The sequence below is a fragment of the Zootoca vivipara genome, chromosome 17 (assembly GCF_963506605.1).
Source record: "Zootoca vivipara chromosome 17, rZooViv1.1, whole genome shotgun sequence".
NCBI classification, from domain to species: Eukaryota; Metazoa; Chordata; class Lepidosauria; order Squamata; family Lacertidae; genus Zootoca; species Zootoca vivipara.
Genome location: NC_083292.1, coordinates 38,268,152 through 38,325,656, shown reverse-complemented (window position 1 = coordinate 38,325,656; position 57,505 = coordinate 38,268,152). Strand labels below are relative to the sequence as shown.

General features: G+C 49.0%; 2 protein-coding genes across 3 annotated transcripts in view; one reads left to right on the top strand and one right to left on the bottom strand.

The window, feature by feature from the left end:
* Positions 1 to 2,343: 2,343 nt before the first annotated feature.
* Positions 2,344 to 32,447, top strand: ZNF687 (zinc finger protein 687). 2 transcript variants are annotated; one of them, XM_035098942.2, is made up of 9 exons: positions 2,344 to 2,529; positions 18,767 to 20,973; positions 21,934 to 22,112; positions 23,906 to 24,082; positions 25,472 to 25,634; positions 27,328 to 27,648; positions 28,182 to 28,294; positions 29,044 to 29,185; positions 29,717 to 32,447. In XM_035098942.2, exons 1-9 carry the CDS (start codon positions 2,355 to 2,357, stop codon positions 30,182 to 30,184), a joined length of 3,945 nt encoding a protein of 1,314 aa, XP_034954833.2. In that variant the 5' UTR covers positions 2,344 to 2,354; the 3' UTR covers positions 30,185 to 32,447. The 2 variants fall into 2 exon arrangements, with proteins under 2 accessions (XP_034954833.2, XP_034954834.1); XM_035098943.2 differs by lacking the exon at positions 2,344 to 2,529 and adding an exon at positions 9,305 to 12,258.
* Positions 32,448 to 33,906: 1,459 nt separating this feature from the next.
* The window catches only part of LOC118076294 (unconventional myosin-Ie), a 44,606-nt gene continuing 21,007 nt past the window's right edge, over positions 33,907 to 57,505 (bottom strand). The window contains exons 9-28 of the mRNA XM_035098944.2: positions 57,107 to 57,239; positions 55,969 to 56,165; positions 54,831 to 54,911; positions 54,352 to 54,438; positions 53,729 to 53,815; positions 52,473 to 52,640; positions 51,345 to 51,430; positions 49,811 to 49,892; positions 49,376 to 49,482; positions 48,180 to 48,278; positions 47,744 to 47,888; positions 47,015 to 47,129; positions 46,650 to 46,819; positions 43,764 to 43,909; positions 42,649 to 42,795; positions 41,277 to 41,434; positions 40,690 to 40,770; positions 38,807 to 38,999; positions 37,848 to 38,029; positions 33,907 to 36,615 (exon numbers count right to left, since the gene is read on the bottom strand). Coding sequence (XP_034954835.2) covers positions 36,539 to 36,615; positions 37,848 to 38,029; positions 38,807 to 38,999; positions 40,690 to 40,770; positions 41,277 to 41,434; positions 42,649 to 42,795; positions 43,764 to 43,909; positions 46,650 to 46,819; positions 47,015 to 47,129; positions 47,744 to 47,888; positions 48,180 to 48,278; positions 49,376 to 49,482; positions 49,811 to 49,892; positions 51,345 to 51,430; positions 52,473 to 52,640; positions 53,729 to 53,815; positions 54,352 to 54,438; positions 54,831 to 54,911; positions 55,969 to 56,165; positions 57,107 to 57,239 — 2,541 coding nt within the window. The 3' untranslated portion in view covers positions 33,907 to 36,538. The remainder of the gene's footprint in view (positions 36,616 to 37,847; positions 38,030 to 38,806; positions 39,000 to 40,689; positions 40,771 to 41,276; positions 41,435 to 42,648; positions 42,796 to 43,763; positions 43,910 to 46,649; positions 46,820 to 47,014; positions 47,130 to 47,743; positions 47,889 to 48,179; positions 48,279 to 49,375; positions 49,483 to 49,810; positions 49,893 to 51,344; positions 51,431 to 52,472; positions 52,641 to 53,728; positions 53,816 to 54,351; positions 54,439 to 54,830; positions 54,912 to 55,968; positions 56,166 to 57,106; positions 57,240 to 57,505) is intronic.

Genomic DNA, 57,505 nt, shown 5'->3' with positions numbered 1-57,505 from the left:
GAATTACAACTACAGCAGTTTCCTCTCCAGCGTGGCTGCCGTGTAATAGGCAGATATTCGTCTGGTGAAGCCTGCCTCCTCCCCCGCTAATCCTTACATTCAGCAGGATTTGACCTGCTGCTGAATTTCCCTTTGTCTCTCCCCCACTGTCGTTCAAAAGCATGCAATAAAATATGGCAACCTCGTGTTTTGCGGATGTTCTGATCTACACTTAAAGGATAGTCAACCCTTTATTCCAGGAGCCCTCTGAGGAGCGGCAGAAGTCGGGGGGGGGGGGGGGCGAGGAAAGGAGACTTCATTCCTCCAGCCAAAAGCTTTCTGGCTTGCGGCCGACTCTCTCAGGTTCCACCACCTGACATGCTGGGAAGAAAAGGCCCTTTTGAAAGAGAGGCCGAGGCTCTCCCCCGATAACCTCGCTGTTGAAAACGGAGCGGACCGAGGCACAGACGAGGCCCTGTTTTCGGGAGAAACTGCCGCATCACTCGATCGGCTCGGAAAACTTCCAAGCGAAAGGCCTTGGCTCTCAGGGAGGGTGGCGGGGTGGAAAGAGCCTGATTTCGGAGGCACATAAAAGCAAGATTGTTTACAAGCTGATGCACCCCAATCACAGCGATAGGGCAGCGAAGGAGAAGTGGACGGCGGGAGATGAAAATCATTTGGCTCCCCTTGGCAAGGTGGGAGGACAAAGGACAATGCCTCCCAGGCTCAGAGAAAAGGGGACGGGGAGGCCTTGAGGGCACTGCATGCTTTAACTTGTTGGTCGCCGTCTTGAGCCGCATCGAGGTACACAGACCACCAGTGGTCTGACTCGGAAGTTTCCTGTTTTATATCAGAACCATGAGGACTAGAATTTTCCTGAGTATTGTAGCTCTGTAAACTACAGTTCCCAGGATTTTTGGGGAGGGTGCTTTAAATGTACAGAGCATACACAGTTGGGAGGCTCTTCCTGTTGTATTCCTCTTTGGAAAGTTCCCTAGGCAAGAACCCTAGGCACTTCCATTGTTGCTGCGCTACAACTCCCGCCAAGGACTGGCCATGCTGACCACTTATAGCTCAGCAGCACATTGCATGCTGCAGGTGTCCCGCAACCTTGGTAGAAACATTATTTATAACAATAAAAAAATTAAGTTGTAATACCATTAATTAATATTAAATAACATGTCCTAAATGGAGCTTGCAGTTGTGAAGGTGCAAGAAGGTGCAGTTGTGTAAGGTTTGATCCAGATGTAAAAGAATCAATTTGTTAGGTCAAGGGTGTCATTACCCAGAATCCCGTGCGCTACTCCCCCATAATGCCTCACGCTCAGACCTCCTTTGCGCGTCTTCATTTAAAGGCCACTATCCCAGAATCCCTTGCGGCACTGCTGCTTTCCATTCATTCTGCCTCCTGCGAGGAGTGTTTGGACGGACGTTTGCTTTGGCCAATCGCCACCCAGATCTTCGGCGTTCCTTCACGCGTGCAGCTATTAGAGGGCTCAGTCATTATTTTGAATGGCAAGAATACGGCCCGCCTTCCAATAGTAAAGTGACGTGAGACGCCTCAGGCGGGGGCAACTCATTTGAGTGACACGGATTTCCCCCAATAAGCCTAAGTGCTGGATCTGACGAAGTGTGCATGCACACGAAAGCTCATACCAAAATAAAAAACTTAGTTGGTCTTTAAGGCGCTACTGAAGGAATTTTTTTTATTTCGCTGGTGGTTTGTTCGTTTTAAAAAGCACGAAGTACAGCCAATTAGAAGGTAGAGAGTGGGACGCTATTTCCCGCCCCCTGCAAGCCCCGCCCATCTCCCCTGCCGAATACTAATAGGCGGTTCTTGTCTGAGACGGGAAGCCTCAGCCAATGGGCACCTGCTGCCGTTTCTGTATTCCCTCAGGTGGCCAGCGAATGAAATTAAAGCCCGGCCGCCTTGAGGCTCGCAGCCAATAGAAAGGCTGTTTGGCACCGAGCTGAGTGGCAAGCAGCCCTAGCCAATAGTTAGTTGGATATCTTGGAGAATGATAGGTATACCTTAGCCAATAGACGCTGGCCGGTGGGAGGCTCACCCAGCTGACTACATCTCTCCTCCTGGCTCTGCTTGGCAAAGCACCAAATAGACAGCGGATGAGGAGGGCGCGAGCCATTTGAGCGGCAGGCCTCCCAGCCAGTAGGGCTGCCCAGCGAGCGGAACGATTGTGCCCCGCCCCCGACGAGGACCGAGTTTGGGGAGGGCGGAACGTACTCTTTGACTGATAGCCGCTTTTGCCCAATGGCGGGCGGGGAGACCGGGAGCCTCTCTTGACCGACGTCCCGTTCGCCCAATGGAGCGCCAGGCAACCGGGAGGTCACCCTCAGAGCGGCAACCAGCCTCGCCAATGAGGGGACCCGGGGCCGGGCCGGAGCGGAGAAGCAGGAAGCGGTCGAGGAGGCGGAGGCCGCCCCGCAGTCGGGAGAGGGACCTGGCGGGGAGCCTGCGGAGCCGCTGGGCGAGCTGCCCCTCTCCGAGGCGGACACGACACCGGGGCGCTCCAGGGAGCCGGAGCCGAGCAGGTAGGCCCGAAAGCCCTTCCCCTTTAAGGGGGTGGGGCCTCGCCAGGCCCCGCCCACGAGGCCTCGATTAAAGGGGTGGGGGCGCGGAGGGAGATTTATTAGGGGGGGCGACCTCAAAATGGGGTGGGCTTCTGCATTGATGGGGTTGTGGAGGAGTAATGGGGAGGAGGGTCTGGCGCTACAGGGATGGGAGGGGAAGGAGGAATATTTCACCATAAATGGATGGGGGGTTCTCAAAATCAGGGATTGGGGGACAAGGCCCCCCCCACCAAGGGGGTTACAAGTGGGGGAGGTACAGAATAGGCTGGCGGTTTTCATCCCTCAGTGGATATTAGCTTAAATAAACTGGGGAGGTTCTGGTATTGGGGGGGGCATTTCAGTCCTGCTTTGAGGGGGTAGGAAATTGTGTGTGGAGGGGGTGCAGGCTGACGGTTCCTCCTCCCTCCTGCAAAAATAGAGAAAAAGAGCAACACCCCAACATGGGATGGATTGGGGGGGGTGTTGAAGACTTAAAATGTGGGAAGGGATGACCCCCAACAAAGCCCTCTGGGGAGCCCAAAGAGGGAAGTCAGAATAACATGGGGCTTCGCCTCTTTTCAGTGCATCTCGGTGTAAATAGATCCTGGGAGGGGGCACCTCAAAATGGTGTGGGACTGGTCCACTTCAGTCCTGTTTTGAAAGAGGAGGAAGTGAGGAGGAGGATGGTGGTTTCTTCTGTTTCCTACTCACAAAAACAAACTTGGGATGGAATGGCGCTCACGATGGTTGGAAGGGTCCGTTTCAATGTTGCTTTGAGAGGTCAAGCAGATTTTTTGGCGGGGGGGTGAAAGGAAGGGAGATGGGTGCTGTCCTCCCCCCCCAACTCCAAAAATCCATGTATCTCAACAGAAACCTGGAACTGCGAGGAGTGGGGAGGGTCTCAGACTGGAGGAGATGGGGGCATCTGAGTTCTGCTTTGAGAGGAAAGGAAGATGGGTGCTCCCTCCTGAAAAACCTGGGATGGTGGGGTTGTGCATGAAAATAATATTGAGAGCATGGGGAGATTGGTGCTCCCCTTCACACTGGCGAGGTGAGATCTAAAAAATGCAGGGAGAGAAAGGAGTCCATCTCAAAACTCCTTTGAGAAGGCAGGGACAATATGAGGTTGCATATAGAACACGCATGTCCAAAGTTGGTTTCGGGGGCCTAATCCGGCCTGCCGGTTGGTTTATTTCCTAAAATCCTAAAAAAAACCTCAACAACCTCAACCCTAAAAAAGCTCAACAACTTTGGTTGGCCCTCATGGCCCTTCACTTCATCAAATATGGCCCTTTTTCACCACTGATATAGAGTATCTCAACATTAAAATAGAATGGGGTTGCGGGGGGGGGGGAATAGGGAGAAGGATGCAGCTCAGTCCTGATTTGAAGGCATAGTGAAGGAATATGGGGGGGGAACCTGGGATTTCTCTCTCCCTATATGTATTAAAGAAATTGAGGGGGGTGCATAAGTTAGTGATAGAGCACACGCTTTGCATGCAGAAGGTCCCAGGATAAATAAACATTTTAGGGGAGCAAAGTAGACTTGAGAAAGCAATGCCAGATTTCAACCCTTTTAAATAAGTTAAACATTTTCAGGGGTTTGACCTGTTTCCCCCCCTTCTCTTCAACCCTCCCCCCCCAGCAAAAGTAGAAAAAAACAATCCTGGGAGAGTAAAAGGGGATGGACAGCAATTTCCAGATCCCTTCTTTTCTCTGCTCCCCCCCCCAAAAAAAAAATCTGAGGAAAATTTTAATATTGCCACACACAAATATATATAAAGCATATAGTTTATTGAGAGGGGTGAACAATTTTATTCTCAGATTGGGGGTTGGGTGAAAGAAAATTTGTCCTCCCAAGATACACAACATTTGTGATGGGGTGTTTTGTTTTGTTTTTTTGAGGAGGTGAGACTTCCTTCTCCTAGGATTTCGTGGAGGTGGAAGAGTAGAAATCTTTAGAGGTTTGCCATCACCCCTTATTGAATTGTATACAGTGGTACCTCGGTTTATGAACACAATTGGTTCCGGAAGTCTGTTCATAAACTGAAGCGTTCATAAACTGAAGCAAACTTTCCCATTGAAAGTAATGGAAAGTGGATTAATCTGTTCCAGACAGTCCGCAGAGTACTTAAACTGAAGCGTTCATAAACTGAAGCGAACTTTCCCATTGAAAGTAATGGAAAGTGGATTAATCCGTTCCAGACGGGTCCGCAGAGTACTCAACCTGAAGTGTACTTAACCCGAAGCATGGGTGTAATTGGTTCCAGAAGTCTGTTCATGAACTGAAGTGTTCATAAACTGAAGCGAACTTTCCCATTGAAAGTAATGGAAAGTGAATTAATCCGTTCCAGATGGGTCTGCAGTGTTCGTAAACCGAAAATTCGTAAACCGAGGTGTTCATAAACCGAGGTTCCACTGTATCTCACTACCAGCCAATTGATACCTAAAACCTGAAAAATCAATCAATTCACTGTGTAAATAAATATCGGGTTGTTGCTGTTTGCCTGTTTGTGGACAGTTTGTGTTTACAGACTGTTGAGTAGGCAGAACCTTCCCCCTCCCTCCAAACTGAAAATAAATCCTGGAAAAAAGCAGGAAAATATTTCCTTAATTGTGGTTTTGCGTTTGTTTTTTTGTTTGCCTTTTGAACGGAGTTATGCTGAGCCCTGGTGGCATTTGGAGAAGTGTTCTGATTTTGGAGCTTCTCCCCACCCCTACCCCCAGTCTCCAAATATTCATGGATAGAGGCATACAGTAGTAGGTGTGAGGGGGTTAATCAAATATTAGTTTGCTGTTATGCATTTAAAACCTTTTGATTCCATTTTCCCAGGGCTCAGAGCAGGAGTATGAAGGGGATATTTTTCTGCAAAAGAGAGGCAGCTCCCCAATGGGCTTTGAGGGGGGTTCGGCCCAAGAGTCTGCTGTAGCTTTGCTTGGCGTTTTACCCATCCCATCCCCTCCAGTGCCTAAGAGATTATAGGACTTTTCCCAAGTCCTGCATGGCAGTGATGATGGGAAGTGCTACGTCAGGGTCTGGGGGACCCGTGGTGCTCCAGGTGTTGTCAGTCTCCCCCAAATCCCAATAGCTAGTAGTGTGGCTATTTCAGCAACATCTGGAGGGCTGGAGATCTTCTAAAACTTCCCACTAGGTCTTGGAGGGTGGACAGCCTTGAGTTAAAATGCCAATTTGGCCATCAATGTTTTTGAGTTGCGTTGGACACCATTAATTCTGTTTCCCAAATTCCCAGCGGGGTCGTGTATGCTTTTAAATGGGTGCCAGTAATTTCTGTGAACCGGCATTCCTGACCAGAGCATGGGTGCTGACATTCAGGAATTGAAATCATGCTAATGGAAGAGCAATGAAAATGGCAGGGTGGAGGGGGCTGAGAACCAAGAACCCAAAAGATAGTTACATGTCAGGAAGAAAGTAAGGCTCCTCCTTGAGATGCTAGCTTTCTTCTTTCAGGGATTTTTGTTATGTCACTTTCCATCAGCATCTTGAAATCATACAGTCCAGGACAGGTGTTGTCACTTGGTTCTCCCTGTTTCGTATCCTGGCCTTGTTTGTTTCGTTTACCCTGAGAGTAGATGCTAGCCAGATAACGTAGATTTTTAATGCTTCGCAGGTTCCCTGTCTGTCTGCCCACTATGCTAATGTGGAGACCCTTGAAACGCAACACCAAGCCTGCCAAATATATATATTTTTAATTTTCTGTTTTCTCCCTTTACAAAATTGCACTTTTCCTGGCCTTCCTTTCCTTCCCCACTTGGGTGTCTCTGTGGAAGTTAGCAGATGGTCAAGGCTTAAGTCTCTTAAAGACAACTGGAATTTAATCGCGTGCCGTGCCAGACTTCAGCTGAAGGCCCCAGCAGACGGGTTTTTAATCCGAAATATTAAAATGGTTCAGGTTGGGGGTGCAGGGGCATAGGACGGAATGGAAAAGGGGGGGTTCTAGATTGAACCTCCAGGATACAGATTTTGAGACCTGGGCAGCAGAGTGCAAGACTGGGTTGTGTTAAGTTAGGAGCTGTCTGATCTCAGCTGCCTCTTCCGTCTCCCTTAGAGGTGTGGGGTTTGGTGGTTGGGGATGGGGATGGGGCGGGCGGGGGTCTGCTTGCCCCAACAGCATCATATTAGGACCACCTGATCCCTTTGATCAGTCTCTGAGGGAGAGTCACTGTTTGTGGTTCTCATTACTTGGGTGCCTCTCAGGAGCCATGCATTCAGCGCAGTGGGCTTGATTGTGTGGAAGTCGCTTTAGACAGGCCGTCTTCTACCCATTGAACCACTGGCACTAACATAAGACTTTAAAAAATTGCAGCAGGCTTTTTAATGGAACTCTGACTTTTTATAGTTTTAACTTGTTTTGGCTTCATTGCCTGGAGACGACTGTATTCAAGCGGGATATAAATTGTCGAAATGAATAATAAATAATCATCTAAATCAGTGTCCATCTACCTTGTCAGACTACAACTCCCATCATGTCTGGCCCGCATAGTTAGGGATGATGGAAATTGTAGTCCCAACAACATCTGGGGACCACGGTTGAAGATCACTGATCTGAATAATCTTCAAGTGTGCCTTTCTGCACACTGTGGTTGCCTTCTATACCAGGGTGGGAAACTGCTTTTGTGCCCCTCCACTGAATGTTGTTGGGACTCCCAAATCCCATCAGCCCCAGAAAGCAACATCTCCAGAGGTGAAGGATGTCCTGCCTAGAGATGCCACTGGGATCGATCTCATAGACATCTACATGCAAGGTGGTCGCTCTCCCACAGGGCTTCTCCTGAAGATGAAGTAAGATTCTAGTCCTCAGGGTTGTGAATGAATGGCTGGCTTTAAATTGTACTTTAGGAAGTTGCCTTACTGCAGAAGGAGACCTTTAGTCCTTCTAGCTCATGCTGCCTACACGGGCTGGCAGTGCCCCTCCAGGTTTTCTGGCATGGATCTTGCCCACCAATGCCAGGGATTGAACACGGGGCATTTTACCTGAGCTGAGACCTTCCCCTCAGGAGCTCTGCCGCAAATGCCCAGGAGCAGAAATGGGCACCCCAGGTTGTCTCCTGATACACTGCATGTGATCTTTAAAACAGCCTCCTCCCTCCTGAAAACTCCTCTCCACTCCCAAAATGCCGAGGGAGAGACTTAATATGACAGGATGAATTCCTAACAGGTTTTGTAGCTCTTTCCAGCCGATCCTGTGCGCTGCAAAGCTCTTGCAGAACGACTTTCCCTGCCTCTGACTCTGCCCCTTTTTGCAGCCAGGGCTGAGGCAGGCATGGCGGCCTCCTTGCCAGGCCTCCGTCCCAGGCCTTGTTTGTTGTTTTTTGTCCATTCCCCAAGCCTCGCCTGGCGTGTTGCATCTTGCTTCATGAGCTGAGGAGATGAAAAAGCTGGGCTTGTCCATCTGTCACTGCCTCCCGGGCCAGGCGATCAGTGTTGGTTGTGTGTTTAAATCCTTTAAAGGGTGGGGGGGAGAGAAATCTAAATCTATTTCCATCGTTGGCATGTTTTCTCTGGAGTAAGCTTGGTGGTAGTGTACCTGCTTGGGATGCAGAAGGACTCGGGCTCAATCCCCAAAGGCGTCTCCAGGCTGGGCTGGAAGAGACTCCCTGTCTGAAATCCTGGGGAGCCACTGCCAGTCAGTGTAGACTATACTGGGCCAGGTCTGACTCAGTAAAAGGCAGCTTCATGTGTCCCTGTTTAAACCAGTCCTTTGTTCAGAACCATGAGGACTGGAAGCTTACTGGAATCTTTTGGGGAAGGACAGTAGCACAGTGATGGAGCATTGGCCTTTGCTTGCAGAAGTTTCAGTCCAAGGAGGGCTGGGGAGAAACTTCCTGCCTGAAACTCTCAAGAGCTGCTGCCAGTCAGTGTAGACACCACTAAGCTAGGTGGGCCAACGGTCTGACGTGGTCTAAGGCAACTGCCTGTGTGGGTTTTTTTGCACACGTGTAGCCTGAGTGCAAACAACTGCAGCAACAGCAACAACAAAATGGCATTAGGTCTCTGCCCATAAGGAGCTTACAGTCAGAATGAGCAAGGGGGAGGATTTTTATTGGCTTCATATGGGGGGGGTAGGAGGGAGAAAATTGGAGTCTCTGGGGAACCACTGTGGTCTCCCGTTCTCCTGTGCTTTGGGCCAGCTGCTACATATCCTCCATGCTCAGCACCAGAGCCCCACTGCGCACATGCGCCCCATGAGAGTTGAGGCCCATGCTGTGCAGCTGTTCCTAGCAGGTGGGGTGGGAAGCAACAGGCAGTGGAGGGTAGGCCACACAAAGCCTTCCCTTTCCCCAACAAACTCAAAAGGCCGAAAGGAAGCCTTATTAGAAGCTGCCTTCTGGATATATATTGCATTCTCTGCATTAGAGTAAGCCCCCCCCCTTTCATTCAGGAAAAGAATGGCAGCTAATTTGCGATGACAATGCTTCCTTTTGGGTGGGTGGGTGTCCCGCATTTAACCCAACAATGCCTCCATTTAAATCTTAAATCTTTAAGAGGAGGTCCGGCTATTGGAGGCGATGGCTTGGAAGAAGACCCCTTTCCTTTCACAGCCCCTGATTTTTTAAATGCTGATTTTCCTCTATAGGTCTTTAGATATCCTGCTGGAATCTCAAATGGCTGGACCCGGTGGGTTCTTTTCTGCATTAACACCCCCCCCCCCCCCGGTAGCTTCTGAAAAGGGAAGTGGCAAGGTTTATTTCTCTGAGTGATTTCTCTCTCTCTCTCTCTCTCTCTCTCTCTCTCTCTCACACACACACACACCCCCCACACCACACCACATGTGTGCACACACTTTTAACATTACTTTGATTTCCTTGGTTTATTGTTGTGGGAACAGAGGTGTTGCCCCTGTGTCAGTTGCTTGCTATAATTCTGAACTTGTTCTGATTTTGCAGTGTGCTCAGAACATCCAAAAAGCGCATGTGCCTGTGTGTGCATTAAAAGGTCACTGTGGAGGATTGCAGGATTGCTCAACTGGAAGAATTAGCTAGCCAGTGGCTCCCTCCAGATGTCTTGGACTACAACTCCCATCAGCCTCTGCTGCTAATGGGAGTTTTAACCCCTAACATAGAGGCCCAGTGTGTGGCGTAGTGGTTAGAGACTAGGAAACTGGGAGAGACCAGGGTTCGAATCCCCACTCATTGTCGGTAGCCTTGGACCAGTCACTCTCGGCCCAGCCTACCTCACAGGGTAGTTGTGGCGATCACTTGTGACCGAGTCAGATTGTCTTCCATGAACACAGTTTTAGCAGTGTGTCCGTAAGTGACTGTGGAGGCTAATTCTGGATCCACACGTCCTTCCACAGTGAGAGCATAGGTTTCTGGGCAGGAGTTGATCACGGTGAGGGTTTGCCAAGTGTGCCTTTGTCTCAGCTCGTTTCTCCCTTTTGTCCTGAGTTCGTGCTTCTTCAAAGTCCATGACACCTAGGATCGATCACAGCTGTGTGATCTTATACTAATTGCAGGATAAACATGTTTTTAAAAAATAGATTTACGTAAGTTCTGCAAAGTGGGAATCAAGCCCCCCCGGCTGTTTAATGATGAGTTAGCCTGGCTTTTTAATTTGCTGAATGATAACAGTGAGGTTTGAAGAGACATTAGTCTGCTTCCAGTGCCTGTACTAGAGGTGCCTTCTGGAGATACTGAAGGAACTGTAAAGGGGTTTTGAAACTGGGATAAAAGCCACCAGCCCTTGTTAAAAGAGAAGATGGCTGCTTTCATTCCCTTTTGCAGTAATGCGCCAGATAGTTTGGAACAGGTGCTCTGAGCTCAGGCTTCCAAGGAAGGTTAAAAATAATAAGAAAAAAAGGTTTCTTTGGCTATGTTAGAAGCAAGAGGAACAAGCAAGTGGTAGGTCCTCTACATGGAAAAGACAGAAAAATGCTACTGGGTGACAGAGAGAAGGCAGAAGTGCTCAATGCCTACTTTGCCTTTGTCTTCACCCAAAAAGAAAGCAATGCCCAACCTGGTAAAAATAAAATAATCAATGGAAGATAGGAGGAGCAGTCCAAACTCATCTCTTTCTTTTTTTTGATAGAATTACAAGCTTGGTGGATCAGGGGGATGCTGTGAACGTAGTATATCTTGATTTCAGTAAGGCTTTTTATGAAGTCTGCCATAATATTCTTGCGGAGAAGCTGGTAAAATGTGGGCTGCATGAGACAAACTTAGTTGGTCTCTAAGGTGCTACTGGAAGGATTTTTTTTATTTTGTTTCGACTATGGGAGACCAAACATGGCTACCTACCTGTAACAAATACAAAAGTTACCTTTGTGTGTGCACAGACTCACACACTACCATCCAGGAATTATCAGAATCTTAAGGATCCAGTCCAGCTATGAATATTATTTTCACAACAACCCTGTCGGTAGGTTAAGCTGAAGGAGAGTGACTGGCCTGAATTTCTTGGCCCTTGCCTGGGGCAGGTTACTAATTTACTATAGTGAATTCACCGTAAGGTGAATTTGGGTGGGGGGCAGAGTCGGACTTTCTGTACAAGTGTCCTAGTTTTGTACAACTGTGTTCAAAACACTTAACATTACACCAGCCTTGAAAGGTAGGGCAGCCCTGTTTCTTCTTTCCCACCCCCCATTCCTCACAAGGGGGCTCACTGAATTATTTTTTTGGGGGGGGGGCGAGGTGATGTAATCTAAGAAGTGTGCATGCACACGAAAGCTCATACCAATAACAAACTTAGTTGGTCTCTAAGGTGCTACTGGAAGGATTTTTTGGTTTTGTTTCGACTACGGCAGACCAACACGGCTACCTCCCTGTAACTATGCAAATGCTAGATTGGAAAGCATGTATTTCACCTAGGCCTAAAACCCTTTGTTTTCTTGGAGGCCCAGTCCTGGTGGACCCATTGCTCTGACAAAACCACCAAATGCTTCTGAATGCCTCTTGCTGAAAATCACAGGAGGGGAGAGTTGTGCTCGGGTCTTCACAGGCTTCCTGCTGTGGCATCCAGTTGACCACTGCACGAACAGGATGCTGGACTAGGCGGGCCCCCTCTGGCCCGATCCAACAAGACTATTTGTGTAGAATCTCCAGGTCCAGAAGCGGTCTATCTAGATTCCTAGGTTCATCGGGGCATTTGGCTGCTGTGAAAACAGGGTGCTGAGCTAGAAAGGGCCCCCTTTGGCCTGATCCAGCAGCCAGGCCCTTCTGTTAATGCTAGTTGCCAACCAGGGTCTTGAGGGTGGCGGCTGTGATTGCTGCCCCCCTCCTCAGTGAATTGTGCAGACCTGCAAGGCCTTTTCCTCCCTCCCCCGCAAAGGTGTCTAAATCTATGCCAAATTCCTCGGGCTTCTGGCCTGGCCGCATGGCGGGAGCCCTACCTGCTAGTTATGGAGCGCGGCTGGTGGAGGAGGAGAATGTGCCGTAGCAAAGGTAGGCCTGGCGCCTGCTCCCTTGCTCAGCTCCCATGGGAATTTGGTGCTTGTTTTGCTCGATTCCCCCCGCCCCCCCGCCGGCATCCCTCCCATCGCAGCTGTCCCTGTCGACCCTGACCTCATGAGCTCACGCTGGGAAGCCGAACTCAGCGGCCTGCCCCCTTGCGCTTGAGAAGCAGCCGCTGGCTCCCCTGCCTGTCGCCAGAAACCGGAGGCCCACTTCCACCGCCCTCCCCCACCTCTCTGTTCCTGCTTGGTTCCTTTTCTCCCTCGGCTCCTCCGTCCCACTGCTCCAGGAAAACCTCCGTAAGGTTAGTGCTGCCTTTTTAACAGGTTCCTCCTGCTCTGTCACTTGACCAGGGAGGAACCACCAAACACGCCCTTTCTCTCTCCCCCTCCCCACCGCCAATTTCCAGGTGCTCCTTGGGAGCTTCGCAGGGTGGGGGGCATGCCAAGCAGATCTTCCCATTACTCTCCCCCACCAACCTCCTGTGGGGCGGAGTAGTATCTGCCCCGCATACTCCTTAGGGCCCTTCTTGCTTTCCCCCTATTGCAGCGAGAAGTTTTTAGTGTTTAACGTTGCCTGGCTCAATGTTGTGTCTGTGTGCTTCTGAAACCTGAGTGTGCGTTGGAAACTAGACCTAAATAGAGACCTGCTTCCAGCCAGCATCCTGTTTGAAACAGCGACTGCAATACATTCAAAGCACATGGAATGCGCATCTCTCCCCCCCCCCCAAGCTGCCCACCCTCCAGTTCTGGAAGTGGAAGTTAACTGATAACCCACAAGGTAGATGTTTGGAGATGGATATTTAGGGGGCAATGATAAGGTCCAGGCCTCTCCCCAGGACCATATCATGGGAGAACTAGGGTGGTAGAGAACAAATGCTCGCCCAAGGTTAAATTTCTCTTTTTAGACCCACACCTGCTCACTGTTCACCATTGGTTTGCAAAGAACCATTGGCTCATGAACAACCCCTCTTTTACCTGGCGTCCTCAACATGGCGCAGTCTCTAGGGACCTGTACCACATTACTTTTATTTAATTTGTTAATCAGTTTCTATACTGCCCTTCATCCTAGGATCACAGGGCAGTTTACAATAGAAAAACACAAAAAATACAAAACGCAGTAACAAACAAAAACAATACACCCCCTCCCTAGTTAAAAAGGCCATAGATTTTTTTAAATTAAATTTCTATACCATACTTTCCTCACGGTGCAGAATGCATGGCCTTTAGCTGTACTGAGTTGTGTGTTGTTGGTGGGGACACAATTTATGTTTTTCCTTTGCGAGTGCTGGCTGGCAATTCCATGTTGGGGGATGTCAGAAATGGATCTTGGAGGGGGGAGATTTGTGATGTGTTGCTCTTTATAACTCATCTCCCTCTCACTTCTCTCAAGGACCCCACCAAATCATATCCTGCGACGCTGGATATTAACACATTAACTTTATCCCTGCGTCGTAGAATTGTAGGGTTGGGAGAGGGATCCCAAGGGTCATCTATTCCAACACCCTGCAACACAGAGGGCGTTGTTATCATCAAGCAGTCTTCGTGTTTGTGTGAATCTTGAACCTTGTTGCATTTTTTTTTTAATGACAGCATCGGGGTCAGCTAGGATTGCCTCCTTTTATTTTCCCCTTCCTGGCAGAATTCCTGAGCCTTTCAACAGCTATGTAACAGCTTTTCCCAATGCAGAAGAGTTGCAAAGAGGAGTGAACTCCACCTGTTGGATTGTCTCTCTGGGGATGTTCACATTCAGTGAGTGTGCCTGCGTACCAAGGAGTCAACCGGCACACTTGTACAGTTACTCGCATGTAACGCTCTGTGAGTTGAAATAATTTTTTTTTAATGTCCAGTAGCACCTTAGAGACCAACTAAGTTTGTTCTGGGTATAGGCTTTTGTGTGCATGTGTAGCTGTGCACGCAGTAAGCACATGTGAAGACTTGTGCCTGTGTTCAGTGTCATGTGTGAACAAACCTGTGTCACGGGGGGGGGGGAGGGAGACTACCCTCATGCTCAATGAAACAGGTCGCCTGGAAGTGCCCCCAAATCATACCTGGTCTATTCCTCAGGCAGCAAAGCTTTTTGTTTAAAAGGGCTTGCTTTAAAACAGTTTAGTCAGGCTGAAATAGCGGAGGGCGGCCAGGGAGCGGGAGGGCGGCCAGGGAGCGGGAGGGCGGCCATCTTTTCCGCCTCAGCCTTCTTCCCCTTGACACCTTTAACAGCAGCCTGGTTTGCTGCAACATAACCAGGCAAAGAAGCCTTTCCTCCTCCATTTCTACCCAGAGGAAGCATCCCCTGCCAGGCCAGCGGCAAGCCAGCACGAGGGGAGAAGCTTCCTACTCTGGGGCCTGGTCTGGGCCTTGTCCTAGGCCTCCCGTTCCCTTTCACCGCAAGCCACGCTCGCCTGGCCTAGGACAACAGGAGAGGCAGCCGTCCGCCTCTTGTGAAAGCGTTTCCCTCCCCTTCCTTCTCCCCCTCAGAAGCCGATCCCTCGTGTCACGTAGTTATTGGCAAAGCAGCCGTTTCAGTTGGCCTCCGTGACAGACGGGTCTGGGGCCCCCGGGGGGGGGGCATTTCCCCAGTTCATGCCAAGGGAAAGCTTTGTCTGACAGAAAAATGAAACCTATATAACTAGTATGTTCTCTCTCTCATATATATATATATATATACACATACATATACATACATACATACTTGGGTTCCCTCCTCTCCCTTCAGAACTAAATCATATGTGCAGGAACATATCTCTTGTCAGTCAGGAAAGGGAAAGGGAAAGCTGTCTCTCCACCACAACCACCCTCTCTCTGTCTTCAAAATAGCTGTTTCTTGAAATAAACCCCTCAAATTGGAGAAAACCAGAAACTAACTAAAAGAAAATAATAATAAAAAGGCTTCAGCAAAAATGCCACCTCCCTCCTCCACCTCTCTGGCCTCCTGGCTCGAGAAAGATTTCCTCAGTGTCTTGGTCGCTGAAGCATGAAACAGAAGATTTTTTTATAAAAAAAAAATATTTATTGGCTTGTTTATTCGCCGAAGCAATATCTCTGTCCCCACCAAAGCGTGAAGCAAAATAGGCTTTTGTGATTCATTTCTTTGTTGTCTTGCTTTTTTGCCGAGGTGCTGTCAGGTTGAGCAAACCCGTCTCCATCTTGAATTCCTGGCTTTTTTCTCTGAGGCCCATTTATGGTTTCTGTCAGCAACCGTACCATGCTTCAATAACACATCTTCAGGTGTGGTGGTGCCAAGGACTTGGGAGACGGGGATTCAAATCCACATTTGGCCATGGCCAAGTCGCCATCTCTACCTCCCAGGGTTGTACGATTTTAAAAAATGGAGGAAAGGTGCGATAGAAAAGTACATTAAATGCAAGAAGTAATCAAGTCCTTGTTCACTCCATAACAGACTTTACCAGCCCCTCAGGGCCTGCCCCATTCATTCCCTTTGAAAGCAAAATACTCTCCCCCTTGAAAGCTGAACAGTTGTCACGTCACCAGTTAATGGTTTACCGTGAGCGCTGAGATCACTGCCTATACAAGTTTTAATCGGCCATCATGCCTTGTTTTTCTCCAAATAAGCCACATTTGGTAAGCCGTAATAAGCAAACTGCCGCTTCGCACCACAGTTTGTTTTGAATGGCACGCATTACGTGTGAATTCTGCCTCTGAAACTTGCCCGCTTGTCATTTTTTAAAATGTGCGCGTCTTTCCACACACCGAAAGGGTAACGTCCAAGCGCGCAGCTTTTCCCTTTAATTAATTTTAGTTTCTTCAGTGCCGCACTCAAGGGTGTCCCTGCGCAAGGGTGACTTCTGCCAAACTGATAACAGCCACACATGACAGGACAGGCAGCACTGTGATTTGGCTCAACGAAACATGCGCAGATATTAAGAAAGCAGAATTCACATTTCTTTGTGTAGGAAGTTTGAAAGCTGGGAGTACCTGAAGCTCAGTGCTTTTTGCTTATCTGCCTATTAATATATCCTGCATAGTTATTGAAAAGAGGCAGCTCAGAACCATTTATGTGTGTAGAATAGTGGGTAAGAAGGATGAAGACACAGCTCTCAAAACAACCAGCTCTTTATTCCAGCTCTCAGTCCAGACTGAACAGTATCTTAGCCAACTGGCTTATATACTGTAGTACTCAGTAACGTTGCAACAGTAACAAACTTCCCCTAGCTACCCAATCTGTGAACAGCACTCTCAATCCTTCATTTGCATGTTGTGGACCTGAGTGAGAACTGCAGCCACAGTGGGCAGGGTAAGAACTGCAGCCACGGTGGCCAGAAGGAGTACTGCAGTTAACTTAATACATAACAATGTGGTTCTTCCAGCGGTGTCCCATCCAGGCCTAAACTGATGAATACGTACGGTAGCTATTTCTTATTATATCTACTACTGTTATTATTTATTACATTTATCAGTTGATTTATGCAAGGAAAAATTCTCAAAACGATTTGACCAAGATAAAATGCAATAAAAGCATTTTAAAACCAGACAATTTAAAATCAATGGGCAAAATACATAAAATGCTCAAACAGTGGCATATTAATGACAAGTTCTACCCAACCCTACTATAGGAAGCAATTTAATTACAGCTTAGAGAAGGTTTTGGAGCATTCACTGGGTTACCCCAAAACTTCTTAATTGTGTGTTTTTTTAAAAGGCTCTTCAACCAAAAAAGCTTACTACAGCATAGTAGTTTACAAATCACTTAAAAACAAACCCCACACAACAATGTGAAGACAGTCCCTCCCTCAGGCTCACAATCTGGAAAAAGTCACAGCACAAAAGGAAAAGTGGATTGGGAAGGAGGAGAAAATAAGCTCAGGTGCAAGTTTAGTTTACCTGTAGTTACAAGTCTTTATAGTGACCAACTGGGATGGAAAAAGTTCAAGGGAAAGAGGCGCCAAGTGTTGCTGTGCCAATGGAGTGACTCAGTGTCCCCATCTAGCTAGCATGGTGTTTCCTAGGACCATACTTGCCTGGGAACTGGGCATGTCATGTGTCCGGGCGGGTTACAAAGTAGTGGGGAATGTTAAAATTGTCCCATTTTGTGTGTGGGGAGCCTTGTCATAGGTAGAGACGTAAAGAACTTGCTGGCAGGGGTGGGGTGGGGTACACATTTGAATGGAGGATTTTCTCCCAAGCCTTTTTCCTTTTGGAGAAATGGAAATTATTTCGGCTTATGGAATATTTTCTTTTAGAACGGCATTTCCCAAAAATGGGTCTCCAGCTGTTTTGGAGCTACAGCTCCCATCATCCCTAGCTAGCAGGACCAGTGGTCAGGGATTATAGGAATGGTAGGCCATAATATTGAAATGGCCGCATGGGAGAAGTTGTAGGACAGGCATCCCCAAACTTCGGCCCTCCAGATGTTTTGGACTACAATTCCCATCTTCCCCAACCACTGGTCCTGTTAGCTAGAGATCATGGGAGTTGTAGGACAAAACATCTGGAGGGCCGCAGTTTGGGGATGCCTGTTGTAGGATGTAGACCTAAAGTTTACAGCATGCTATATGCTGAAAGAAAACTACTGTATATTCCTGCGTATAAGACTACTTTTTAACCCAGGAAAATCGTCTCAAAAGTCAGGGGTCGTCTTATACAACGGGTCGTATTTCTTATACGACGAGTATATCCCAAACTCTATATTTTAACTGGAAAAGTTGGGGGTCGTCTTATACGCCCAGTTGTCTTATACGCCGGAATAGGTACATGAAAATGATGTACGGATGGTATTTAACTCCAAGTAGATTGGCAAAAATGGGTAAATCAAAATCAAACACATGCTGGAAATGTAAAGAAAAAGAAGGTACTTCCTACCATATGTGGTGTTCCTGTAAGAAAGGAAAAGCTTTATGGGAAATTATTTATAAGGAATTGGAGAAAATGTTTAAAGATCTTTAAGAAAACAAAAAAATTAACCCAGAAGCTTTTCGCCTAGGGATTCTAAATACTGAGATCCCAAAAGACCAAAAAAACAATTGTTTATGTATGCTGCAACTGCAGGTAGAGTGGCTTTTGCCCAGAGATGAAAATAAGATGTAGTAGGAACCAAGGAAGAGTTGCTAATTAAATTAATGGATTATGCCGAAATGGCAAGGTTAATGGGTGTAATAAGAAACCAAGAAGAAGAAGAAGAAAATTTTAAAGATTGGAGGAAATTTGTGGAATATTTGAAAAACATGCAAAGAAGTTCATTGGCAGGGTTAACGTAAAACAAGCAGTTAAACATACTATTAAAAGGAACTAAATAATAACTTAAAAATGGAGTCATGTGGAAAATGCAGTATGAAAATTGAAACTAAAAAGAAACCACAAGGGGGGGGGGAGAGGGAAGTAAAATATATGTGTACTAGAAATGTATGTGATTTGTGTTTTTGTAATTTGTATGTCTATAAATCTTAGGGGGGGATTATTTATTTATTTATTGAAAAGGAATTGTAGTTCAAAAAACAGCTGGAGACCCAAGTTTGGGAAATAATGTTTTTAGACAATACTACTGAGCTAGATGGACCCAAGTCTCTGAACATGAGAGCTACCCTGTTTCTCATATTTTAAGACATACCCATAAAATAAGCCATAGCATTCAAGGAATATAAACCATACCCCGAAAATAAGACATAGTGATAGGCGCAGCAGCAATGCCGGCCGCGGCAGGAGGAGGAGGAAAAAAATAAGACATCCCTTGAAAATAAGCCATAGTGGGGTTTTTTTGAGGAAAAAATAAATATAAGACGTGTATGATATGAGAAACACGGGTACCTGTCTTTCTACGAAAGAGCAACTGTTTTCCTTTCCCTCCTTGCCTTCCAGAGCTTTCTGAATCCTTCGCCATGGGGGACATGAAAACCCCAGATTTTGACGACCTCCTGGCGGCTTTTGACATTCCCGACATCGACACCAACGAGGCCATCCACGAGGAGGCAGAGGCACACATCAAGCCCATCCCTGTGGAGGCGGTGGTCCCTGAGCACGTCCTCCCTCACGCTGACATCACCACAGTCAGCGTCATAGTGAAGAATACCGTCTGCCCCGAGCAGCTGGAGGCTGTGGACGGACGCGTCAAAGACAGCCACGTTGTCGGGCCACGCCTGCTGCAGAACGGCTTCTCTGCCCCTGAGGCGCTCCATTCCTCCCCCACTCGCCCCACAGAAGGGGTGGCCACCGCCAACGGAGAGTGTTGGACCCCGAAAGAAAAGGGGGCCAAAAGCCTCGACATCTTTTCCCATTTCAGCCCCGACCCTCCTGAGGACGGTGAGGCCAACCTCATCGACCAGCCGCGAGAATGCAAGCCCAAGGAGAAGGGTCCCCTCTCCCCGCCCCACGTGCTTTCTTCGGTCCCCCCGCTGGAGTGCCACGAGCCGTCGGCAGGGGAGGCCTCAGGGCCCCTCCCTCCAACATTCCCACAGTCCTTTGAAGGATGCCCAGCCGGTGGAGGTGTGGGCCTCCCTCCAACCCCTGCTGTTCCCCAGGTGCCCCCAGTCATCAAGCAGGAGTCCGATTGCGAGACGCCCTGCCGGGGGGCCAGTCCACTGGGCCGCCCGAAGCCCAGTTCTGTTTGCTACCCTACAGACGGTTCCCCCATAGCGCCCTGGCCAGGCTCAGACGCAAACCTCTGCGTCAGGTCCCGCGGCACCCCAGAAGTCAAGCACTCTCCCTCCAGCCCTGGGGACTCACTCTTCAAAAGCTCTCCTCCGGAGGCAGAAGCAAGCCCCGGGCCCTCCACCTCCCCCAAACATTCCAGCAGTGGGACCCTGAAGGAGGAGCCCATCGAGAAGCCTGTGCAGTGCCCGCCAGATGCGTCCAGTGAGGAAGAGGACGAGGACGAGAGTGCTGGTTCTCCCTCGTCCAATTCTTCGCGGCCCCTGAAAGTGAGGATCAAGACCATCAAGACTCCGACCGGAAGCATCACCAGGACGGTCACCAGGGTCTCCTCTGACACAGAGCCAGGAGCCGCCAAGCCACCTTCGGACCACGACTCACAAGAGGCTGCTTCCGCCGAGGAAGCCGTGTCCCAGGCCTCTGCGGAAAAGGAAGGAGGCGCCACGGAGCCCCCCAGCCCCAAAACGGTGGCCGCCAGCCCCGCGAAGGTTGCAGAGGGGCCCAAAGTGGTCAGCGTGCAGCTGGGAGACGGGACCAAGATCAAAGGAACGGTGCTGCCTGTCTCCACCATCCAGAACGCCAGCAGCGCCATGCTGATGGCTGCCAGCGTGGCCCAGCAGAAGGCAGTGGTGCTGCCCAGCAAGGCCGTGGCCAAGAACATTGTCAGCCTGGTGCCGCAGGCCCTCCCCAAGGCTGGCGTCGTGGCAGCAGCGGCCCAGGCGGGCGGGGCCAGCCAGAAGGTCAACGGCACCACAGTGGTGGTGATGCAGCAGTCGCAGAAGTCCTCGCCCACCGTGGCTGGCACAGTCATCTCCCGCAGCCAGTCCAGCCTGGTGGAGGCCTTCAACAAGATCCTGAACAGCAAGAATCTGCTGCCCATGTACAAGCCCAACCTGGCGCCCCCGGCGGACTCCAGCCTGACCCTCCCGCCGCTCGGGTACCGGTGCCTGGAGTGCGGAGACGCCTTCGCCCTGGAGAAGAGCCTAGCGCGACACTACGATCGGCGCAGCATGCGCATCGAAGTGACCTGCAACCACTGCACCAAGCGCCTGGTCTTCTTCAACAAGTGCAGCCTGCTCCTCCACGCCCGCGAGCACAAGGACAAGGGCCTGGTCATGCAGTGTTCCCACCTGGTTATGCGCCCCATCGCGCTGGACCAGATGATCGGGCAGCCCGACATCACCCCGCTGGCCTCCCTGGCCTCCCTGAACGCCAGCAAGGCCGCGGCCACCATCGCCCAGGAAGGCACGGCCAGCGGGGCAGCCACGCACGACCCGCCCGTCCTCCCCTTGAATGGCAGCACCGAGCAGGCCGCCACCAACTCCTGCCAGTGCCTGGAGTGCAAGGAGCCCTGCAAGGACAAAGCCGGCCTCGCAGCCCACTTCCAGCAAGCCACAGCCTCCGCCTCCACCTCCACGGTGAGGGCGCTAGCAACGCTGTCAGGGTGGTATTCTGTTACTATTATTGGCATTTCATAGAATCATAGAGTTGGAAGGGACCCCGAGAGTCATCCAGTCCAGCCCCTTGCAATGTAGGAATCACAGCTAAAGCATCCATGACAGATGGCCACCCACCCTCAGCTTAAAAACCTGCAAGGAAGGAAAGTCCACAACCTTCCAAGGGAGACCTTTAAACTGTCAAACAGCTGTCACTGTCATTAAGTTCTTCCAAATTTTTAGTCAGAATCTCCTTTCTTCCAACTTGAAGCCATTGGTTTGAGTCCTGCCCCCTAGAGCAGGAGAAAACAAGCTTGCTCCCTCTTCCATGTAATAGCCCTTATGACATTTATGTGTTGCATTTTGATCCCACCTTTCCCTCCAAGGAGCGCAAGATGGTGTATGTGGGTTCCCCTCCCCCAATCTTCTCACAACAACCCCGGGAGGTAGGTCAGGTTAAGAGTCTTCCTCCCCATTTCAGCTGAGTATTGTCCTCACTTACTGAAGAAGAAGAGTTTGGATTTGATATCCCACTTTATCACTACCCAAAGGAGTCTCAAAGCGGCTAACATTCTCCTTTCCCTTCCTCCCCCACAACAGACACCCTGTGAGGTGGGTGGGGCTAAGAGACTTCAGAGAAGTGTGACTAGCGAACCCGGTTCCCCAGATTAGGAGTCTACCGCTCTTAACCACTACACCACACTGGCTCTCTGGAAGCGGCTCTGCAGGGTTTCAGGCAGAGAGCAGTCCTAGACCTACCTGGAGGCAACAAGGTGCTCTGCCACTGAGCTGCCATTCTTTCATTGGCAAAGACCTGATTCCAGGGCACAGTTTCTGCGGTTCCTTGCCAGTGGCAGAGTTAGCACTCGTTACACCTTCCCTCCCTCCCCCTGCCTGCCTTATCCAACATAAATTAACCGTTCTTTTTGCTCCTTCCAAAAGGTGTGCACCGCCTGCCCCATGATGATGCCCAACCGGTGCAGCTTCGGCGCCCACCAGCGTATGCACAAGAACCGCCCGCCTCACGTCTGCCCTGAGTGCGGGGGGAACTTCCTCTTGGCCAACTTCGAGGCACACCTGAAGGAAGCCTGCCTCCATTTCTCCCGGAGGATAGGCTACAGGTAGGGGTGTCTTGAGTGTGAGTGAAAACCCGAAAGGCAGTCTCTTTTTCCCATATTTTTTTTTTAGCTCTGTCACCCAGCATGGATTTAGTTGATTCCTGTTTTAATGATTCGGCCGCTGAAGCAGGAATCTGAACTCGGGACCAAGCTGAGAGCCCTTTCCCCCACTCACCCGTGATTTCAGAGCAGGGCATCCATGGAGTGGAGGTCAAAATGGTGACGTGAGAATTAAGGAAGCTTTGCTGTAGTTCCCGCTTCCCATTTTTGATCATTGTATGTTCCATGTCTGGGTGGCATTGGAGCCTAAGATGCTGGCTCGATATTTTGGCTCTTTCCTCCACCCCCTTACTTATTTATTCATGCCAGTGTCCCACCTTTCTTCCATCATGGAACCTGGTGGCATTGTACATATGGTTCCCAAGTGGCCACCAGTTGTTGTTATTATTACAGTGGTACCTCGGTTTATAAACAGTCCTGTTTATGAACTATTTGGTTTACGAACTCTGCAAAACCGGAAGTAGTGTTCCAGTTTACGAACTTTACCTCAGTTTAAGAACAGATTCAGTTTAATTCGGAATGGATTAAGTTTGTAAACCGAGGTACCACTGTATTATCATTTATTTCCATTCACTTACCAGGCCCAGGCCTCATTTGCCTTCAGATCATCTCCACTCAGTGCCCCCTGGCCCTTCTGTCTTTTTGTCAAGGGGGAGCAGGAAGGCAGAGCCATCTCTTCTGTTCAGGACCTGGCAGGATGGGCCTTTTCCCTTTCTCCAACATCCAGGTAGAACTCAGGAAGTAGGGCTCAGCTGCCATCACACCATATTTTCCAGTTTATCGCCTTTGAAGTGGTTGTTTCCTTAAGAACTTTTCCCTGCCGCAGGAGCCTGGAGAAGGTTGCGAGAACTTTTGATACTGTTTGGAGGGCTTCTCCAGCCAGTCCTTAACTCGGGATTCCAACTTTACTGTCCAATGGAATGGCCCCGCTTCTCCCCTCCAAAGCTTCCTCTGTTCATTTCCACCAAGTAAGAAAAGCAGGTAGCTCCCAAAGAGAGGCCCTTTTCAGTCAGCCTCCCCAGAGAGACTCACGTACCACCTTCTGTGTGGTCTCTTCAGCAAGAAAATGAATACTTTTTCCTTCACTATGTGTGTCTTGAAACCAGGCTGCCACCTCATTGCTAGGAAGGTTTTCCTTTGGGGTCTTTCCAATGCAGAGCAGACCCATTGTTGTTAATGAAGGTTGTTATTACAGTGGTACCTCTACTTAGGAATTTAATGCGTTCCGAACGCACATTCGTAAGTAGAAAAAATTGTAAGTTGAATCCCATAGGAATGCATTGGAAGAAAAAATTCGTAAGTAGAAGCAACCCTATCTAAAAATTCGTAAGTAGAAAAAATCCTATCTAAACCGCATCCAAGATGGCGGACGGAGCTCCATTCGTAAATAGAAACATTCGTAAGTAGAGGTTCCACTGTATTATTTTATTTATAAACTACGTTTTCTACAAATTTGGTGCCCAAAGCTGTTCAAAACATTCTAACAGCCCAAAAGTAATAATACGTTAACCGTAATGTTTAATCAAAATGGATATAAATTGGCATGCATAAATAACAATTTATTAATTTCAGTAGGTCTTCTCTGAGCATCGGCTGCAACCTTTTACACCTTTATTGTTGATTTTAATTATCACATGTTGCAGTTTTAATCATTGTTTTGTTTTGGTAAGCTGCCCAGGGAATGTTTTAAGTGATAGGCGTATTGATCAGTAAGACCTCCCGGTTCTCGTCCTCAGGTGCCCGAGCTGCTCAGTCGTCTTTGGCGGAGTAAACTCCATCAAGTCCCACATCCAGACGTCTCACTGCGAGGTTTTCCACAAGTGCCCCATCTGCCCGATGGCGTTCAAGTCAGCACCCAGCGCTCATGCCCATATTTACACCCAGCACCCAGGCTTCAGCAACCAGCAGTCCAAGTGAGATGGCATGTTTGTGGGTGGGTGGGTTATGTCCACTGAAATTAATGTGTGTGGGACACAACCCTGTGTGTCTGTCAAAAAAATGACTAGAGCGGAAGGAGGGCATGATCATGGGGAGGGAGCCTTTGGGCCTCCAGATGCTGGACTTTTAACCCCCATCATCTTCATAAGAAGACCTAAGAAGAACCCAGCTGAATCAGGCCAGAAGGGGGCCCATCCAATCCAGCATCCTGTTCTCAGGGTGGCCAACCAGATGCCCTAATAAGAATCCCAGAAGCAGGACCCAAGCACAGCAGCACTCTGCTGCCCCATGGCTTCCAGAAGTTGATGTTCAGAAGCATTAATTTAATTTAATTTATTAAATTTGTTAGTCACATTATCTTGCCCAAGAGATCTCAGGGCAGTTCTCAACATAAAAATGCAGGATGAAAGCACAAAGTAAATACTTTAAACAAAAACAAAACAACACAATAACACCTCACCCCACTCTCCCATAGTGGAAGCAGGGCTTCTTGGCCTCCTGAGCCACAGGAACAAGCATTCCCCAGCCCCTCCAACCTGTTTGGGACCAGGAGTCAGGTGGCAGAGGCAAAGACTCTTAACCTGAACAGGAAGGGCACGCAGACCCAGAGACTGTGCGGCCAGATGAGTTGGTGGGGACAGTGGTGCCCTGGGCCAAACATGTGGCCTTGCCATGTTGTGTGCAAGCCCTGAGCCTCCTTCCCTCTGCTGGCGTGGGAGGCTCCTAGAGAAGCCCAGGCCCTTTTGAACAAAAGAGCATATTGAGGCACGGGTGGTCCTAACAATTTGGCTGCGCCTGATGGTACTCCTATAAAAAGGTCTTGTCTGTTTCAGTTTCTCCATTGCTGGAGCGACTTCAGAGCTCTGGGTTTCCTCAGAGCACAGCCTGAACCGGGCCTTGCCTCCAGCCGGAACCTCACCTTGTCCAGACACCCCAATTCAGGACGGATAAAAGGAAGCATTGGTTCATTCAACACATAGTTAAAACGATGAAACTCCCTCCCGCAGGAGGCACTGATGGCCACCAACCTAGAACGGCTTTGAAAGAGGATTAGACAAATTCACTGAGAAGAGGCTGCCCGATTGCCTCCCCAGTTTGAGGCAGCGATGCTTCTGAATCCCAGTTGCTGGAAGCTGCAGGAGGGGAGAGGGCTCTTCTGCTTGAATCCTCCCTGTGGATTTCCCAAAAGAGGCATCTGCTCAGCCACTGTGTGAACAGGATGAAGGACTAGATGGGTCATTGGCCTGACCCAGCAGGCACCTCCTGGGTTCTTATGTTGTCTTGCACCCCGGCTGATTCCTGCTGTGCTGCAGAGCAGGACAGTTCCTTTCTGAAAGCCCTCCTGTTCCTTTCATCCTCTCCAGGATGATCTTCAAGTGTGCCATGTGCGACACGGTCTTTACCCACAAGCCCTTGCTCTCCTCCCACTTCGACCAGCACCTGCTCAACCAGAGGGTGAGCGTCTTCAAGTGCCCAGACTGCCCTCTTCTTTTCGCCCAGAAGCGTACGATGCTGGAGCACCTGAAGGTGAGTGGCATTGTGGGGTAGAAGGGGGAAGAATTGGGGGGGGGGGACAGGGGGGATCGGTAATTTCTCACTTCTGTTTCCCCACACCTGGTCTAGTTCCACTTTTGCTGTTTTCGGTTGAGGGAGCCGTTGTCTCTTTCACTTACTTTGGGAATGGGTAGCATGAGCCATTAATCCGACAGGGAGAAGGAAATTATTTCAGCCCTCTAGGTAATAGTGCTCTAGGCAGGAAACTGCATGTGTGTTGCAGTGTACCACAGCAGCAGCACAGAAAAGGAATATGATGCTGTTTTCAGGTTCCTGAGAATCATAGCTTTCTAATCCTCACGGCCGCTGGCTGCAAAATCCTGGCTCCCAAGCACTGCAGTTTTCATTAAAAAGGGGGGGGGGGTTACTGGTCCCCATGTGTACAAAGATAAGGTTGGAAGAGTGAGCAAGAGCTGCTCAGGTCTCAGAAGAGAGACTTAACTTTTGGAAAGCAGTGCAGCTGGCAGGGCGTCTGCCTTGCATGCAGAGAGCCCCTCCACTCACCTGCTGCCCATCCATGAAGTGAAGCTGGGAAATGATGTTGACCAGTCCAGTCACTTTCTCACAAGACCATGAGAAGAGCCTGCTGGATCAGGCCAGTGGCCCATCTAGGTCCAGCAACCTGTTCTCACAGTAGCCAACTAGATCCACAAACAGGATTAAGGCACAAGAGCCCTCTCCCCTCGCCTGTTGTTTACAGCCGCTGGGATTCAGAAGCATTGCTGTCCCTAACCATGGAGGCAGAGCACAGTCAGCAGGACTAGTAGCCATTGATACCCTTCTTCTCCATGAATTTGCCTAATCTTCTTTCGAAGCCATCCATGTTAGTGCCCATCACAGCCTCCTGAGGGAGGGAGCTCTATAATTTAACTATGTGCTCTGTGAATAATTATTTTCTTTTGACTGTCCTGAATCTTCCAACATTCAGCTTCACTGGAACGTTCCTGAGGTCTAGTGTTATGAGAGAGGGAGGAAAACCTTTCTCTATGCCGTACATAATTTTATAAATCTCTTATAAGCGCACTGATGAAGGAGATTATAGTGGCAAAACGAACCTATGATTCGGACTCAATTCTCAAACATTTCTCGGCTACTCTTTGGAAGAATTTACAGAACATTTCTGAATATAAGAAATGTTCTTATATTCTTTTACTGAATATAAGAGAACGTATTCTTCTGCTCTGGAGAGTCAAAAATTGGCAAATGACCTGAATCAGTTTTATAGCAAAGTCAAGCATTATCAACTAGAGCAATTCACTTGGCGCCAGAGGCACCAACAACCACCTCAACCTGTTCTGAAGTCACTACAGGGACAGAAGGCAAAAGCTCCAGGCGCGGTCGGAGTGGCTCCTCTTTGTTTGAAATAGTGTTCTGCACACTCCGATCCTCACACAGATATGTAACAAATATTTTGTATAAAGTACGTTTACATTGTAAAATTAGCCAAAGCAAATTCCAAGTATGTAAGTACTTGGCGAATAAATTTCTATTCCATTCCATTCCATTCTATTCTATTCTGTCATTTCACCCCTTAACTCACCTTGACTCCAAACTGAAAAGTCCTAGAAAGCTGCCACCATTCTTCATAGGGGATCCACTCCATCCCCTCAGTGGTTTTTGTTGCCCTTCTCTGAACCCTTTGCCCCTCCTTCCCTCCCGGCGCCAGAGCACCCACCAGCCCCAGAAACCCAAAGAGGACCCCGCCGCCAAGAAGCCAGTTGCTGCCCCGCTCACCCCCAAGCAGGAGCCGGCCGAAGAGGAGCCCCCACCGCCCGTCTCCAAGCTCTCGGAGTCGCCGCCGTCTTCTTCGGAAGACGAGGAGCCGCCCAGCTCCCCGGAGCTGCGGAAGAGCAAGCGGGGCCGCTTCCAGCGCAAGTCGGAGGGGGGAGGGCGCTCCCGGAGCAACGGCTGCACCTGCGGGATCTGCCATTCCTGGTTCCCGGAGCGGGACGAGTATGTCCTGCACATGAAGAAGATCCACGGGAAGGTGAGGGAGGAGCCACGGGCGGCAGTGGGATGATGGCAAGGGAGGGGGGGCTGTCACCAGCATCTCTGGTTTTAAAAGGCCCAGGGAGCAGGGGATGAGAAGTACCTTGAGTGGCAGAAGGGACAGAACTTCATTGCCGAGGAAACTTATTCATTTCTATAATGTCATGCCCCTCTGTGTGCTTTGCTAAGAACAAAAGGTCTCTGCCCCCTGGAGGCTTACAGTCTAAAACTCAAAAGACATCGAAGGATAATAAAGGGGCTTGGGGATACCTCGAAAGGGTCACAACTCTCCTCTCCCCCTTTACACTGTACTGAATCAGGTACAAGGCAGGTCTCTGCCCCTCCAAGAGCTTACAGGGAGTGGGATGGAACCAGAGGGAAGAATTGCAGCAAAAAAAGATTGCCTTTGCAGATGCCGGGTTTAGAGGCTTTGGGGTGGAGGCTTTGGGGTACTTTGGGAGCAGTAACTCGCTTTTGACCTGAGTTTCTTTCTCTTCTCTTCTCTGTGGCACCCTGCCCCCACCCCCACAGTGCGTAAAGAAGTTCCCATGCCACCTGTGTGAGAGATCCTTCTGCTCCTACCCCAGCCTCCGGAGACACGTCCGCGTCAACCACGAAGGCATCAAACGTGTCTACCCCTGCCGGTACGGAAGGAGCCCATCCTTCTGGCCTCTGGGCTGGTTGGCGAGTCAGGCAGAGTGTGTGTGTGTGTGTGTGTGTGTGTGTGTGTGTGTGTCCACACACTCCATCTTTCGTGTGGGTCTGTTGCGCCCTCTGCTGTAAAATCAGGCAGTATGTGTTTGTGTTTGCTTCTGTGGAATTGATTCAGCTGCCCATGGTAGTAAGATTTTAGATGATTTCAAGGTAATTTTTGTCAAGGGTTGACTGCAGAGGGAAGGGGTGGAGTGGAGGCCGCTGGAGATATTCCCACCACGTCCTGAAGACAATAAACTTATTTTGGAAGCAAGTCAAGACTTTTCAGCACCCCGAGGTGAATCCCATAACTTGTGCAGAATTGTGAAATGCCCTCACAGGAGTCCTGACGAAAAGTACAGAACACACAATGGGGTGACAGATGATGCTGAGAGTGCCAGGCCCTGCCCCAATGAACTTACAGATCTAGATCTTGTAAGGGGAACAGAGGCTCCTCGTCTGCACTCTGAGCTTTGCACCTCTCTTCCCAGCCTGCTTCTGAAGCACTTTGTAATGCAGCCACCACTGTCCAGAACAGCCTTCTGTCTATTATTTTTATTTATTGAATTTATATACCACCCTATACCCGAGAGGCTCACAGAATAAAATCAAGATATAAACCCACCTCCTTTCCCCTTCCAGGCCGGGACACCACCTCTACTGGCTTCTCACTGCTCCCCCTTTCCTCCTCCTACCCCAGGTACTGCACGGAAGGCAAGCGGACCTTCAGCAGCCGCCTCATCCTTGAGAAACACATTGAGGTGCGTCATGGCATCAAGGTGACGGACGAGACCCGCAGCCAGGAGGTGCAGATCACCCGCATGGGTGCCAGGAACTCTCAGGTACGGGGCGGCGGCAAATGTCTGACACGATGCAAAACCACTTCCCATCTTGCTATTTTCTTGCTTGAGGACTAGAATCTTGCTTTTCTTTTAAGGGAGGGCGGATTATTCAGTGACTGAGCCATTGTCTGGCATGCAGGGGAGACCCCCTGTCTGAAACTCTGGAGAGCCACTGCCACTCACTGCAGGCAGTGCTGAGCTACATGGACCATGGGCTTGTAAATGTAACTCTTAATTTACAAACTCTTATGATCCCTGCTGTTGCACGTGGTCAGGGGTGTACTGCCAAGTAGGGTTCAGTTCCTCTCTGCATCCAGAATCTTTGCCACACACCTCCCCAGGTCTACCCCACCACCCCTTTGCCCAGCCCTGAGGACTAGAACCATGCCACTGCCTCTTGGTTTTTATCCGCTGAGAAGCATAGATGCTCATGATGTCATTCTTGCTTGCATGGCTGGCAGGATCAGTCCTACAGCATGCTAGACACCAAGCCTTTTTTTTTTAAAAATAAACACTTCCACCCCCTCACAGGCGTCTGGCCGGAAGCGGAAGCTCTCCGACGAAGGGGACTCATGCAGCGAGGAGCCGGACAGCACCACCCCGCCTTCGAAGACCCCCAGGGGCGACCGGAAGTTCCACTGCCGCAAGTGTGGCTACGTGGCATGCTCGGCGGCCGACTTCCAGGAGCACATCCCCCAGCACAGGACAGGGGAAAGCGCCCACCAGTGTCGTGAGTGCGGGCTCTGCTTCACCTCTCAGGTCTCCCTCAACCGCCACCGCTTCATCACCCACAAGAAGAAGCGGGGGTCGGGCGATGCCGGCGGCTCCAGCCCCCGGGGGGGCGACTCCGAGGAAGCGTCCCCGCCAGCCGAAGAGGGGAAGCTCTCCTGCACCGTCTGTGGCAAGGGCTTCGACACCCAGCTCAACCTCAAGACTCATTTCCGCACCCACGGAATGGCCTTCATCAAAGCCCGGCAGAACGTGGGGGCAGAGAACTAGGGAGTGTGTGCACAGGAGGCTCTGCCTTGCCCCTCTGCCACCCAGGGACAGCGGTCGGAGGTTGATCAGCGCCCCAAGGTCTTGGTGGGAGCAGTGGTATTCCCCCCCCTCCCCATGCCTCACTTCTTAATAAGCTGTGATTGTGAGGGGGGGCGAGGAGCCTTATTTATAAGCAGCTGTCTCTGCTGTTGGCTTGGGACCTCGGTTGTGGGGTGTCTTGTTACTGTGTGTTTTTTTAACTCCTTCAGCTTGGGGTTATACCATGGGGCAGAAGGCAAGGGAGAAACATTACATTACATCCGGTGGTGCTGAGGAATGGGACTCAGAGCCCCAGTGGATTAAGGCTGCTGTGCGCCGGGGTGCCTGCCTTGCCCTTGCTGAGAAGACCTTCCCGTCAGCTTTGCTTGCTGATCACTGGAAAAGGCAGGCGAAGCCTCGCAATGCTCCCCTTCTGCCTTTCCTCCTCCTCCTCCGTGCACAGGGGCACTAACCCACCCCAGTGCATGACCCCGTTGCGTTGCCCCCTCGGTGCTGCCACCGCCTCCCTCTCTCCCCTCCCTCTGATTTTGCCCCCTCCCACTCTTTCCAGCACCCTCTTTTCTCCCCTCCAGGATTTCCAAAAGCTTCCTGGGTTTTAGTTCTTCTCTTCCCTCCTCGAAAAGAGGGATTCGTTTCAGCCTCACCTTTCCTGTTTTGTCGTCATTTTTTTTTATAAAAAAAATCATGTTCGCAGCTGCAGGACCGGAAGTCGCAATTAGCTACAGGTTAGTGCCTCTGTTCTCCCCTCACCCTTCTCAGTCGGAATCATGGGTCAATTGTTCCGCTTCTCTGAAGCAAGACGTTTTCCTCCGCCCTCCTTCACTGCTGATCATAATACTGACTCCTTTTTTTGTGTATTAGCGCTACCCTTTCCAAGCCATTCCAAGGGGCGGAGTTTTGAAAAGCAAACAAACCCCCAATGTTATTGGTGTTTGGCTCACAGTGTGTGTTGTGTTGATGACAATCCAGACCAGGAATGGGGGTTATCTGTGGGGCCAGTCTCCCAACTCCCACCGTCAACCCTGAGCACTAGGCATGTTGGGCAGAGGCTTCTCCATCACTGTTACAATGGGCACTCGGTCAGCAGCCATTGCCCCCCGCATCCCAAACCTGCCTGCCAAACTACGTGCCACCTCTTCCAGCTTTTCCCAAGTGGCTGAACGGAGAATGAAAACGGGGGTTAGGAGGCAGATGAGGCTCTGTGTGTTTGTGTGTCAGCTGAAGGGTGGTGGTGGGAACCTCCAGAAGGTTCAAAACGGGTCCACAGCACTAACTTCCTAATATTTGGTGGCCAGGAAAATCCATTTATGGGGAGGTGTGGACAGGAGGCAGAGGGGGATGGCTAATATTGCCTCCCCTGAGCAGAAAACGAAAAGGCAGCTGTAGTGACCAGATACATGTCTGAGTGGCAACAGACCTACCCAGGTGGAAGGATACGGACACGAGTAGCTGGGGGATTCAAACGTTTGCACACTTTCCCCCCCTTGCATAAAATGCTGGTGCCCCATTTCTGCCCTTAATTGCAAAAGGGTTAGGAAGGCATTGCTTGACCCTGTCCTCAATTCACTGGGACTTTGGGGGCTTGTGCCCTTCCACCGCTCGTGTCCAATTCCAGTGGGGCTCTCTCAGGAGAGAATTTTTACGATGGCGACAGTCCAGTCAATCAGTCAATCTCTTGATTAAGGTCAGTGACCCGTATTTAAAGCAAACAAATCAAACCTTTGTGCAAATATATAACACACCTCCCCATCCTATCTGTCGACACTTAATGGTATGCCAGTGCCCCCTGGCGGTTGGTTCAGCTGCGTTAATCTTGTATTGACAAACTTCACTGCCAAAGGGGGTGTTTGTCTATATCATGCTGATTAGCAATTAATCATGGTCTTGAGTGTCTGCCCTCACCCGCCACCTCAAAAAAACCCACTGCCTCCAGAATGAACTTTAAGTCCCTTCTGTAGATGATCATTCCGAGGTTTTGTGACCAAGAAAACAGCATACAATGCTGCCTCTTTATTCTAACAAACGTTGAGCTTCTAGCTTCATATTTCAGTAAAGGTTTGGGAAGCGGCAGTTCTGTGCTTTAAACCCCCCTGCTCCCACAATCAGATCATGTGTAAAGGTAAAGGGGGGGGTACTTTTGTGCTTTGTCTAAAAGGAAACCATGGGAGGGAGTCTCGTAGATCTCTTTTTAAAAAAACAATAACGTGCACAAGTGATTATTTTAGTAACTTGGATTTTCTTTGTCTTTGACTCGTCACTAATGCTTATTAACCAAGCGCGTGTCCTTTAAACAAATCTGTTAACATACACTTTTTTTAACTAAAAAGAAAAAAGAAAAAGGTAGAGTGTTGTAATTTCCTGTTTCTGAAAATATTAGTTTGCACATCCATTAAATTCATTTTGGGGAGAGATAGAAAAGAGGGAGGCAGGCCCTTTTCAGTTTTGTCAAATGGTTAGAGCAGGGAGGAGGAGTTGCCTGTGGCCCGTCTAGGTCACTGTTTCACAAACTTAAAATAATCGCACTCCCCTCCTGAGAGTTTTGTTTTCCTGGCTTATCCCTTCTTGGGTGAAGATAATTTGGGTGTAGTTTTAATAATAATGTTTTTAATCTTTGAATTGTTTTTTTGCAGCTTTAAAAAAAACCTTCGGTATGCTAAAGTAAAAGGAAAAAAAATCTTGTGTACCCTTTGAAACCCTTTCACATACCTCTGTTGGGGGGCAGGTACCACACTTGGGGAAACACTGCTCTAGAACAACCTTTGCCAACCTAGCGCCCTCCAGGTGGCTGGGGGCTGATGGGAGTTGTAGTTCACGACATCTGCCTGCCTTAGGCCTCTGTCGCCTTTTGACCATAGGGCTATTCAGACAGTAAGCTGTGTAGCTAAATATCTGAAGGGGCACCAGCTTCCCAATCCCTGGGCCAGAGAAGAAGGGTGGGGTGGCTGAAAGTTGATCTTTAGACTGTTTTAACTTTTTTAATCCCAACCGTAACGCATCACAGGCAAGAGCATAGGCCAGAGAAATGGATGCTTTTTATTACTGTGTTCACACTTGCTTAAGAAGGAAATATTGTTCTTCATAGAACTGGGCTCCATCTGGTTCTCCCCATCTCCGCCTCCTCCTCCTTTGGCAGTGGAATTGTAGAAGTTGAGATTCTGTGGGCAGGATGAGCAGAGCACTCTGAGTTCAAATGCCCCCCCTGCCCCCCACCCCCTTCTGCTTTTAATGCCTTTTTCTCCCTTAGCACCAGAACTGGTTTTGGCAACCTTCCGCAATGGGTCTCAACCCCCCTCTTGAATCTGCATGTAAGTCAGTCCTGCTGCACCCAATGGGATCCTACTTCCTAGTAAACATGCCAAGCAAGAGAGGCTTAGCAGTTAGCGAAGTGATTAAGAGGGTGTGGGTTGTCTGTGGTGCAACAGCTACACACTCAAAGCCCCAGGTATTCAGTGGTACTTTGCACAATCCTGCTGGGTGCAGATTTGAGAGGTGTGATTTCCACCTTAGGAGGGACATGGGATTCTGTCCCATCTTATTTGTCTCCTCAAGTCCAGCTTGGGAAATGCAGTGAAGATCCAACATAAGGGTTGGAGAGGGAGCCAGACAATAAATTCACTTTTTTTCCCTACAGAACTTCTGTAACATCAGCTACGTGATTACAGTCCTCATAATGTCTTTTAAAAAAACAAACAAACCATATCCACTCTACCATTATGTAGGGATGCTTTTTGGAAATGAGCTGCTTCACCAGAGCAGAATTGAGGGTGAGGAGGAGGAGGAGGAAGATCAGTACTGTTTAGTTCCTTCCCATGAGTCTTGGATGATGAACTCAGCTTCCTAACTATTCAGCAGAAGCCCCTGATGCTTCTCCCCAGTCCCACTCCTCCTCCTCCTAAGTAAAATGTGTTCATTTATTTTAGGCAACTTCTTGTCTCTGTTAAACACCTACCTAACTCATTTACTACCCCCCTTTTTTAATTTAAAGAAAAAAGTTTTTTTAAAAAAATAGCTGAAAGTGTAAATGATGTTTCATAGAACCTTCTTACCGTTTTAGGGGTTACGGAAGAGAATCGATTGCTTTGTAATTATTGAAGATTGACTTCCAAACCTTCTCCCCCCCCCCTTTTCTTTTCTTACCTTGCACGCACTTCAGTGCCTTTAGGTATATCTTGTGGGCTTTTTTAAAAAACAAAAAAGAAGACTCTGAATTCTGTATATTTGTTTTCTAGCAGGTCAAAAATTATGGAGGGTCATGGGAGATTCAGGGGGGTCACGACTGTGAACTGAATATTATGCTACAGTACATTAAAAAAAATTGGTCACTGAAAAAGTCTCAGGTTAACTCATTTCACTGTACTGATAATGCAATTAAAAACTTCTAGTGGTTTAACCCCTCTCCGGACCTGGTCTTAATTGAAATTAATCCCTGGTGCTTTGATTTTACCGTTGCTCCTTCCTTCCACAGAGAGAGGGGGAGCGAGAAAGAAATATCCTGTCATTGCTTTTCATGAGGCTGCGATGCCAGCTGCAGTTTTGCGAAAGAGCTTTCTTTAAAGTCCTGTATCTCAGCAAAAAATTGCGAGCAATAAAACTTGCAAATCTGGACGTGGCAGTTCAGAGGCAATACACTTCTTTGCCATCCCAGGGTGGCTGCAAACGGGCCAGGACTGTAAAACGATACCTTGCCACCTGCTTTGTCCTGTGAACTAACCCAGCTCATCATTTGTGGCTTTGGCTGAGTAATAAACCCTGTCCTGACGTCGAAGGAAGTCTCAAAAAGGAAACGTGTAATTTGGAGCTAAACCTGGCTCATGGAGAACATCCGTGTGGCACCCAAGCGGCTTTGCAGAGGGCTCCCACCTCTTTGTGGGCCTGTCACCTCTGATTGAGTCCTCCTGTCTGGGGTAGGAAGTATTTTATTATTTAAGGCTCACTAATACTAAAGGCTTTATTTTCCAGCAAGGGAAAAACAGAGCCAAGAGACATCTAAGTGGGCAAAATCTCTCAAGAGGGGACCCCCTTGCTCCCTCCAATCCATGATTTTGTCCTGTCTGTGATTATGTGTCTTTTAAATCATGACGGTCCCAGTGTAGGCATTTGCTCCCAGTATGCATCCCCCCCCTCTTTTTCCACTTAAGGAGTCCTTCTGGGTCAGATCAAACGTCCATCAAGTGCACTCCCCTGTTTGCCACAATGGCTAGAAAAATCGCCGTCATGTGCCCACCAGCAGGGCATGAGGGCAACTGTACACACACACACACACACACACACACACACACACACACACACACACTCCAGGATTCTCCACATGCAGCCTCTGAAAACAGAAGACCCAGGTAGACACCCTCTGTCATAGCTGCCTTGCTTTTATGGATCATACGTAAGCTGCCCTGGGAGCCATTTTGGCCAAAGAGAGCAAAAATTAATGTAGATAAACGAATAAATGTAACTCATAGACTACCTTTCTCTACAACTTTGAGCACTGCAACCACAAAGTCATTCCAGTCTTTGCAACTCCCAATTAGGGAGATCCTTCTAAGGTAGCCAGATGGGGACAAAAAGACGACAGTGTTCCTGCACTTTTAGAACAGGTAATTCCAGCCTGTGCAGTCCTCGCTTCACACCACACCTGCCGAAAATTCCTTTCTCAGCTGTTAAAAGGTGCAGGAGCCCTTTGGCAATGTGTCTTTCCAAGACGCTTTCGCAATTTATCCGCCAAAGCTTCTTGGAATTTGTACCTGCTCTGGTTCCCAAAGTAGATCCAATGAAATGCCCCACCCCCACCCATTCCACGCACCCCCCCTCCATTTGGGAAATGTGTGGGGACTGCACTGCAGGGGTGTAGGGCAGGGCCTTTGCTGAGGATTCGGTGATCCACATTTTCACCCACACATCTCCAAACAAAACCCCATTTCCAGAAAAGGGTTCCTGATGTACATAATTTATTTCACACGCAGGTTCTGTGGTCCCATTCCTGCTTAAATGCCCATGAAACCAAAACCTCTGCCTGTTTTCATGGACAAAACGCCTTCCACTGGAGGGGTAAAAAGGGAGACCTGCGCTTTCCCACCCCGCTCTTGATTTCAAAGTTCAGCCATGCTGGCATTGTCATGGCTTTCAAGGCAGCCATTTATATATATAAAATAAACACACAGACCCCTTGTCCTTGTGCAATGGAAGAGAGAAGACAGGTGTCTCCCAGCCACGAAGAAGCTCCTTTTGCTGGCCAAAATTCCTTCTCTAGCCTGCAAAGTCCACAGCAGCTGGTAGGGGGGGGCAGTCTAGAAAGAGAACGCTGAGAGTTTTCCGCCCGCCTCAGATTTTCTCCACGTAGTTCCACGGGAACAAACCTTCTTTGCCACGGATGCGGCCCTGCCACCAGCCAGAAGGGTCTGCAAACAGGCGGAATAAGAGGCAGGAGCTTAGATATTGGAAGAGCTCTGCTGCACCAGACCGGAAGTCAGTCCCGTACAGCTCCCTAATGTCCCAGAAGGAGCCAGCAGATGACACCAGAAGCAGAACATTCACACTCCCACCTGCTGCTTATTGCACCTGGTACTCAGCTAGACTGCCCCTGCACACAGAGGTTCCACCTGCCTCCGAGAGCTTACAATAGGGATAACAAACATGAGGAGCTCCAAATGTTTTTGGGCCATAGTTCCCATCACCTCCACTTAACGCAGGGGCAGGGATGATAGAAACTGTAGCCAATCATCATCTACAATTGATAGATCCAGCCAGGCACCAGGCATTCATTACTGCGGAAGCCACATTTTGTGAACCTTCTGTCTGAGATTAGACAGCCCCCACTGTCTCAAAAAGTCGCCTTTAAAAAATTTTCAGCAGGCATTTAAAGTCATTTCTGATCTTCTCTCCTATTAAGTTTATTGCACAACACCTGTAATTGATAGAAATGTAGAGCTGGAAGGCACCCAAAGGGTCATCTATTCCAACCCCCGGCAATTAAGTGGCATACAAATTGTTGAAGTAAACGAAAAAGCCAGGGCTGGCTAATGTGGTGACCTCCGGATCTCTAAGAAAAATAAAGGTAAAGGGACCCCTGACCATTAGGTCCAGTCGTGACCGACTCTGGGGTCGCGGCGCTCATCTCGCGTTATTGCCCGAGGGAGCTGCCGTACAGCTTCCAGGTAATGTGGCCAGCATGACAAAGCCGCTTCTGGCGAAACCAGAGCAGCACATGGAAACGCCGTTTACCTTCCCACTGTAGCGGTTCCTATTTATCTACTTGCATTTTGACGTGCTTTCGAACTGCTAGGTTGGCAGAAGCTGGGACTGAGCAACAGGAGCTCACCCCGTCGCGGGGATTCGAACCGCCAACCTTCTGATCAGCAAGCCCTAGGCTCAGTGGTTTAACCCACAGCGCCACCTGCGTCCCCCTAAGAAAAATGGATAGATCTTATTTAAAAAATACAGGAGTGGGTCCGTCTCATCTGCCATCTTGTTTCTGGATGTGGCTCTGAGCTAGACTGCTCCTGAACCTGGAGGCTCCAGTAGTTATCATGGACAACAGCCGCTGAACTCAGCCGCTGAACCTAGGGCTTGGGCAGGGAAACGGTACATTCAACACATACACTGCACCAAGAAAAGACCCCTGAAAGCTTACCTTCCTTGATTATTTCAATGAACTCGTTGGCATTGAAGCTGAGCTCATCTGTGTCTTGAGCGTCGTAGGCATACAGGGCCCTGCACCGGGGGAGGCATGGCTGAGGTTTCGGTTTCGGTTTGGGCTTGGCGCGGCCTCCTCCCGGGATGGGCTTGGCTTCCTTGGACAGGCGCCTCTGGAGGCTGGAGAGAAAAGAGGTCAGAGTCTGGATTGGAGCAAACGGAAGTTCTCCTTTCCCACCTTATTCTGCTGGAATGATCTGCGACATCCCAACCTTGGCCAGAAAGAAAATTCCTCTTCCAAAGCTGGTGGGGTGGGGGGGAGAGCCTTTGGCCCTCCAGACGTGATTGAACTACAACTCCTGAGAACATAAGAAGAGCCTTCCGGATCAGGCCACCATCCTGTTCTCACGGTGGCCAAATGCCCTTTAGAATTTAGGAATCTCGATAGACTGCCTCTGGACCTGGAGGTTCCATAAGGACCTAAGAGCAACTTGGAAATCTGGATTAGGCTAAAGGGACCACATATAGTCCAACCTCCTTCAGACCCATCAACAAGATTATGACACAGCTGCAGGTTTCCTGGCCAAAACGAGAGTCCTTAATACAATGAAATACGCAAGTTAATGGACTGTTTATTGTTTAAGCTGGCTCCTTTCATGGCCCAGCAAGTAAGGAAACACAGAAAAGACCTGAGCTACGTAGCAAAGTGCTGAGCTTGTAAGGCAATATGCTTTCTGGTTTTGGAGTGTTGTGTTTTTTGCAGCCTACTGGTCACCTTAAAACTGTTTTGGCAAAGCTCAAAGGAGTTGAAGGCAATGAGCATGAAAATCAGAGAAGGAAGGAAAGTCCTAAGAGAAGATTTAGTTCTGTAATCCAGAGGGCGGGAGAGAGAAGCAAAGTCTCGGTCTGGCACCAGGAAGGTGCGACCTCAAACTACAGTCTACTCAGCTCGCTCACCCAGCCACGCCTTGGTCCGGGACGTTCATAAAATCCAGGTTGAGTTGAGTCGGCAGGACTTTGGCCCTGGGGCTGGCCCCTTGGCGGGGCAAACTGGGCTGCTCCATGCTGACCTGCTTGGTCATCGAAAGGCGCTGCTGGTAGGGGGGCCTGGTCCCCACACCGCCACCCCCGCGGTTGCCCCACTTTGACCCTGCCGGGGGGGGGGAAGAAAAGTGAGAGAGTGGGTTGCCGTTTGGTTGGTTGGTTATTTCATAAAATCCACGCACCGCTTGATTGTAAACAACCATCAAAGCTTGTTCACAAAACAATAAAATTGTTAAGGATGTACTGTACAATGATGCTTTAAAACATGCAGAAAGTTGCAACCACCAAAAACAGATCAAAGTTCCTGAGCACGTTAATTATTATCATTATTGTACTATTTATACCCCGCCCATCTAGCTGGGTTGCTCATTTTTAACCACCACCCCCCTCCACCCCAAATGTTTCGGGTGTTAGGAGGACCTTGAGTCTGCTCCCCATCTTCCTGAATTCTTGAGCATCCGCTCTGGAATATCCTCAGAGCAAACAGCCAAAGCATCCCCTGTAACACAGCCTTCCCCAAACAGCTGCCCTTCAGATGCTAGTGGGGCTCTTGGCAGCCAGCAGGACCAATGGTCAGAGACGGTAATGGAAGCTGTAGTTTAGCCTGATCTGGAGGAAGCGCCAGGTTGACCTGGGCTGTTCTACAAGTGAAACTCGGAAAATTAGAATATCGTCGAAAAGTGCATTGAGAGACCTGGTATGAACAGAGACATAGGATTCTTATCTCATTATACATGATCAAGCTTTCTTTAGCACCTCAGCCCTTGCTTTTTCCTGCAAGACCAATTGCAGTAATTAACAGTCGTTAACAGTCATCAACAGGTTTACCACTCCTACCAGCCCATCACCCATTCCCATCACACACACACACCCCACCCTCTGACTATACATAAGGGTCTGGTGACTTCTGTTTCAGTGTATCTGAAGAAGTGTGCATGCACACGAAAGCTCATACCTATGACAAACTTAGTTGGTCTCTAAGGTGCTACTGGAAGGATTTTTTATTTTTATTTTGACTGCGTCAGACCAACACGGCTACCTACCTGCATTTATTTCAGTAATGCAACTTAAAAGGTAAAACCAATATATGAGATAGATGCATGACACACAAAGCAAGATATGTCAAGCCTTTATTTGTTGTAATTGTAATTATTTGTCGTTAGGCGGGTCAATTATAAATGGAATGGAATTAATGAAATGTAATAGTGATGTTTATTTTTGTATTATTGTAACTATTTGTTTTATTACTGTGGAATTTCCAAAAGAAAGCATTTGTAAAAATTAAAAAAATTAAAAATACTAAGTTGCATTACTGAAATAAATGCACTTTTCAACGATATTCTAATTTCCCAAGTTTCACCTGTAGCTTGGCATACAATAAAGGTGTCTTCTCCTGAGGTTGTCTGGGAGGGTCTCGGGAAGAAAACACCCTTCTAGGATCCAGGCAGCGCTCCTAACCTGGCCTTTTTTTAAATCGGGAGCTGCCTGAAATTGAACCCAGGACATCCAGCACGCCAAGGCTGGGAAGAGGCCACAAGTGGGACTCTGGGAGAATCCCCCTCCCCATCTGGCCTGATCCCCGGAAGAGGATATGATGCAGAACAGGATGAACCAACAGAATGGCCTCATACAAGGATACAGAATGGGATCTTAAAAGGACATCCAGCCCAACCCCCTATTGCCAGTAGCTTCTCATGTTCTTGGAAGCCCATGGGGGGGATTGAATTCCTCCAATCCTGCCTCTATTCCCCATCTTAGACAAGACCTCCCCCCACCGCAAGGAAAACATTTTTTACCTGTTGTGTTCGGGGCATTCCAGCCAGGTGAGGCTCCCCTTCCCAGGCTGCGACTCTTCCTGGTGTCTTTCCGGGTAGGTCCTGAAATCAGAGGGTCCCACCGTCAGCTATCCGAGGGGAGCTGGCCCTGATCCCCTAGAAACCCACCCAGCATGGGGGAGCAGCCCTTAAAGGTGCCTCAGTTCCATCCGACTCAAAAGCTCGCTGGAGGGCAATCCACACCCCAAAAGACCTTGAGCCGGCAGATGTTGCATCCCGATATCATCAACGCAAAATGGGAGATATAGGGTTGAAATAACGCATTTGAAATACGAGTTCCAAAGGTTTCTGGTGGGTCACTTAATAAGAGTGTGTTTTGCAAAGGCACAATGCTATAAATTGTGGGGGAATACAGGTTTTCAGAATGTATTTTGGGGTTCTCTGGGGGAAATTTAAAGGACATAAATAAAATAACTAAAGGACTGTCTTGTTGACTTAGATCCATTAAGTAATATCTTGATCAGGGTCTATGGCTATTCCCTCCCCTCCGCAGGTCCTCTCCTCTTGGGAACAATAACCTTCACCCCGCAAAATCTCCCCAGACTCACGGGCGTTGCGGGGCAAGCCAGGCCCGATGCTGACGACCAGCACTTTGCCGTTGTTGCGCAGGAGAGTCAAGTCCCCCTGGCAGATCTGGAACTGGATCTGACGGGATCCGGCGGCCCCCCAGGGGCCCCACCCGTCTTTCTTTACCTTGAACTCCAGCCTGGGGCACCGGAGAGAAAAACACAGAAATAGAGAGAGGGAGAGATGAGAAAACAATATATACCCTGTTTCTCATATTTTAAGGCATCCCCATAAAATAAGCCATAGCAGGATTTTTAAGCATTCAAGGAATATAAGCCATACCCCGAAAATAAGACATAGTGATAGGAGCAGCAGCAATGCCGGCCGCGGCAGCAGGAGGAGGAAAAAAATAAGACATCCCTTGAAAATAAGCCATAGTGTGTTTTTTTGAGGAAAAAATAAATATAAGACGTGTCTTATAATATGAGAAACACGGTATTAAAAGATAGCAGTCACTGGGTGACCTCGGACCACCCGCTATATTTCATCCTAACCTACCTCACAGGGTTGTTTGTGAGGATAATGGGGGGGGGATAACATGGGGGTGGGTTTGCATGAACAGCACACGTCACCCTGAATTCCTTTGGAGAAAGGGTAGGATTAAAAAACGTTAAATAAATAAATAAAAACCAAATTTGCTTGTTTATTACATTATATTATCTCACCCAAGCGCCTTGTTTACATTGTTTATTACTATGTGTGTGTGTGTCTGTGTAATAAATAAAAAAAACTTTTTTTAAAAAAACAACAAAATCCTCGAAGTGATTTACAATATACCATCAAATGCTACAATTTCAATAATACAAATACTGAATAAAACATTAACGGAACTGACTTACAGCCTATTCCTTAATCATTTTACATGAAAGTCTGACTGTAATGGAATTTACTTCTCATGGTTAAAAGTGTGCTTAGAATCACCATGGACCACAGGCTAAGAATACACACAGTCATAGTTGGAGCAGTAGCAATGAGTTCCTCTGGCCCATATTCCATTTGCAGGGCTTATTTCGAACAATCCCTCTCCTGGATCAAACGGAATGTTTGTATTTTAATCCCTCCCTCCCTCCCTCCAAGGAGTTAAAAGTAGACCCCCCCAACCTTTCTGCATCACCCAGAAAAGCAGTTGCGGGTCTTCAGTGGTGGGTTGTCATAGTTCCACAGAAACCTCCACACCCAGGCACAGTCTATCTTAGAGCCCCATAAGCAAAACCCACAGGTGAGGGCTCCCTCTCACCTTTGTGCTGTCATTCTCGGAGGCTCCCCGCTGAAAGTGGAGACTCGGGCGACCTGGCCCCACCTTGTCCAAACCCACAGGACCAATACTTTCAAGAGAGCTGTGCAGCTACTCACTGGTTGCTGAACTTGACTGGCAGCTGCTTCTGGGTCCTCTCCTCATAGCGCTTGTAGAGCAGGCTCAGAAGCTCCGTCTTGAAGATGGACTCCAGGACGCTGTCGTATTGGGGCTCGTGGATGATGATGAAGTCGTCCTGCAAGGTGCTTGGGCGAGAGAATACAGGGGAGAGAGAGAGAGAGAGTAAGGACTTTAAAAAGCCAAAGGACAGCCCTGCCTGCTGCAGCTGGATCAGGCCCAGACACCCATTTAGTCCAGCACCCTGTTCTTACAGTGTCCCAAACGCCCCTAAGAACCTAGGAATCGAGGTAGACTGCCTCTGGACTGGAGGTTCCATCATAACACCAGAAGAGCCCTGTAGCTAGGCCACCTAGTCCAGCAATCCTGTCCTCCCAGGGGGCCAAGTCCGCAAGCAGGACCCAAACTCAGCAGCGCTCTCCTTTCTTGCGATTCCCACCAACTAATATCCAGCAAATTGCCTCTGATCCTGGAACTATATTATTCTTATTTCAGTTTCACTGTAACATCCCAGGGTGGGTTATGCCAATTTTAAAATACTAATACTGTAAAGAAACGGATGGAAACAAATAAGCCTTAAGAATGTTATCAACATCAAGGGCGCATTCAGGCCAGAGTCAGGCCGCCGTCACATTTAAAGCACGGTGATTCCCACTTTAAACTGTCATATGGCTTCCCCTGAAGGATTCTGGGAGCTGTCGTTTTGTTAAGGGTGCTGTTCCCTTCACGGAGCTACAATTCCCAGAATCCCCCAGGAAGAGGGGTTGATTGTTAAACCCCTCGGGGAATTGTAGCTCTGTCGGCGGAATAGTGGGGTGTCTCCTATCAATTCTCATCACCTTTAAACTACATCTCCCAGGAGCCTTTGGGGGAAGCCATGGCTGTTTCTGGGGGCATCACAGCTCTTTAGATAAGTGGTGTGAATGTGGCCAGTAACACTCAGAACAGACCCAATGAAATCAACGTGCCCACGTGTCCATTCATTCCAGTGAGTCTTGGAGGGCCACCCCTGTTCAGTATGGAAGGAGGAGCTCCTATACTCCGGCCTCCCCACAACTCCAAGACACACACACAGCCTGTTGTCGTTGTCCCTCACCTCAGGGATACCGACTGGACCCGCTCCACCTCGATCTGCCTCTTCAGGACCTCCTTGATGGCGCCTTTATCTGGGCCCTGCTTCACCTTCTCGCGGCCGATCAGGTAGAGGAACTTGGGGGTCAGGATCAGGTCCCGCTTCACGGTCTGCAGGGAAAAGGGGGCAGTAAGAACATCCAGCCTGGTTCTCATAGCAGCCAAACGTCCCTAAGAGTTTTGGAACCTAGATAGACTGCCACTGGGCCTGGAGGTTCTGTAAGAAATTAAGAAGGGCTGGCTGGATCAGACCAGTGCCCCCCCCCAGTCCAGCCTCCTGTTCTCGCAGAGGTCAACCAGATACGTCAATCGGAACCCAGCAAGCAGGACCTGAGTTCAAGAGCAACTTTCCCCACCTGCCAATTCAAGGAAGTGATGTTATGAACAGGTGTGGGTCAACTTGAATTTTCACTGTGGTTTATTACTGTAGAAGATCATGACATGAGGGAAAGTGCAATATATGACAAGAGACCCTCCATGAGGAACTTCCTTGACCCTGGCACCAGTCTGATCTCAAAAAAAATTGTGCTGGAAACCATTCAGGAGACACCCTGAGCTCCCCACACTTTGTATGAGGATCGGCATATGTAAATCTAGCTAGCATTAAAATCTACTAAACACCTGAGTGGTTGCTATCAAGATAATGACGGGATAACAGGAGGCAGGCAAGAATAGCCAGTCTTCTCATCGTCCACTAAAACAACGTTAAATTATCTGCTTGTGTTTTACCTTCTATTTTATTCAGTGAACCGCCCTTGGATCTCTTCATGAAGGGAGGTATACAAATTTAATCAATCAATCAATTTCAGCTGGTGTTTTAATTAAGCAAGATGGGCAAATTGGGAAGCAAGCCGGAATGGGGCAACATTCAACAGAACAATAAAACTATTGGAATGATAGGGAACTGCTCATCTCAAATTCTAAATGCATTAGAATGCATTGGCAAAAAAATCGTACAAAACCCCCCTAGATTTTCAAAGGTTAGTCAGCTCTCCAAGCTCCAGCAAAGAACCAACACCTGCTTCACCTTAGGACAGCCTGTCCTCTCCTTCATTTCTTGACTTGCTATTAAGTATGGATTCCGTGGCAAAATTGTCACACTTCCGTAGGCTTATGGGAATAGGGATTCTTTCACTCTTCAGATCAAGGTATTGTAGGATTTGCTGCTTGCTTAAATGGTAATTTTGCTGTCTGAAGCAGCACTTACAGTACAGTGGTACCTTGGTTCTCAAAGGCCTTGGTTCCCAAACACCGAAAACCCAGAAATTCTGGTTTTCGAACATTTTTCGGAAGCTGAAAGTCTGAAGCGGCTGTCAGCTATTGTTTCCGGGGCGCCTGCACCAATCAGAAGCTGCGCCTTGGTTTTCAAACATTTCGGAAGTCAAACGGACTTCCAGAACGGATTAAGTTTGGCGCTTTTGTTTTTGCTATTTATTTTGCGTTTTTGTTCTTGAGGCTTTGTCGGTTAATTTGTTTTTGTTACTGTGTGGAACCCAGTTCAGCTACTGATTGATTGATTGATTGTGTGACTGTGGAAATGGATAAAAGCCCCCCATCAAAACAATGACTATCATCAGTGCAAGTAAGAAAAATACAGTGCAGTATTGTCATCTACAATACTGTCTTATTTTATAGCACAGTACATTGCTATTATGGTGCTGGAGGAGACTCTTGAGAGAGTACATTGAATTATGGTGCTGGAGGAGACTCTTGAGAGTCCCATGGACTGCTAGAAGATCAAACCTATCCATTCTTAAGGAAATCAGCCCTGAGTGCTCCCTGGAAGGACAGATCGTGAAGTTGAGGCTCCAATACTTTGGCCACCTCATGAGAAGAGAAGAATCCTTGGAAAAGACCCTGATGTTGGGAATGATTGAGGGCACTAGGAGAAGGGGACGACAGAGGACAAGATGGTTGGACAGTGTTCTCGAAGCTACGAACATGAGTTTGACCAAACTGCGGGAGGCAGTGCAAGACAGGAGTGCCTGTCGTGCTATGGTCCATGGGGTCACGAAGAGTCGGACACGACTAAATGACTAAACAACAACAACATTGATTAATGCTTTCATTTTATGGAGCAATGGCCTCGTTAGATAGTAAAATTCATGTTAAATTGCTGTTTTAGGGGTTGTTTTTAAAAGTCTGGAATGGATGAATCCATTTTGCACTGGAAGGTCGGATCCTGAAGCTGAGGCTCCAATACTTTGGCCACCTCATGAGAAGAGAAGACTCCCTGGAAAAGACCCCGATGTTGGGAAAGATGGAGGGCACTAGGAGAAGGGGACGACAGAGGACGAGATGGATGGACAGTGTTCTCGAAGCTATGAAAATGAGTTTGACATAGCTGTGGGAGGCAGTGGAAGACAGGAGTGCCTGGCGTGCTATGGTCCATGGGGTCACGAAGAGTCGGACACGACTAAACGACTAAACAACAACTATGGGAAAGCACACCTTGTTTTTGGAACGCTTTGGTTTTGGAACAGAATTCTGGAATGCATTAAGTTTGAGAAGCAAGGTACCGCTGTTGTATTCTGTGATTTCTATTTCAACCAATAAACCAAGCTTTCTGCATTCCTTTGTGTAAGAACTTCTTGGCGGATGTAAGGATAAGGGCAAACATGTATTCATAAACGGATGCACATCATAACTCTAGCAGAAGATCCCAAACTTCTTTGTTGGGTGTGCATGAGTACATTAGTGCTGGACACGCATGTGGGTTCAGGCACATGCTTGCAACAATATTCAGCATTTACTGCGTCCAAAAGGGGAGGCAGAGCAGGACTCCGAGAGAAAGACAAGGCTATGCAGAAAGATGACCACAAAGAAGGACTCTCGCAGCGTCACACCTCACCTTGAACCGCCGGTCATATTTGACAACCGTGTCAGCAAAATCCACGCGCTCTCGCCGGCCCACAAAGCGGCGCAGCTCAGGGTGGGTCTCCAAGCCAATGTAGTCACCCACGAAATTGCGGTTGATGCTGTTCCGGCGACGCTCTTTCTTGTTCAGAATGATGTTGGATGCTTTGGAAGACAGAAGTGAGAAAGAAGCTAGGCCTAGCTGCGGTCAGGCACTCTGTGCAGGCTCAGAGACAGTTTCCCAGTAGTCACATGGCTCCTCCTTTGGGGTGTTTGTGGAGCAATGAGGGATTTCCCCCCACACACACAAAATGCTCCAGCTCAGCTGGGTCAACCTGGGGGAAGGAGAAAACAGCTCACCTTCCTCCCTCATCTGAATGTACTTCCGGACGGCCACGTGTTTCCGCCATGCCTGCTGGATGACGCGGGCATAGCCGTCGTAACGGCGCTCGCGCATCTCCTCCAGGAGGAAAAGCTGGAGAAAGAGAGAGGGCAGGAGAAGGAGGGAAGGGGAGAAGAGAGGGAGATCAATTGTGGTGGCACTGCGGAGGAACAGGAAGGAGTCAGCAGACTCTAGAAGGAGCTTCCGTTTCCCCCCCCCCAGCTATCCTTCACAGAATTGCAGAGTTGGAAAAATAAAAATGTAAATGAAATGCGCTCCAATCAGGAACAGGCGGGGACCAATTTAACTTTTCAGACTTGAGGGTGTGACAATGTTTGGAAGCTGGAACTAACTTACGACCCATCTCAGCTTCCCACTGGGGTGTTTGGTCTGCCACTGTGAGAACAGGGGGCTGGAGTGGCTGGCCTTTGGCCTTATCAAGCGACAAGGCTGCTCTTATAATAAGTTTGAAAGATGAGGGAGGAAGGGGGGAAGGGGAGAAGGAGGAAGGAAGAAAAGGGAGGGGGAGGGAAGAGGGAAGGAAGGAAGGAAGAAAATGGAGGGAGGGGGGGAAGAGGGAAGGAAGGAACGAAGAAAAGGAGGAGGGACGGAGGAATGGAGGGAGGGAGGAAAGAAGGAACTTGAGCACAGCCATCTTCCGCCCCGACTTCCCCCTCAGAGCTGCTGCTCCTCCCTCCTGCCCTCACCGACTCAGGAGCTTTGATGAAGACCTTCGTCCGTCCCAGCTGAAACTGGTCCAGATCCATGTTGACAGATTTCATCAGGTGCACCACGCCCTGTTTCTCGTCCCCACGCCACAATGGCCATGTCTCTGGGGTCAGTATGGCGTACCTGGGAGAGAGAGAGAGAAAGTGCCTTCGGAGGTTTGTACAGGTGAAAGTGGGGAGGATGGAAACCGGTTTCGAGAATGGTCCAGTGCCTTCTGATCGGCGCTTCCTTCCCCTCGGCTGCTCCTGCAGATATTCCAAGGCTTCGTCTCCATCAATAGGGGAAGCTTTTCCCGATGGTCCATAAAAACTGAGCTTCCATCGAAAGGCGCAGGAGCAGAGTAGGACGGACGGGCTTTTCCTCTGGTCAGTTGGCAACCCCAGAAAGGACATAGTGCAGCGCACAAAGCCTCACCTATGGAGGAACTTGTGAAAGACCCGTCGGTAGGCGTAGCCGGCTCGGCGCACCCGAATGTTCTCCCGCAGGCCCAAATATTCCACCTGGTGCTTCACCCTGGGGGAAGGAGCAGAAATTGAGGGCCACAAGAACAACGAAAGCCACCCCTTATCGTCCTTCCCATTGCAGGATCAAATGGGAGGTTGAGGAAATAGGGGGGAGACTACCTGACCTTCTGGCAACAGCTGTTCAAAGATAGACTGTGCCTGGGCACAGAGGTTCCACTGAGCCATTCGTTACAACTGATCAGGCTATGTCACAAAGAAGAAAGGAGTTTGGGGGTCCCCTCCCAATTTATGGGAGAAAGAGCAGAAGAGGCAAAAAGCCCCTTGGCTGGATCCGAGTGAAGGTCTGTGACCCAGGACCTTGTTTCATGGGCAACAGGGAATTAAGAAGCTCTCCTTTGTCACTACTGTCTGTGACATTCAGGGGTATAGTGCTCTTGGACAGGGAGGGTTTTTTTTTTTTTAAAAAAAAGCTATTATATTGAATAAGCTTCTCATCCTCCTCAAACTGAGCACATAGGGGTATTTGAGCGAGTGCTGTGGGCACCCACCCACCCAATTGCTTCTCTCTCCCCCCCCCCCCCGCTTAGCACCCACCTACAGAGAGACGGCACACTCCTGTCCTTCGCTGTTCCAAAAGATCTGGGTCAAAGAATTTGCCTCGGAAAGACCATAGAGGTGAGAGAGAAAGTGGGACAGAGTGCCCCTTCCCCCCACTTCCTCCTTCCATTCCATGAATTTTTCGCAAGACGAATCCCGCCTCATCCCCTCCCAACCAAGGGAGCAATGTGTGTGTGTGTGTGTGTTGTATAGGGAGCAAAGGGAGCTTTGTGGCTCCCAGGAAACACCCACCGGCACCACATTGGTGACTCCTGCCATGTTGAAATGGGTTCATTCGGTGGGAACCTGAGCAGCTCTCCAGATGTTGGTGAACAACAGGCCCCATCATCACCCCTGAACAGCTTGGAATCCAAGACTCCTCAAATTTCATTAATCCCCTTTAAAAGCCATCCTTGCCTTGCAGCTACACTGGTTATTCTTCATGTGTTATTTTGGAGGGGCTGTACTGTCTCCCCTCATTCCCACTCTTCATCTCTAGAACAGGAAGACCCCACCCCATAGGCCCCATGTGCCCCACAGCTCCCCCACCTGCTCTCCTCCCAATCGCGGGGCCTCTTGGTCTCGTTCGGCTTGATGCATCTGATATAGTGCGGTGTGCATTTCATCAACGTGCCGACCAGGTCGTTGGCTTGTCTCTTTAATTTTTCCCAAGAGGGGAGGAGGTGAAAAGAAAAGAAAATGTTTTGCTCTGTTTAATTTCCCCTTTTTTAAAAAAGTCACAGCACAAAAGGAAAAGGGATGGGGAGGAGGGAGGAAAAAATAAGCAAGCTCGCAAATGATTTTCTCAGGGCAGGTCCTAAGGACGGGGAAGTGGAGCCAACACTTGTTTTCTTTTTCTGCTGCAGCTTCACGTAGCAGCTGCTGCACAATTGCATTTCTTAAAGCAGAGAATTCTAGCCCTTATGGATATACAAACACACATATACTTCCCTTATCTTCACATGCGCTGCCAAGCCACACTACCTTGATCTTGCTGCCAGCTGTGGTGGGACGCCCTTTCTTCTCTGCGTTGAGGTTATCAGGAAAGAGATCTCGGATGAATGGGCTTTGGACAACAAGAAAAAAACATTAAGGACCATCATTTTCCTTGTAGGAAACAGCTCACGTGGCCCCAGGGCACCAAAAAAAGGTCTTCGTTTTTGTACCACTTTCAAACACTGTCTCCTGACATGCTTAAATCTTCCCATTTTACAGATGAGGAAGACTGAGGATTATCTAGGAGACATTTAACACAGCTGGGATTCAAACCTGCAACTTCCAGGTGTGAAACGCCATCCGAAAGGGACATGCTAGCGCACGGGTGTCAAACACAAGGCCCGGGGGCCAAATCCGGCCCGCCAGACCTCATCATGTGGCCCGCCGAGCGCCCCAGCCAGCGGGACCCAGCAGTGGGACCTTGCTTCTGAAGCGCCGCGCCAACAAAGCACCGACAAACAGCTGGGGCCGGGGAAATGCTTTTTGCCCCTGGGTCCCTTCGTGCTCTTTTCTGGCGCTGAATCAAGGCGGCGATCCCCCCCCCTTCCCTTTCTTTCTTCCTCTCTCTCGTTCTAATTCTTTCTTTCTCTCCCTCTTTCTTTTTCTTTCCTTCTTTATTCCTTATTTCCTACTCTTCTTTCTCTCACCTCTTTCCTTCCTCTCTCCCTCCTGCTCCCTCTTTTCTTTCTTTCTTTCTTCCTTACTTCCTTCCTTTCTTCCTTCCATCCTTCCCAACTTTCTTCCTCTCCCTCATTCTTATTCTTTCTTTCCCTCTACTTCCTTCCTTCTTTCTCCCTTTCCATCTTCTCTCCCTTTTTCTTTCCTTCTTTATTCTCTTCCTTATTTCCTACTCTTCTTTCTTTCTTTCTTTCTTCCTTTCTTTCTTCCTTCCTTCCTTCCTTCCTTCCTCCCCTCCCCTCCCCTCCCTCTCCCTCTCCTCAGAAACATAGGATGCTGCTTTATACTTCTGGCCCTTAAACCCTGGAACCAGGAGAGCAGCTCCAGTGAGTCAACCTCAGCCAGTCCCTTTGGTGAAGGGTGGTGGCTCACTGGCAGAACATCTGTCCTGCATGCAGAAGGACCCCAGCATCTCCAGGTACTAGTAGCTCTGCAAAGGTCCTGCATGAAATCCTAGCGAGCCTCCACCACCCAGTGCAGTTACCAAAAATCATTTTTCAATAAATTGTACAATAATTGTACATTTGAATATCTACTTGCCATTATTCTGACTATGTTTCTGCTTTCAGAGCTAGTTATTACTTACATTATTACAAAAAAACAGTAATAATTGAATGCAGTGACAATAATTTATGATAATAAAGAGTGGAGACATAGTCCTACAGATACAACCGGCCCTTTGAGGGTGACCAAACTGCTGATGCGGCCCCCCGATGAATTTGAGTTTGACACCCCTGTGCTAGCGGGACGGAGATGAGTGCCAGGAAGGAATTTTTGTTGCAAGGGGGCTGGAGGTTTGCTTTCGAGGGGCACCAGTTCTTTCTCCCCACCCTGCCCCACTCACATCTCACTGCTCTGCATCAGCTCAATGAGGTCCGTAAAGAGCACATCGCGGTTCCGTTCGCAGAAGCCGTTCACGTCGTACGAGACCTGCAGCACCCGGGAAGAAAGCGGCTCAGGTTGCTGGACTTTGCAGTTACATGCAGATTCCCAGAGGAGAGGGGGTACCCTGCCTACCCTCCACAATGATGAACTGAACTGGATGGACCAAGGATTTGACTCAGGAGGCGGCAGCTTCCCATCCTCCTGATTTATTCAGACCATGAGGACCAGGATCTTGCTTTACTTTCAGCAGAAGGGCAGACAAAACTCAAGTGGTTAGTGCAGCTGCTTGGCATGCAGAAGGTCCCAGTTTCAACCCTTGACAGCATCTCCGAGTCAGTGGGCTAGATGTCTCACAGGACGCAGTGACAGCCACCAACTGCCCGCCTTTCCCTTTCTTTAAATTTTCTGCAATTGTTTGCGATTCAATATACCTGTGGGTAGCCTTTATAATGCCACTAGGGTTCTGCTAATAGTATCAGCCTTCTACATTGTTAAGTGACTGCTGATCCATTGCTATTTGAAGTACCTGTAGGGACAACTCATTTGGTATCTATTTATTATTATTCACTATTAGTTGTATGTATGCAGGCCTGTCATTTCAATTTCTGTGTCGCATTTGAATGTAACGGACTTTATTTTGTATCATTGTCAGCTGACGAAGAATCGTTTTTGAAACCATTATCTGGGGGAACTGTTCTACGTTGGGAGCACCTATCACGGCACGTCGGCAGGGTTTTGACCGTTGAAAGGCAATTTGCCTCCATTTCAGCATTCTCTGATACTGACTGACTACGCTTTCTAATTCCATTCATGGAACATTTATTTGACTCCTATTATTTATGACTGGGTGCAAGGGTGACATAGTTTCTGCTTACGATTTGTGAAACAACATAATGTTATAAATATTTTGTGAGTACATTATTATCCATGTGTTGCTTGACGTTGTTCAGAGCTGTCTTTCGGCTCTGTTTAAATGTTGTTGTTGTTGTTGTTGTTTTAAAAAAGATGCACAGCTCTGTGGATGAGGGAGGAGGGGAGACCCACCCACTGTTTCCCTCTCAGATTCCCCTCCTAGGGGGGAACTGACCTTCCCGGCATAATGGTGGATGATAAAGCCCTTGTTCCAACTGTTAAAGTGAGGGTGGGTCCCCAGGGCCGTCTGGAGCTTCTGCAAGAGGGTGTGGTCGGCCCCCTCGCCCTTGGCATGCATCGTGGCGCAGACGTCGTCCAGGATGCTCATCAGCCCCGGAGGATTCTGGGAGTGTGCGCAGCAACAGGGGGGCAGGGGGTAAGGAGGAGGGAAAGAGAAAATAAATAAATAAGAGGAGGCTAGAAGCTGAATTAATTGGGATGGGGGATTGTTTTTGGTTGTGCGCATATGCATATTCGATATATCGTTGATATATAACAATTATTATCAATTAGTATAATTATATCATAATAGTTATTACATAACATCATACATAACAATGATATCATCAGTAAAGGTAAAGGGACCCCTGACCATTAGGTCCAGTCGCGGACGACTCTGGGGTTGTGGCGCTCCTCTTGCTTTACTGGCCAAGGGAGCCGGCGTACAGCTTCCAGGTCATGTGGCCAGCATGACTAAGCCGCTTCTGGCAAACCAGAGCAGCGCACGGAAACGCCGTTTACCTTCCCGCTGCAGGGGTACCTATTTATCTACTTGCACTTTGACGTGCTTTCGAACTGCTAGGTTGGCAGGAGATATCATCAGTAGTATTAATATATATATGTTGCATTTATATTCCCCCTTCCCCCTCCAAAAAAAGAGCTCAAGGTGCCAAGTGTAAACTTCTCCCTCTCCATTTTATCCTCACAACAACCCTGCGAGGGAGGGCGACTGACCCAAAGTCCCCCCAGGGCGGCTTCACGTGGCTGCTATCCAATGAAGCCGAACGTTGGGAGATTCGGGACAAATAAAAGACAGAACTTAGTCGTGCAGGGCAGAGTGAATCTGTGGAACTCATTGCTGCAGGAGGCAGCCACCAAATTGGATGTACAAGCACCCCTTTCGCTTGCATACCTGTTTGGACATTTGGATAGCATACGTATCAATCTGTATTTGTAAACGAAGATGGATGAACTGATGCTTATTCTATTGCTAAGTGTGAGCTGACAGGCTTGTTTTTCTTCTGGTGTTTTCTACCCTATTCCCCCCCCAAGTAAACTTGCACCCCAAAAAGGATCTCTATAACAGGAGTCACACCCTTGCCCAGCAACAACTTCGAGGGTTCTTTGAGGGGAGAGGCAACAGTTCAGGCAAGTATGAACCCAGGGCTGCAGGAAGTGGCGAGGCTGCTCTTTCAACTTTTCCCCACTCACCACTTTGTTCTCGATGAGGTCGCACACGACCTTGTTGTTGAAGTAGTCAATGGCGTTCCAGCGGATGCCCTCCTGGACGTATTCCTCCTGTGGGTCGGAAGAGGGGGATTGTGGGAAGGGAGAAGAGAAACAGGGAAAGGGATGGGACAAATGAGTGGCTGGACGAGGGGCTAAATTTGCACAACAGACACACACACACACACACACACACACACACACACACACACACTTTCCATCAGCACTAAACTGCTCCTGGGACTGTGTGTGAATGACATTACAGACACTGGCCAATAGGTGCTATCTACAGTAGAGATGGCCCTCTAGATGCTGCTGAACTAAAACTCCCATCATCCCCAAACTGGCTGGGACTGATGGGAAGTGGAGGCCGACAACATCTCTCAATGATCGCCATAATGTGGAGATTCCTTGTAGGGCATATAACAGTCATCTGGAAATGAGCCACTATGCAACATTGAAAAACAAGCCACAGGACCCGCTCAAAAGAACCCGCGATCTATTTAGGGGGGTGATCCAATCAATTAAGGAGATCTCTTGTTCATTTCACTTCCTACACCAAACAAACACCAACTGGCTTGGAAAACACAACCGCTGGTCTCTCTCACCTGTTCGGCCTTCAACGTCAGCTCGATGAAAATCTGCTGCAGCTTCTCGTTCACAAAGTTGATGCAAAACTGTTCGAATCCGTTTTTCTGCAGCGAGGAAGAAAGAAGGGGCTGTCAAGAAAAACTCAAGAGTCGCAGGAGGGGAAATCGGATATTTGGGTTGGAGGGGGACGGACAGATAGAAATGCTGGGCATCACTGCCCTGACTTTAGCTTCTCAACCCTCCATCAACGAGACTCAGTTGGAACAATCCCTGGTTTCTGCGCCTGCCTCCAGCTTGTACAAAAAATGTGCATATATCTTATTTAGTTATTATATTTGCTTGTTCCTTTCCTTGGGGGAAATAGGCAGGCAAGCAGAGCAGTTTTTCAAGCAGAAGCCACTGAAATGAATGGTGGGTGCACAGCACAGTTTATTGGGGGAGGAGGACTGTGCTCCACATTTCAGGGGAATCTGCTACTTCCTTTTTTTTATACTACCTGGAAGATCTCAAAGCCGTAGATATCGAGAACCCCGATGCTGTATTCTTGGCGGTCTTTCTGTATGGCCTTGTTGACAGCCTGAGAGCAAATAAGAGCAGTGGACAGAAGGGAAGAGGGAGAAAGAGGGCAGATCTCATGAAATAAGCCAAGTTTTCACCACCCAATCTAAATAACCAGTTGTGTTTTGCACAAACATCGCTCAGTTTTCAGGCATCACCTACAATCCAACCATTCAGGAGTTGGAAAATTTGGGTCTTCTCTTTTTAAAAAAGGATTGCAAGTGGCTGGGTATTGCAGCCAGAGGTAAAGTATGATGTTGCTGATGGTGTGTTCATGTAAGAGGATAAATCCAGTCAGTGTGGTGCAGTGGTTAAGAGTGCCAGGCTAGGGTCTGGGAGACCAGGACAACTTTTTGGCACTCGGCAGCAAGCTGTACTGGTCTGAACGTTTCGCCAAACGAGGCAGCACAGTTTGTGGCAACACCTCACCTGGCAGGCAAGAGGTGTCCATTTTTTGAATAATAAGAATAAGAATAAGAATAAGAATAATAATTTTAAAACTCCCTGCATGTAGAAATCTCACACATCAGGATGAACCTTTCTAATACCTTGCCATGCTTGTTTTCTACTTGCAGGGAGGACTTGAAAAAGGAAGCGTTCAAAAACAGAAGCTGTGGACTAAGACCATAAGACGAGCCGGCTGGAACCGGCCCAAAATGGACCCATCCAGCCCTGCGTCTTGCTCTCACAGTGGCTAACCAGGTGCCCCCAAGGGGAAACTCGTAAGCAGGACCCGAGTGCCACAGCAACCCTTCCTGCTGTGATTCTCAGCAACTGGCATTATTCAGAGGAACCCTGTCTCCGTCAACGGAGCAAAACACAGCCATTGCGGCTAGTAGTCCCCGGCAGCCTTAGCCCCTGTGAATTGTGTCCAATCTTCTTTTAAAGCCACACAAGTTGGTTTTAAAAGACGCAGACATTCAGGTTTTACCACACATTTGGACAGAAGTCAAATCACCACAGGCTGGAGACCCAGGTGACAACGTGGCCACCCGCGTGGGTCTTTGGAACAGGCCCTTCTCACAATGCCCCCACCCACCCCGCTGCCCTATTGGGTGCCTAGCCCCCAAACTCACGTCCACCAGGAAATCGAAGAGGCGGGCATAGAGGGCCTTGGAGAGGGCATCACGGGTGAAGCTGGCCTGCTCCACGTTCAGCGTCACGTCAATGACCTCCTGCTGCCCGCCCCACTTGCTGTCCATCTTCCGGCTGGTCAGCTTCTCCTTGAGGCGTTGCTGGTCGATGGCCAAGAGGTACGATGGGAAAGCCAGAACTGGGGGAGAGAGGGGACTTCGCTGCCACAGTTGTTTTCGTGGCACACATTTAGAGCACTGCCACCCTGCTTTCGACAGTCGCGGCTTCCCCACGAAGAACCCTGGGAACCGTAGTTTGTTAAGGGTGCTGGGGCTGGTTTAGCGAGCAGCTCCTCTTCCCAGGGAATTCTGGGAATTGTAGCTCTGTGAGGGGGAAAGCACTCTTAACAAACGACAGTTGTTGTTGTTTTCCTGAGGAAGTCACAGCATGGTGCTGTTCAAAATTTAAAATAAAATCCACACTGCATTTATAGCAGTATCATCCCACTTTAAACAATCAGGGCTTCCTGTGAAACGAAGTTTGTTTTGGATGCCGGGAGTTGTTAGGAGGAGACCCCTATTCATCCTCATGGAGCTACGATTCCCAGAGTTCCCTGGGAAGGTGGGGGGAGGTCAATTGTTAAATCGTTCTGGGAATTGTAACTCGGTCAGGGGGCCTACAAACAACTCTTAAGCAGCTCCCATAACAAGCTACAGCTCCCCGAGTGGGCTGCTTTACCTGGCCACATAGGAAAGATATTGTCTCAGAGGTGTGGGAGAAAGAAGGGCACTCTGCACATGAGAGGCACCCTTCCCTCGATGAGTCCTTCACACGTTCGAGGGCTTGATAAAACAAGGTAAATGCAGAACACATCCACAAGAGGGCGTATTTGAAGGACAAGTCTGCCCCCCCCCCCATACACACAAGCAGATAAAATGCACTTTATGGCAACTCCGCTGTGTAAATAGTTGATGCAACTATGAGAAAGGCCTCTGCCTGGACTTTCTAGGCATCGAATTAGGTGCCGCCACAAATCTTTGGCCCTGGCGCCCCCTACTGTTGGACTCCCTGCCTTCCACCCTACCAGTCCCAAGGGGAGCCAGCCCCTGCTGAAACCCCCCAGCCAGCCCCACAACTCACAGTCCTCGCTCTCCACCATGGCGTAATTGCCCGACTCCTGGAAAGTAATGTTGCCCAGGTGGAGGATCCCAGCCACGATCTGGAGTACCAAGGCTTGCTCTTCCCCTGAGAGGCCCACCACATCCATGGCTGTCTGGAGATGGGAGGGAGAGAGAGAGATGGCATTGCAGGGGGGTTGGGCTACATGGCCCTTGGGGGCCCCTTCCGACTCTGCGATTCTGCGAAAAGGAGTCCACACCAAAGGGGAACCGCTAAAGAAGAAAAACGGGGACCAGATGACTAGTCAAAATTCTGGGCTATGTGTTCCTTGGCATGTGCCAATTCCCTTTCATTCAGGGGATACACATGCAATTTTTTCTCCCCCTCAAGGGAAAAAACATTCTCTTGATTGTATTTTCA

What these genes read in the sequence shown, in the direction of transcription:
- ZNF687 (XM_035098942.2), top strand. Translation starts at nt 2,355, where the DNA reads ATGAGGGGACCCGGGGCCGGGCCGGAGCGGAGAAGCAGGAAGCGGTCG. An exon ending in CGATGCTGGAGCACCTGAAG is followed by an intron (nt 25,635 to 27,327) that starts GTGAGTGGCATT and finishes TCCCGGCGCCAG; the next exon opens with AGCACCCACCAGCCCCAGAA. An exon ending in TGAAGAAGATCCACGGGAAG is followed by an intron (nt 27,649 to 28,181) that starts GTGAGGGAGGAG and finishes CCACCCCCACAG; the next exon opens with TGCGTAAAGAAGTTCCCATG.